Source organism: Ambystoma mexicanum, chromosome 8 (genome assembly GCF_040938575.1).
Source record: "Ambystoma mexicanum isolate Mex_15411 chromosome 8, UKY_AmexF1_1, whole genome shotgun sequence".
Classification (NCBI taxonomy): Eukaryota; Metazoa; Chordata; class Amphibia; order Caudata; family Ambystomatidae; genus Ambystoma; species Ambystoma mexicanum.
Genome location: NC_090929.1, coordinates 410,367,851 through 410,439,939, shown reverse-complemented (window position 1 = coordinate 410,439,939; position 72,089 = coordinate 410,367,851). Strand labels below are relative to the sequence as shown.

At 46.8% G+C, this 72,089-nt stretch overlaps 1 long non-coding RNA gene across 1 annotated transcript; it reads right to left on the bottom strand.

Moving 5' to 3' along the window:
* Window positions 1-22,804: 22,804 nt before the first annotated feature.
* On the bottom strand, window positions 22,805-67,759 carry LOC138472006 (uncharacterized). The gene is made up of 3 exons (XR_011268551.1): window positions 66,660-67,759; window positions 23,163-23,226; window positions 22,805-22,893 (listed from the first exon to the last, which is right to left on the bottom strand). It is a non-coding gene; the product is annotated as an uncharacterized lncRNA (long non-coding RNA).
* Window positions 67,760-72,089: the final 4,330 nt, after the last annotated feature.

Below are 72,089 nucleotides of genomic sequence, written 5' to 3'. Positions count from 1 at the left end.
AGACGCATGCACACAGCACACTCCCCGCTCCGCAGACATTCAGATGCGCACAAAAGTGCCACGATACTAGGAGAAGAATTTAATGACTATCTGACAAAACTCACCAGAGCAGCCTGCATGATATCAAGGCAGCTTGCACCACCATTTAAACGAGAAGAAGGGAATGAGGCAGTAACATTTGTCGAGGAGAACCAATAAGGGCAGTTAATGCCAGGAGACATGATTTATGTACGAAGTTTCGTACGGAGGTGGAATGCCCCAAGATTTCATGGCCCTTACGAGGTGATATTTTGCACACCAACTGCGGTGAAGGTAAAGGGCTTGAGATATTGGATACATCTGACAGACGTACGTAAAGCATATGACAGTGTCAGAGAGGAATGAGAAGAAGAAGTACAGACAACAGCAGAGATTTCACAGTAAAGAGAAAAGCAATACAATCAATATTAAACATGGGTACAGAGTAAAAGAATGATAGCAAAAAAATGTACATTGACGAAAAAATGTTCTGTGCGAAACGAAAAATAATGAAAATGTAAATAAGGGTGAATTGCAATCATAAAATATCTGGCTCTCTCCCTCTCTCTCTCTCTCTCTCTACATTTCTATATATCTCTCTATCACACCCTCCCCTCCTTTACCTCTCTTTTATTGTATAGCAAAATGATAATTTCAAATGTTTGAGTATGCTTAATACACTTTTATGTTTCAACATATAGGAGTAACCATGGCAACGAATGGGCAGCCCGCAACGGATAGCATTAGGGCAGTTAGAAATGTAAATAATACTTTTGACTTACGTAGATATTCGGATGACTGTGGCCTGTTTGTGTGTGCTGTTTTATTCTTTGCAATGATGTTTGGCCTTATTACTTATTATTTCATTTCATTCATCTCTATAGAGATGAATGAGGGGGGAGGGAATGGAACTAACATGGGGAATGGAACCAGGATGGTCAAAGAGGGTGACTACTTAATATGGAATGGATTCCAGCTTGTATGGGGCTATGGTACAGACCTGCCCAACATACAGCCCTCAAATGATACCAATAGCAGCCCGAGTATAGATCCAGCTCTGCTCTCAAATGTCACAGAATATAATGTTTATAGTGTAAATGACCGCAATCCTTCTGTCATATCATGGTTGTACGACACTACTGCCACAGTGTCAGCACCAAAAGTTACCCCAACTGCAGAAACTAAACCATCTGCGGGCATAAAGGAAGAAAATGAAGAAACGGCAGAGAGGTTTATGGCTTTATATGATGATTGGGAAAAGGGGGGGCGGGAGAAGGGGGGGAATGAAACATATAGCGCAAGAAGCAAGGAGCTATCTACGAAGCAGTAGAAAGAAGAGGGAGGTGGGGAAGAGAAAATATGATGAATATTCTGTCCTGGGCCTAGACACAATAGAAGACCCCAGACATCCACATCAGTCAAACAAATGGTATGCGGACATGAGTTCCATTGCAAAGCAGACAACCAACGAGAGTTGTTATGTCTGTTCCCTGATTCCTCACGCCTCGAGTACACCTAAAGTTCTGTTGCCTAAAGAATTGCCCCTTGCAGATGCCCAGTGTCTCCTTCATCTCACTCTGTGCAGATTCAAGAACACCTTTCAGGCACTGGAAGTATCTTTTGAAATGCTGCAAAATGAGAAAACCTGTTACTGAAGAACCAAAGGAGTGATATGTTTGAAAAAACCTTTTTTCGTGATTAAAGGGACATTGTTTTTGGACAATAAATGGAAAGATGAAGTAATCTCATGTAAAGCTGAAGCACTGTGAGGACTGACAGCAGGAAAACTACAGTGGATCGAAGAAACGTGCACACCAGTTTGGAACGAACACATCATGAAACTGACCTGGGTGACCACCATAGAAAAGCTGTTCAAACTGCAGAAAGAAATATCATATAATCTGTGTTTCCATGGCGAAGGAAAAAACTCAATGGGTGTAAATAAGAACTGTAATAGGACACTCACTATCCCAGACATGAAGAAAGGAACCGCAGCACTCATGGACACTTACTGGGTCTGCGGCAAACAGGCGTACTTGCGCCTCCCACAATCCTGGAGGGACACATGTTCCTTGGCAATGTTGCATTCAGCCTTGATTGTGATTCCGGAGAGCCATATTGAACGGGGGAAAGGAGTGCCAGATGCCCGTCGTGAACAAAACACCCTGCCAACAGAAGAACCGCAACTGTATGCCCTGTCCCCAAGAAATGTACAAGATGTGTTATTGAGGCGGCGAAGATCATCCAACTATATATCCAAAGCTTCTTCAGAACGATTGGCACAGATTCCAGACAAGTACCGGCTGTTTAATTCTGCAGAAACATTCTTCGCCTCCCTTGTCCCAAGCATCCCGGCGCGGGCAAATGCAAAATGGCTCCAAATCACATGCTGGGAGCTGATTCAGCTGGCTAACGACACTGAAGAAGGGTTTAATGTGATCAAGGATGAGCTAATAGCCCTGCGGTTGATGACCATGCAGAACAGGTATGTCCTAGACCTGTTAACAGCGATGGACGGCGGTGTTTGCCAAAAAATCGGGAGCGCATGTTGCACATTTGTACCTTCTGAAGACGCAGACAATGGTACACTGTCACATGTTATTGCAGCAGTGCACAACCTGGGGGAAAGAATGAAAACCGAAGGTGGAGCAAACGCCAGCACCTGGTTCGACAACATCTTCTCCTGGGTACCATCTTGGCTTGGATTGACGGTCAAAATGCTGATGCCTATCGTGGTATTTTTACTTTTGATTTTTTGCGTGTGCCAGCTGGGTCTTCGATGTTGCGCAAATGCAGTGCCTAATGGCGCAATGATGATGGTGACACTGGGCAACACTAGAGGAGTGGCACAGACCATGAAGGAAGCCCAAATACAAACAGGTGAGGACCCTGAACCAAAGTATAGAATGGTGCCTTTATATTATGATGGGGACATAGTAGATAGGTTATATCATACCACAATAAAAGAGCCCGAAGAACGGGAGTGGTACACAGAAGTATGGGTGGACTTGGAAGGAGATAGGGGATGCATATCAATGACTTGCACACCAGATGAATAAGCCAGGAGGGGGGAGAGCCTGCGGGGGGTTTGTAGGGCATGGATGCCAATCAAAGGCACCCCAGCATGGGATGAGGCTGTTGCAAATGAGAAAGAGCGCCAGAGGTTGGGTGAGTTACAGTATTCGTTACTTAAGTAACGAAAGGAGGAAAATGTATGGGAGGATAGGTCCATGGGACCCCCTCCCCGACATACCCCCCCCTACGGGATGTTCGTGGCTCATCAGAGGTCCCCGACACCTGTGTGCAGGTGATGGGTTGGCTGCCGATCGACACACAGGGCCAATCGGGTTGCACTGTAACAGACCATGGACTCCATTTTGGGAGCGTCAAGACTCCATTTTAGATAGTAGCGACCTAAACCCCAACGAGACAGCCTGCCTGCGAAAGCTGCAGCTTGGCCCCCGGTCACTGTGCACAGGGAGCCATACACTCCCCCGGCGCCTCCACCCCATGGTAGATCCGCTGAAGGCCCGTTCTCACGAGCCACCAGACACGAACGAGTATCAGAACAAACACTGTATAATTTACCTTCCGCAGTACATCACTGTCTCCGAAGTGACCTGACTCGCGGTTCAAGTCTGGAAAATAACAAAAACTATCCTAATAGAACAGGCCCCGAACCAGCATCTAGCCCCTAACATTTAAAATGTATGGTGTCAATACCCTCCTTGTATGAACCCCTGCCTATGTTCCCCAAATGAAGTGATAACCGCATACCAAAGCCTAACGATTATAATGCTATTTTTGGGAAAGGGATAAAAGTGTATAGTATTAATAAAGCAAGACTGACCTGAGCCCGTGTAAGATACAATGAATGGGCCTGATACAACCCGCCTAATGCTAACTAACGAATGCTGCTAATGTACAACGGAAGGCGAGAAAAGCATTACTGAGAATATATATATGTGTCATACAGTGGGACACGGTTAAAATGTTATGAACATGAATGTAAATGTACCATCACCTCTGAACGTATTGCTTCTATGCTCCTGAGTACACAACCAAATCTAATGCTACCTCATGTGTTATCCATCTACTACCATGTAAGATGTATTCAACCGATGTTCTGTGATGCATGAAACACTGCTAGCTTTTTGTAGATATATATGAAATAGTACATGAATGTATTATCATTAGAAATGTGTAATCATCCTAATATTACTAACTTTATTAACCGTCCCCTCATGCGGTATAGTGTACAGCCCAGGCACAGCCCAGGCACAGAGAACTGCGCAGAGCCACAAGGCCATCTCCCCCTCCTCCCGCCAAGGTCCGCCAGGGCTTGCTGGTGCGCGGGCAGCACAGCCTCACCTCCCCTCATTCCGCTGGACTCGCTGCAAGTATTCACCTCCCCCATGTCCGAAGCCACCATGGTCAGCCAAATGAATTATTTACAGCCTGGTCCTAAACCCCACCGCCTCAAGGGGCCAGAGGTGTACCCTCGCTGATCCAGTAGTACTCCAGTTCACCCCAAGTTAATGGGCCTTGGAGATAGGTACCCAACCCTGTACTAACATATCATAAAGTAATTCTTCACTACATCTAACAAGACCAGAATGACAGGGCAGCTCACCTCATGCCCTTAGACCAGAAACCCAAGTTTATGACACCCGGTCAACAGGTCAGAAGTAACAGTGCCTTGATGTATTGGTAAAGCTTCACATTACATGTGTTTCTCCAGTATCCTACTATCCCTTAGAGTAACATATTGCAGGATTTACAGGACAACTGGAATCGTCTAAACAGATGAGTGTTTGTGTGTGTGGCCACAAGGGCAGAATGTTAGGGCAAGAATCAAAAGGAAATAAGTGGGCACCACTAAGTAGATACACTTTTAATCTGGTATTAAGTCAGGTTTTTAGAAAAGTTAGGAACAATGCTCACAGGACCTGGCTGCGATGAGTCTGGAGACACCCTGACTGACTTGAAAAACATGCGAAGCAGCAGACTAGATAACAAACCTAGTCACACAGCCGCAAATTGTGACGTTTCTCACTCCAGTGACGAGCCGCAGCTGAGTTAGGGTTTGAGTTATGAATACAGGAGCGATGCTCATTCCAACGTACTTTAGCTGCTCTCGTGGATTGTCCAAGATAATATTTCCCACAGGGACACTTAATTCTGTATATAATGTTTGCACTGTCACAGGTGCCAAATGTCTTAAAAAGGATCTTGTTGCCTGTGCTGGGATGGTATAGATGTTGCCTTTAATTAGCAAATTGCAGTTCGCACAGTGTAAACAGGGGTATGTCCCCGTGCGTTGGCTCTAGCTCTGCGAACTAAGGTATGCACAAGTACAGCTATTTAAATTACCAGGATCCCATTTCCTGGCTCTGACAGTTTATATGTAATACGTCCTTAAACCCACAGATTGCCATCTGGATTACGTCCAGCTATTGGATCATGTGTTTCTGTTGACTACGTTGGAAGACAAGACGGCAGATACAAACATAGCACCATTCAACCTCTTTTTGGCTTTATACTTCCCGTGAGGTAACCTTTCAATTTCCAAACCGCATTCAGTTATTTGACTATTAGTTATTTGACTACTCGCTTGCACACTACTACATTTATTTTTATTTTTCTTTTTTTCCTTTCCTACATCTCAACATGATGTGAATTTTACTACGTCCTGGTATGTGATCATTTTTCATGACTATACTATGTTGCAATATGTTTTGGTCATTTGTATTATAATATTCACTACTTAATATCTTATGATTATGCCATTCTTAAATCTGTTGTTGTCATCATTACACCTTAGTAGCATAGACTTGCCCTGATGAAGGAGATAAATGCTCCGAAATGCATTGGCACATTAAGTCTATTCAAATTATGAGATGTGTTAGGCGCACCCTCACTAAGATTTGATTAGTGATCATTTTTTGAAATTGTTCTTTTGATAAACAAATATCACTCTGACTAAGACTTGGACTTTATTTATATTTTTGTGAAATTCATACTGCTCAAGTAGTGAACATTTATTATTTGGAATAACATTTTTATTGGAATCATATTACCCTTGTTGGGTTTAAACTGAGAGCGGCTGTGTGACTAGGTTTGTTATCTAGTCTCCTGCTTCACAGAATGTTAGGGCAGCCATCAATCAACGACACTGCCCGCTTCTGGCCTGGCAGCCCCACCCCGATGATGAGCCCAGCTGACCCATCCACCCCACGTGAACAAGCTACATGAAAATAAGACAAGACCCGTCAAAAAACATCTCTGAAGAGATTATTGAGATTGCCAACTATGCCAGGGATAGAGACTGGATTACTAAGAAAGAATTTGAATTCTTGACCAACAATCAAGGGAGGGTACCTACCATCTATGCCCTCCCCAAGATCCACAAGAACAGTGTTAATCCACTAGGCCGGCCGATTGTGTCTGGCTGTGAATCTACCCTTGAACCAGTTTGTAAATTCATAGATTTTTTACTGAAACCTATGAGTGTCTTGACCCCCACATATTTATGTGACACTACTCATACCATCCAAACCTGCAAAGGCCTACCCTTCGACCCGGCATTACACCTGCTAGTAACCATGGATATTAAATCGTTGTATACTAGCATACCGCAGGGTGAGGCGATTGAATGTATGAGGAGAGAATTGATTAAATATGACCTTCAGAACAGAGTCCCCGTACCCCTTATCCTTGAGTTACTATCTCTGGCCCTGAGTAAAAACGACTTTGATTTTGATGGCCACTTCTATCTCCAGATAAAAGGGACAGCAATGTGTGCGACCTTTGCACCAAGTTTAGCTGTCCTCTTTATGTCAGAGTTTGAGGAAATTAACATTCTTGCTGAAATCAATCCATTCAAAAGCCAGATACTTCTGAGGGTACCAAGGATACTCTCAATAACTTTCTAACTTGGCTCAATAATGTGAACACCAACATCCAATTCACAATGGAATCTAGTGAGATCATGGTGAACTTCCTGGATCTGGAAATAAAGCATAAAGAAGCGAGGATAAAATGCAACCTCTTTCGCAAACCAAGTGACAGGAACACTCTTCTTCACTTCTCCAGCGACCACCCGAAACATCTTAGGGAAAACCTTCCTTTTGGTCAGTTTTTAAGAATTAGACGAAATTGTACTGACATTGAAGATTTCTATGAACATGCACATGACCTAGATAACAGATTGACACAGAGAGGATATCCACGTCACATAATTTCTAAATCTAAAAAACGTGCCAGATTCTACAATAGAGAGTCCCTATTGGCACCTAAACCAAAAATAACTAACTCTCGTGCTAGGACCACCTGTGTCATCATACACGGGACCCACTCTCAAAAAATATGAAAACTCATTTCTAAATACTGGCCCCTGACCCGACTTTGTCTCCAGGATGAACCAGTCCCTAGATTCGCCTACAAACGTGGCAAGAACTTAAGAGATCACCTTGTCCACTCCAGATTTGTTAAACCTTCACCCAGACTAGGCCTATGGAACCTGAGGAGCATTGTGGGCCATTTTGCATGTGGGAACTGTAGGGCCTGTAAATTCATGGGAAAGACAAAAGACTTTGTGGTAAATGGTAAACCATGGACTCTTCGCAACCTTACCAACTGCAAGAGCAAGCAAGTGGTGTATATTATAGAGTGCCCCCTGCGGTCTCAGATACGTGGGTCAGACGATGCGTGCAGCCCACATCAGAATCTCTGAACATCGTTCCAGAATTCGGTGCAAGACCATGAGTGCACCCCTTGTAAGCCACTATGTCGAATTTCACCACTCAGTTGACGACATTACTGGTGGATTGTAGACATAGTAATCATCTCCTCGAATGCCCTCGCGAGTCTTTTATCCCTAGAAGCCAGATGGATCCATCGGCTTGATTCTTTCGCAATGGCCTGAATGAGGAATTTATACCTCCAATATGACCCCTCATCAGCCCTGTACAACTGCCATGCACACCATGACTAGCGACTTAGCCATCTCTACAGTCACTACCTTGCTTCAGTCTTTGTTCCATGTTCCCACTTGGTCCGGCATCACCACCAAATTTTTAACTTCGGCCAGCACCACTCTCCACAGCCCCCGGCTACCCACCTTAAATAACCCATTCCTCCCCCGAGTCCTCCGCAAACACGGACTTGTAATTTCTTGAACCTATGGCATTTTTGGCTGTTCGACTTCTTCAGTCTTTCCTCAGTATGCTTATTTGCTGTCATTTACAGCAGCCACACGTTATTCTACGTTCCACTTCCTCGGACTGCCCTTTCCAGTCAGGCTGTGTCCACACGCGAGGCAGGTGACCCACCCTCTGCCCTATTGGCCCAACAGCCCTGCGACTCATCCAAACCATGAATCAAGTTCCGTACCTAGGTGTGTGACACCCCCCCGCTCCCATTGCCTAGAGCTAGGTTGCTATGGCAACCTTTACGTGACTTGCAAGCCGGCTCCATTCCCCCAGCTGCACGTTCCGCGTAGGCTTCGCTGCAACGTCTCCAGCAGCATGATGCGGCAGCTTTCTTTCTGCTGTCCGTTTGAGTTTCAGGAGCATGTCTAGATGAGCGGTCCCCATCTCGAGATCCCAAAAGTAAGCGGATTGCAAGATGCACTCTCCCTCCATTGTTCATGCGACCAAACGCCCCCCGATCTCGTGGCACGGCCAGTCGCTACTTTCTACTAGGCACTTTCAACTACTATAACAAACATTCCAACCTTTTTACATTCTATATTCTTTTATTTTTCCTGGTTGACAGTGCTCTCTACAGCACCACGTGTGCTGCTGGATTTGGTCCGCGCCTATCAGCCCTACCTCTGACTGCTTCACATCCAATCCAGTCTCATCTGTAAACGGATTTGCAGGTAAATCTCTCTGCGTGATTATGATTATTTTTGCACTTGTTTGCACCCTTGCCATACCATTCCACGGGTGCATTTCTCATACATTCCATCCCACCCCCACGCACATCCGCCCTCTTTTGCCCTTGGCGTGTGCTACTGGACCGATTCTGAAATTGTGTCTGCCATTTCTTCTTTTTTCTGTCCTACCTACTAGTTCACTTTATTTATAACAAAAGCCTTTTTTTAATGTTGACCGCTTCAATCTGTGTTCATCCTAACTCGGCACACTCATCCCTGGTGTAAGCCCAGCAACACTCCAACACACTACATTTTGATGTTCACCTGCAGTATCCTTACCTGCTGCCCCCTTGATCGCCTCTTACATAACTGTGGCCCTCTTTCCTTGTCCTTGCTCCTACAGTTGCTGCACTTTCAGCACAGCAAGTTTAAGCATCGATCCAGGTTGTCCATTTGGCTGCAATATTTCTTTCACTGAGAAGCAGTGCAAGAATCCTAATATACCGGGAAGACAGCACCACGGATTCCCCCTGTCCCCAATGTGCATACAGGGTGAGTGATCTGGGTACCTGTGACAGCAGTAATTGATTTTGATATACCTCAGAACATGTCCAAAAGAGTACTGTTTTGTATAAACCATGTCCCATTCTTTTCTGCCCCCTTTTAGGGAGAAACTACTTCACTACATTTTTCCTGCCCTGATGAAGGCCCTTACTACTGATCCCCTTTTGGCACGCCGAAACGTGTTATGCATGTGTTTTGTTCCCTATTCCCTTGGAAGCAATTTGGGAACAAGTCTATGATCTTTCCTACACGTTGACATTTAACCATATAAACTCAGATGATTAAATAACTTCTCTCTTTAATCTACCAGGGTAATTTTTTATACACCCTGGTAGTACCCATTCTGTAGGAACAATTAGTTTCCTGCCAGCATATTTTCCTCAACTAAATTATTGAAAACTATCTAAATTGCTTTTTGATGAATATACCGTTTTTTGTGAAAGTATGTATATATGGTGAATGCTTTGTTTTATGTCTCTTTTTCCTTTTCAATATTTTTATTTAACTTTTGTAAGAAGCGATTTGAATATAAAATGTGTTTTTCATATTAAAGTTATTTTTTGTACTCCTAAGACTGTTCTTTGGTTCTTTTTTGTGACTTTTTTTGAAAATTCCCTCTACATTATTTTGGAGATTTAACCAAAATAACTGACAGAAATTAGGACTGTCCTCAGCGTGGGTACCTTGTTTGGTTCCGTTTAAAAAGTATACCCTGCCCCCCCTCACGCTTGCACAAAGGGGCACCCCTATTGTCTGTATATATACCATCCACCCCAAGTTGGCACCACGTGGATGTCCACCAATCCAGGAGCGGCTCATCACTACTGCACCTATAGTTAGTCAACGCCACCCAATCCCTGAGACTATGTGCCCCATATAGTGTGTAGGACCTGTGATGCGGTTTTGTAATAAATAAAACTGTTTTTGCTATTGTCAGACAGAGCGCTCTCGGAGCTTGCAGAGTCCTTTGCATGCCCTATTTGACTAGATAAAAAACCTTTTACATTCACCCGCACTTGGTCTTGGTCTCATTCCCTCCTGGGATGTGTCCTTTATTGCCTCTCATTGTGGGGAGGGTAATGCCCTTTGGGGACACTTGCTTTCACTGGAGCAGACAGTGTGAGGCTCAGCTGACTGGAATCCGTGGAGGGTCTGTTAGCAAGAAAATGTATATGTGTGTGAATGTATGTGAGGTTCTGTGTTTGTAAGTGTGTGCGTGAATGAGTGATTGCATGAATGCTGTATGGATTTGCAGATTAATGTGAGAGTGAATGAAGAATAAATGCTGCATAAATGTTGATGGGTGTGTACCTGGCTGGCCAGCAGGCCTCTGTCTAGTGCATAGGTGGAGGGACAGCAGCCAGGAGGACATGTTTTCTGTTGTGGCATGTCATTTTTCACTGGACATCAAGGGTGAAGGAAGCATGATGAGTGTTCCCATACGGTACTGCCCCACATTGGTGGGGCCACTCTGGAAATATTTAGTTTCTTCATGTATCGTGACATTTTTTACTAAGCAGCAAGGGTGAAGGCAGCATGGTGTTGCTATGTGATACTGGCCCACGTTGTTGGGGCCAGTCTGGACATATTTCTTTACTGTTGCATGTCATGTTTTAAAAGGGGAATCAATGGTGAAGCCTACATGAGAATTATTAAATGGCTAGTCTGGCCCACATTTGTGCAGACAGTCTGTATATATTTTCTTATTGCAGCATGGCATTTTGTACTGGTAAAGCCAACAGAAGTATGTCCTTAGATGCTAATAATGGCACATATTGGTGCAGCCTAGATTGACATGTATGGGCAAAGCCAGCATGAACATGTTTTTATATTGGCATATAATGTTTGCAAAGTCATCATGAAATTGATTTGTAAAATGCCCCTGGGCACTGTTTGTGACTTGCACCTATTGGAGTTTTGTGTTACCATACAAAACGGAATTCAAACTGTGGCTGTTCACCCAATTGTTCACAGTGTGTTGAAAATGCATGATTTTAAACCAATACCTCTATTTCTTGGGAGAGAACACCCGTGAACCTCCCTGATTGGTTTGGGCAGCCTTGCCATGCTCCGTTCCTCCCGCATATTTGTTGGAAACATTAATGCCACTCCAATTCAAGTATTCACCAGCCACCACTTGAATCTAATTAGCCAATATCCTCTCCATTGCAGGCAAAGTGCTTTGGGGTATAGGGGCTGACCTGATCAGTCGGAAAACAGATCTAGCCCTCAGCTCACCTATGTCTTGGATACTCAAAACGACCATGTATACATTCTTACAGCTATAATGTACACGAAGAAGACTGACTATTAAAGTAAACAAAACAAGCAAACTACACTGAATGCCGCCAGGGGACTAGCTGGGAGGGTGGGAGCAGGTGCGCGGAGTGGGGACAATGGCATGCAAAGCAAGCCCAGGAACAGAGAGGTACCTGTTGTGAAATTCTGCCCCCGTGACCTTGATACGCATCTTAGGAAAAGCCATGTCTAAGACCCAATCAAAAATCATAAAAAGTGCCTGGAGAACAGGGATATGCTGCACGTTTCATATTGCCCAATTCCATTTCACATTGCTTAATTAGTGACAAAAAAACGTTCATATAGCTAAAGTGGAAAACCCATTGCAAAAACAAGCATTGGCAATGCCAACAGTTTGTGCATTTGTGTAACCATGGGAAAGGCATTTGCCAGGCACTGCCGTAGTGTTATTAATTGGCAATTGATGGTAGCAGATGCAAAATGGTGCGAGTACCAGGCATCAAACAAAAATGCCTGCAAATGCCTAACACCTATACGCAAGCCAACACTATTGGTTTTGCCACTGCTTGTTTTTAACAGGACTACAGTGAAGGACATGCATAGTGCTTATAAATCAAGTGGCTAAAGGCAGACATAGTTAAGACATTTTTATTACAGCAGCAGCGCGTTTATATTGGAGGTCATTACAAGTTTCCCAGGATCCCGCCCGTAATTTCGGTGGGATACCAGGAAATGGATCTACCATTTCCAGGGCCTGATATCCCGATTTTACCAGGATATTCCAGGTGCCAGCAAAAGCGGTAAATCCCTAGCTCATGGAGGGGATTGCCAGTATTTCCGGCACCAGTAATACCAGTGCTGAAAATACCAGCATTTTGTTCCGGTCGGGGGTCTTGCCTGGAAGAAAATCTGGTAACCCCCATTGGCAAACTTTCAGTCCGGGAAAAGTGCCGGTCATGGAATTGCCGCCATGTTTACCAGCACTTTTCCCAGACTGGCAAACTTATAATGACTCCGGATTGAGTCTCAGAAGACAGCTTTGAAAAAAACTGGCAGGCTCTTTGACAAGTTTGACAGTAAGGCTTGATTAAAGTTAGCTGAAAGAGTTCCTATGAGGAGTTGTTTTGGGCAGGGATGGGCAGGAACTGGGTAGGAATGGCCATAAGGCAGTGGTCTTCAAACCTTTAGACCCCAAGCTACCCCTAAGAAAAATGTCCCTGGCCTGGCCCCCCACAACCTCCTATACACATGGACTTCAAAACTTTAATCAGTTGCAAACGGTTATCGTGCGCTGGCGTAGAATGGTGCTCCAAATGGAGGAGTAGGTACCAAACACTAAATTGTTTCAAAATCATTACTTGCAATAAGTCAAATTAGATTAGAGGACAAATATTTATGTACACAGCATTCAGATTTTCTTCACTAGAATACAGAGGACTCGACTAAAAATAGTGTTGGATATTTATTTCTCACAAACAAAAACAGCCAATGCTGCTGTCCTACAGTAACATTTGCCATGCAAGTGATATAACAATTTGCTTCTTAAGTACAACAACTTTGAGTTTACTATCAATGCTGTCACTTGATATGATATGATAAGACATTTATAACGCGCGAGGTAAAGAGGCCCCCGGCCCCAGAAGGCCTTGTGGACAATGCAGAGGGTCTTGCGCTTGATCCTTGCAGCCACTGGGAGGCAATGAAGGGATTTCAGGGCTGGAGAGATACGATCCCTGGGCTTAAGGCCAGCGAAAAGTCTTGCAGTCCTGTTCTGGATGAGTTGCAGAGGGCGGAGAGTAGAAGCAGGTAGATTTAGAAAGAGGCTGCTGCAGTCTAGAGAGAACCAGAGCTCTAGAGACATTGAGGGTTTATAGTGACATTTTCGAATGTAATAATTTCAAATGCCTTAATGTCGAATGAATAATGTGAACTTTTTTTTTTTTTTTAATGGGGGGTTCCCCCCAAACCCTGTTTTTTTTTATTGACGCTTTTTTTACTAACTAAACCAAAAAAACCTATAAAATAAAAAAATATATATATTCCCCAAAAAAATGTCCACATTTTTTTTCGACATTAATGCATTTGAAATTATGCATTCGAAATTTTAACTGGATACCGACAGTGAGCATTTGGGGGAAGGTGAGGAAAAGAAGAACACCTTTGAGGAGGCGCAATTGGTAGTTTGATTTCTTAGAGATGTCAGAGATGTGAGGAGAAAAGGAAAGTGTGGAGTAGAAGATGACCCCGTGGTTCTTAGCCTCACAGGTGGGAGAAGGAAGAGGGCCAAGGGAGGCTGGTTAGAGAGGGACAGGAAAGGAAGGTGCAGGTGTGCCGATGAGGAGGATCTCCGTCTTACTGGCATTAAGGCAGAGATCATTGGTGGCACACCACTCCTGTATTACAGACAGACAGTCAGAGATGAGAGAGGGGGAAGAGGTGGCTAAGGGAAACCTGAAAACAAGCTGAGTGTCATCCACATAACACTGAAAGTTGGAGCACAGAGCAGCAATGCGGTGGGCAAGTGGTGCCAAGTATAGGTTGAACAACCATGGAGAAAGGTTAGACCCCTGGGGAACACCACAAGTAGAGAGTGAGATAGAGGAAAGGAAGGTCCCAAGTTGGACCTAAGAGGGTCGGTCGGAGAGGAAAGAGGTCAGCCAAGCCAGGGCCTGATCAGTGATATCAAGGTGAAAACAGAGACGGTAGAGCGGCATGGCGTGGTTGACCATGTCAAAGGCAGAAGAGAGATTGAGTAAGATGAGGACAGAGGAGAGATTTGAATCAAGGTTACAGAGCAGGTCTTCACGAATGTTCAGGAGAGCAATTTCTGTGCTTCTGGTTGCTCTGAAGCCAGACTGATGGTCATGGAGACAACCAACAGATTCAGTGTAAAGATTAGGCTGGGAGAAGGCCAGCTTTTCCAGGGGTTTGCCCAGGAAAGGAGTGATGGAGATCGGTGGTAGTTAGCCGTGCACGAGGGGTCGGCAGAGGGTTTCTTGAGAAGAGGGTGCTCAAGAGAGTGCTTCAGGGGCAGGGGAAAGCTCCAGTGGTGAAGGAGCGATTGCAGAAGTCGGCCAAGGCAGGAGCGAGGATGTCAATGTGGTTATTGATGGTTTTGGAAAAACAGGGAAGAACCTGCTTTCACAAGACTTTCATAGATCAGACTTGTCTAGAAATCTCATCAGGGGATAACAGAGGAAAGGAAGAGAAAGAGGGAGGAGAGATGGCCGCAGAGGGGCTGGAGGTAGAGGAGACAATAGAGGGAGAAGGGGGAGAGGATGAGAGGGTGGACAGGCTGTCCTGTTATTTTTTTTTTAGATGACATGAGAAGCCAGAGCCATGCAGAGGGCCTGGGAGGGGACAAGAGAGGTAAAGATTGCAGCAGGTTTGGCCAGCTTGTTGCAGATTTTAAAGAGTTTGGCTGAATTGTTGGATATCGCAGAGACTCTGGCTTGGATGTGTGCTCTCTTCAAAGTGCGAAGAGAGAGCCGCTATTGCCTTTGGAGCAGGCAGCAGGCCAGTTTGTCAGAGGGTGCACAAGAAGCCAGCCATTTCCTCTCAGCCACCCTACACTTGCTTTTAAGGGTGACAAGGTCAGAGTTGTACCAAGAGTTGCACTTGGCTTTGGGCTTCAAGCGGATCCTCATGACAGGGGCAAGAACATCAATAGTTTCAGATATAGATGAGTGGAGCATGGAAAGGGCTGTGTCATGATGTGAATCAGCTGTAGGTTGAGGAGGAGGAGAGAAAGTGGTGGCAAAAGCTTCATGGGTCGAATCACGAGAAGGTAGGTGGCAATGTTGGAGTTGGCTTGGCCTGAGAGGTAGAGAGGGAGAGATGATAGGAGAAAGAGATCACTCCAGGAGAAAGAAGAGGTGAGAGGGTTAGAGAGCTGGAGGTCTGAGGAGATCAGAGTGTCCACATTGTGCCCTGCAGAGTCAGTCGGGCCAGAGGGAAGAAAAGAAAGAGAGAGAGAGAGCCACAGAGGTCATGAAAGAGTCCAGTGGAGGGACATGAAGCATCCAAGTGGATGTTGAAGTCTCCAAGGAGGAGGAGTTCAGTAGTCGAGGCCAGAAGGGAGGAGGAGAGGTCTGCCCACTCAGAGAGGAAGGAGGTAATCTTGCCAGATGGCCGATAGTTAGTAGCCACGTTGAGAGCGTGGCCAGGAGAGAGAAAGAGAGCCTACAAACAAGGTATTCAAAAGAGGAATAGGCCTGCATAGGAATGACAGAGGCAGGGATCCACTCCGGGAATATCAGAGTTACAACTCCACCGGGACGGTTGGATCTGGGCGCGGAGAGGATCTTGTAGCCATCAGGTAGGAGAGTGTAAAAGCTTGTGACAGAGCTGGCCATAAACCAAGTCTTGGTGAGACTGAGGACATCAAGGTCAAGTTCTTCCAGGAAGCGGCAGATGTCAGAGGCGTGTTTGACGGCAGAGCGAGATTTGAGAGTGGCAATATGGAGAAGGTTGCCAACCTTGAAAGACTTCCGGGGAGGGGTACAAATCAGAGGTACTCCCTGCAGAGGTGTAGAAGGAGCCTTAGGAAGGACAGATGAGGAAGGAGGAGAGGGTAAGGTAGCCATGGAGGAGGCAGAGGGGGGAGGCAAGGAAGCCGAAGAAGGGAGAGAAGGGACATCAGCAAAAGAAAGGAAATTGATGAGGCACGGGAAGCGTCAATCAAAGAGGAGAAGGTTGTCCTAAGGGCCTTGGAGCAGCACGGTGCCATTCAAGTAAACATTAATGATGACCTTAGAGGAGTGGAAGGAGGTCAGGAGGGCCTCCCACCGGGTGCCACCATTAATGGGAGAAGAAGAGAAAGGAGAGAGCAGAGAGATCATATGAGGAATCTAGAGGTCTGGCGAAGCAACGACAAAGAGGATGTCGGTCAGGGTCTGTCTTTAGGAAGTGCTGGTCTAGGTATCAGCAATAGGGAGGCCTAGGTTGGAGACCCGGATATCATTTTTGAACTTCTTCCTACCAAACCTAGTGAGAAGAGCAGGATAGTCAATAGAGAAGCAGTTGGAAAAGATAGGAGAAACAGAGAGCATCATAGAGGAGGTGGGGGAAAGAGGAGAGAGGAAGAGGGGAGGCAAGCTGGACAGTGGCATATTGGAGATCTAGTGTGAAGGGTTGGCCTGTCTTTCAGCAGCCAGCCTGTCAATATTAGGTTCGATTTTTGCAATAGCCAACCACAGGTTTTCTTCCACCGCCAGCTTTGACCGATATTTAGTCTTTAGGGCTGCAAGTGCTGAGAATCAAGTCTTACAAAGGTACAAGGTGCTGAAAGGTAACAGTACATTAACTGCACATTTGGCTAAATTTGGAAACTCTGCAGACCCATTTTGCCGAAATCCACCCAAAGACAATTTTCTGAATTGGTTCTCCAGTATGCAGTCACTTTGAAGCTCCATTAGTTCCTCCTGGAGGTGTACTGGGAGATGGTCCCCTACGTCTGCTAGGAAAGGCTGAACCACCCAGTCATTCAGGTTAAAATTGTCCTCTGGAAAGTACTTTTCAAGACTGGTTCTGAGAGCATTTAAATAGTTTCCTATTGGTTGAGCAACACATGAAAGATCATACTCTGTCTCCTCAAGAGCATCTGCTAATAACGGAAACGCATCAGTAATGTCACATCAACACTCCTCCTCCAAAGCTCCAGCTTCTTCTTGAATGCTGATATTTGTGTTCTATTCATAGCAATTGATGCGGTTTCTGTGCCTTGCAGGGAGAGGTTTAGAAAATTCAGATTTTCGAAGATGTCGCCATGGTATTCTTACAGTACAAGCAAGCGCGATTAACACAGAGGCTCTGCTTTCGTCTGGTGTAAACCCAGGAGAAAGTGTCTGACTTTGTTCCTGAGTTCATAAATGTGATTTAAAACCTTTCCCCTGGATAGACGCCTGACCTCTGTGTGAAAAAACAAAGCATCATGGTCAGCTCCCATTTCTGCACATAATGCGGCAAACAGACGGGCTCTTGTGGGGTGCATCTTAATAAAATGTACAATCTTTACAACACAAGGCAGCACCTCTGTGAGTTCATTCTCCATATTGCGCACAGGCAAAGCTTTGTGGTGTATCATGTAGTGTGTCCACAATAATGTGCAGCTACTGCCAACACGTTTGCTTTTAACCCATCTCTAGCACCACACATTGAAGGAGCACCATCCGTGCAAATACCAACACACGCCTCCCATTTTAGGCATTGGGAACTTAGGAAGTTGTTAACAATTTCAAAGAGTTTAGGTGCAGTTGCTCTGCCCTGAATTGGTTTGCAGAATAAGAAATCTTCCAACATTTCCTTTCCATGGCAGTAACTCACATAAGCAATCAATTGAGCATCTTTTGAAATGTCAGTGACCTCATCCAACTGTAGGTCAAACTGACTGTGTTTCAAGCGCGATAACATTTCTATACTGATATCAGAGGACAGGTCAGCAATGCAGTGGCAAATTGTTGTGCCTGAAATGGGGATACTTTTGCATTTCTCTGCTGCACCGTCAAAAAGCATTAACCGGTTGACAGCGAGAATTGTTGGGAGAATCACTTTCTCAGCATCTGTAAAAGGCTTTTTGTTTTTGGCCAGAAAGTATGCAATGTGGTAAGAAACTTCCAAAGCATTTGCAGGTACTGAGGCCACATTTTTAACAGTGTCTTTTTGCTTTTTTATGCCTTGCAGCTGCCGTACAAAGAAATCTCTGTTTTGTTTTGCTAAATCTGCATTTTCTGTTTCCAAACGCTGCCTTAATTTTGTTGGCTTCAGTCTGCCATTTGCTAATGCAGCACCACAAATCACACACTGCGGCTTCACTTCCCCAGCAACTGCGATCCATGTGAACCCAAAGTCCAAATAAGAGTCATTACATTTCTGTGTTTTTCCAGTTCTTTTGTCTGTTTCCAGCTCTCCTTCTGCTTTTCATTTGAGATCCCTACCACCTTTAGGCACTAGGAAACAATCCATCTAAAAAAGGTGACAAAACTGTCAAAACATTGCAAACTGTTTTCAAAAAATGCACCCCAAAAAAGAGTTAAATGGCAAACACCACATGCAAAGAGTTAAAATGAACCATGCGAAAAGGTTGTGGGGGGAGGGAAATGCCCCATGCAAAAGGGGTCAGAAATACTGGGTGGGGAAAAAAGTCCCCAAGAGATTTTAAAAATAGCAAACATTCAAAAGTAACCATCTGAAAAGGTTGTGGGTGGGGAGGGAAGCCCACGCAAAAATGTGTCAGAAACACTGGTTGGATTTAAAAAAAAACATTGATACAGGTCTCAGGAGACTTCCCATTCAGATCGTTGTCGGATATATTGACCCTACTCAGCTGTACTTCCCCACATCACCAAGCGGCATTTCAGCAGAAACAACAAAATGGCTATGCTGGCTCCTGTGCGCACCATTGCACCAAAACTGCGTTTGCAGCAATAAAAAAAATGGCTGCACCATCTTGCCAAGCACATATTGGGCAGAATGGAACAAGGGGGCACACTGAGGGAGCGTGCCAGTGTGTTCTTAGATATACAAATGAAAAAGAGTGAAAAAGCAGCGGCAGACAAGCATGACTTCTGAATAACAGGCCCTGTCAAACCAGATCGGAGAAAAATCCAGAAAAGCTTTATTTCAGCAGCACGGAAAAGCACTTAACTTTTGCTACCAAGGGGCTGATTCATGGAATTTGTGCGTGGAAAAACAAGGATTTGTGCGCCATTCTGCCCGCAAATCCCTGTTTAACAAAGGGGGATTTGCAGGCAGAATGGCGCACAAATCCCTGTTTTTCGGCGCACAAATTCCATGAATCAGCCCCCAAGTGTCAAAATCACTGTTTGAAAAGAAATCATAGCTTTCTGTGCACATGTCAATTTCATGGAGACATTTGCCTTGTACAGACTGTTGTGTAAAACAAGCGCTGGCTACAGCTACAGAACCATATTGCAAAGGCAGATGCAAAAACCGAATTGAAAAAAAGAAATGCCAGTTTTCAACCCATGTGTCAAAATGGGCTTGTGCAAACCAAATGAAAAAATGCCTGTTTTAAAAAGTAAAATGTTGAATGAAAGCTTGTCTGTGCCTAGAAATGTGAAGGGGTTGGCTGCTGGAAAATACATATGGGCTGTTTATTCAACAGGTTTTTTTTTTATTCAGGACTAAATATAAGAAAATAAAGATTTTAAACTGCCTTGGCTAGATTTTGCAAGCTTCTAAAAACAGGTTATTCCAGTTGGCAGAGCTAAGGCTTCCCCCAAAGAAAGGGAACCACCATAAACTTTCAGGTTTCTGCTGAGAGGATGACTGAAACAAAATGTGCCTCTCTCAGTAGATACTAACACCTCCATGATAATTACTAGGTTGGACAGAATCTGGTCTAGGCTGAACCCTCTGACAATGGAACTTCCAGTACAAGGACATGTGAAAAGAAAGTCACACTTCCTCGTGATTTCTACAGGAAGCTTCAAGGGAATCTCCATGAGGACCCTGCCCCTGAAGAGGGGTAGCCTTGGAAGGCATGCCTATACATGGAGAACAATACTGACATTTGCCTCCAAAGACTATTTATGAATAAAAATGTAAAAACTTCTATCTCTGCAGCAAGACTTTGTAAAAATGCGAAAAGTTCGCAGTTTAAATGTGATTCTGTGGTTTATATTTTGAGACATTGTAGAATTCACTGACACCTTGGGGACAGAAATGGCAAAGAATTGGGGATTATAAGGAAAGTATCCATGGTGTCATTGCACATTTTAATACTTACATCCCTTATGATAATCCACACACGTGTATGAAGTTACTGAATTTTAGGCCAAATCTTTCATACTCAAAAAGTGTTAAAAGGGCAAAACAATGTCTCACAGAGTTCAGAGTTGGAGTGAAAGGGTCTGCATAAAATATGTAAGCTGTTTATGTAAGTAGCTAAGAGACTTCAACTGTATAAATGTACCATTTGTGGCAAAATCGGATTTTAGCTAAAGTGACTGTGGGAGGTTTTTGAACATTGTAAAACTCACATCATAAATCTGACATTCTGCCTTGAAATCCAACCTGTTGAGAACGAGGAGGGGACTAGCACTGCTGACCAATCCAGTCAGTTAGAGGTGGGCTTCGTTAAGCCTACTCAGCCATATACTTTGATGAGGTCACTATGCATTATATATAAGAGTCACTGACAAGACTCCAGATAGACACTCTTCCTGAAGTTCCTGCGCTGCGTTCCTGATCGACTCCATCCATCTTGCTGATCCCAACTGCAAGGCCTAAGCATTGCTGACCCCTCCAGCAAGGCCTCAATTCTGAAATCCCACTAAAATCCCAAATACCTAAAGGGGAAAGCTGTGGTATTCTTTTGGGAAGCATCCTGAACCAGCCTGGCTTGCTGCCCATTACCCGCATGCCCACTGCAATCCTGCGATTCAGCTGTCTGTTGCCAGGAGAACTACCATCCAGTGACCCGAATTGCCCAGCTGTTCACTACCCAGTGACCAGACCTTGCCCAGCTCTTCGCTACCCGGTGACCAGACCTTGCTCACCTGTATTTTGCCAGGCATGCCAGCCGTGTGGTGACCAGACCCTGTTAAATGTCCACAAATCCCAAAACTCAAAAGTGGACTGTGAGTATAATCCCTACCCCATAGAAATACATAGCCTACCTTGTCTTGCCTTTGTCTCTATCCCACTGCCTAAGCAATCCTATTTTTACCCTGGTAACTTGTTGAAACTGTTAGAATTATCCTCGTATCCTGTCCTTAACATGTAAGTGCCAGCGCCATCTCTTTTCAATTTTGTCTTGTGTAATCCTAAACCATTAGTCATATTTCGAGTGATCTGACTGGTTTCCCGCCAGGGTTGGACGCTGGGGTGATAAAGTTGAAGTCGCAAATGAACCTTGGATCTTACTGTGTCCACCTTTGGTGGTCTAGTCTGAATACTCTAGTTTAAATTAAAACCGTTCTTGTCACAACTGATTTCCTTTCCTATTTCACGGCTTCATTTTACTCAAATCGACCCTTTTTATATTTTGTATATCTCATCCAGTTTCATAGCTAGAGACCTATTTTCACCTCTATATTGTACATGTGATATATATCTATTCCCCAGCCCAAAAACTCCAAATCAGAGTATTTCACCCGTTTTTATTAAAAACCGTTTGGGTAATTTAAAGCGGGAATTGAGAAAATTGCAAGTTTTCCCACATGTCATTTGGCTGCAGCCTGCTCTAAACTTTCCACTCATTTTCCAATTGTCTGCCTTTTGCTGATCCATTGCCTTATGATTGCCAGTGATATAACATACATTCTATTGTGATAAAAACATATGTATATTATGATTTAATCACACATTAATTAATTATTTGTAAAATGCAAGTGTTTTTTAAAAATTTAAATCAGTTTATTAAAATTTGAGTGTTATTTTAGGCCTTTGCTAAGGGGTTTTCTCTTATTCTGTGAGGGAAGGTTGGATGTTTGTTCTGTCTTCTGCCTCTTATTCCTGATTACCTGCTGCTTCTTCCTATCCACTCAGAATTCGATTATCTGTGGGTTGGGGGAACATTGCAGGGGGAAATCTTAACCTGGCTGCTATCTTTCCTAAATCAAAAAGTGCTCCTATTCAAGTGTGCTGTGTATATGTTCAAGGAGAAGGTTAACCAAGTGTCTTGATTCAATTTTCATTGTGATTATCACCCCATTGGTGAGTGCTGCCCCATATTAAAAATTATATGATTTCTTTTGAATTTTAAAATAAAAAAATAAATATTGCATTTCACCAACCAGCCTGGTTCATGGTCCATTATGGCCCGAGGTATTTGAAAGAGGGGGTGTGATACGAGTTGTGTACCATCTCAAATTGAATTCGCTTAAAATAAAGAGAAAGGCATCTCAGTTGTGCGCTACATACTAGGCTGAGACCAAGGGGTGTGTCACCTGATTGAAATCCTTAACATTGTGCAGTCATAGCTCGAATTTCTTTTTGAAGTGTGGTCCTGGACTAGGTCCCAGGCACAGACCACACCTGGATGCATATTGCACAGGGTTGATATAATCCTTCAGCATATCTACTCAACCAATGGCACATAAGGAAAATAAATCCTTACCTGTGGGGCTAGGGCAAGTGCTTCACTGGATTTTTCTTGTTGGGACACAGGTGGTTAGGTTGATAGACTGATGCTTGGAGCGATGCTGCTGCAATGAAAACGAACAGTTAGTCTACGATACATGGGTCTACCTGAGACTTAAAAATTAAGATTAGATGAGCAGGAGCTAAAACCAGCTGTTAGGTGATAGGCATCAGAGAAAGGAACAGCCCCAGAAATAGGTTTGAAATCCCTGATTCACCCCCATCTCCCACCCATGGGACCTACACCCGTCCCAAGACTCCCTTCCTATCCAGTCTCGATCGGCATTGGCCCCCACCTGGGAAATATGAAGATCAGATGAAGGGCTGGAAATACCTGTCAAAGTACGGGAAGGCGAAGGTCATCTGGTGCACGTTCTGCAGCAGCAGGGTGGAGGAGTCTGGGGGAGATGGAAAGTGTTAGAGCAGAGCAAACACTACAGCAGAGCCACCGTGGGAAATGCAGACCACATCCGTGGCAAATGCAGGGAGTGAAGATAAGAGAGAGAGAACATGGGTCAACATGACTTACAACATTTTAGTATCTACAGATATTGCACACACATATGTATATCGTATTTGTATTTGAGTGCAATGCAAGGGGATGAGTGTGTGGTGGCTCCCCTTCTGCTACTGCAGAAATGGGTTGAAAAAGGTAATATAAAAGGTTGCTCACAGCAATGCTAGTGATTGTGAATAAAGTAAATCTTTCCATAATCACGTTTGTTTCAGTACAGTGATACAGTGAGATGGAATAGAAATGACTGAAAGTTAAAGGTTGAAAAACAGGCTTATTTCAGCCTAGCAATCTGCCATGCGGGAGCCGCGTTATGAAGACAACACCGGTAATTCGAAATTCCGTCCCTGCTCGCCTCCTCTCCCCCGTGCCCCCCAGTGTGGGGACGCAGAGGAAGAGGGGCACAGGGGGACCAGTGTTGTATGATATCCGGCTCCCCACGGCAGATTGCTGGACCCTAGCAATCTGCCATGGGGGAGCCGCATTATGAATACAACACAGCAATCCGAGTTTCGGTCCCCGCTCACCTCCTTTCCCCACAATGTGGGGGCGCAGAGGGAGAGGGGTCTAGGGGGGCTGTCATCACTTACCTCAGTACAGCAGAGGAGGGCAGAAGCAGCAGGAAACTGCAACCCAGACTGTACGCACGATCCAGATACAGGGAAGTACCCGTCCAGTCTGCATTTATTTACTGTTTCATGGCCACGCCCCCATCACGTCGCATTGACTGAGCATGTGCATGGGGGCCAGTGGCTCCCCATTGCACATGCTCAGCTCGGTGCCGGTGGAAAAAATAAAAACAAATTAAAGAAAAATCTCTTTTTGCCATCCTGCATCGCTCGCCCTCCCAGGCATGTGACCGCGTCCCACACATTGAAGACCTCTGCCATAGGGACTAGCTTGACCATGGGCAGTCAATGGGTGGTGTGAAGGCATCATTAAGAAGGACACAGACAACAGATTCCAAATTCAAAACAACCAATTTTATTAACTTAAATGTCAGGATGGAAAAAGGCCTACCTTTCCCTATGGTTTGCAAAGGTAGCGGGCGCCCCTCTCTCGATAGAACAAGGCTTGATAACCTGTTCAGTGGTTATTAACCACTTGAGAGTTCGCAGCCACTGCTTTTTCTCACTGTGCCTTTCACAGATGGGAAATATCCATTTGCATATCAGTCTTTGTCCTGCCCAGGGGCAGTCCAGCACCGAAATGCAATGGCAATTCCAACCTGAACGAGAGTACCACCAGCAACCCCATACACGTGTTTCACCCTTGTTGGGGATCATCAGTGAGGTGAAGCTGATGCCTCTCTAAGCACAGTGAGAGGGAGACCATGTCTGGTTGCCCTCAGGAGACCTAGGGTTACCAATCCCAGGTTCCTTGAAATTTGGTTTGCAAAGGTAGCGGGCGCCCCTCTCTCGATAGAACGAGGCTTGATGACCTGTTCAGTGGTTATTAACCACTTCAGAGTTCGCAGCCACTGCTTTTTCTCACTGTGCCTTTCACAGATGGGAAATATCCATTTGCATATCAGTCTTTGTCCTGCCCAGGCGCAGTCCAGCACCGAAATGCAATGGCAATTCCAACCTGAACGAGAGTACCACCAGCAACCCCATACACTTGTTTCACCCTTGTTGGGGATCATCAGTGAGGTGAAGCTGATGCCTCTCTAAGCACAGTGAGAGGGAGACCACGTTTCAAGTGACAGTTAAAAAATAACATAGAATACTTGTTTCCAAAGTTCAATTAATGTTGTTTTAAGTATTTGTTCAGTTAATTTGCAGCTTTCACACAGGTTGAAAATTTCACTGTAAATCAGGCTTCAGTATGTTTTGGTTTGCATGTTCTTTGAAGTCACATAAGATTTCAACATACTGTGGTTTGTTTAAAGCTATATTCATTTTAGCACTTCAACATATGATGGTCTGTTCGGATTTAAAGTTTCTTTCCCCTTTTGGGTTATAAAAGATGTAATTCTGTTTGGTAGCAAGGTTTTAATTCAGTTTGGTATTTAATAATGATATGTCTTGCTTGTGGTTCATTTTCACATAATTTGTAGTACAATATTTGTTCGTTTTGCTTTAATTGAAAAGCTCAATGTTCGGAGACCTTTGAAAACGTGCTTCTTGATACACGCGACCATTCCCATAAAAAGTATTCCCATCTGTTTGATAATTGACAATGAAAGGATCAGAGACTTTAAAAACGTGCTAATCCGAAGCACGTGACCACTCCGATACAAAGTATTCAGCAAATAATGAAGTTCACACGCGCGCGAACAGGGTTTCTCATTCACCAGAAACTCACTGGTCGCTTAAAGAGTTTGTGCTGCAGCGCAGATCACATAGCCTTCTGCTTTTAGTGTCATGGTTCGAAGTCCTGCTCCTCAAACACTTCTGTGTTGGTCCTCCAACACAGGGGAACGAGTACTTCGAGCAGAAAGGAAAGGGGAAGTATTCGCAGCACGGTTCCCTTCACCTTTTTCAATCCTCTCTGGGGAGTCACAACTCCCACTGCATGCTACTATAGCCAGGGCAACTATACTATCAAGACTTGACTATGGCAACTCCCTGCTCCTTGGAGCTAGCAGTAAATGTTTGAAGCAATGCCAGGTTATAAAAAATAACGCTATTAGAACAATCACAGGCAGGTCAAGAAGAGACCATATCACTGGTGATAGAAAAGAGCTACATTGGCTGGCCATGGAAGAGAGAATCACATTTAAATCCCTAACCACAGTCCATCGATGCCTATATGGGAAGGCCCCAGAATACCTAAAGAAACAGTTTAAATGGCATACACCCACCAGATGCTTAAGATCATCTAACAAAGGCCTTCTACAAATTATTCCAACAAAAAAGGCTAATGGCCTTGGCAGAGCCTTCCCTACCAAAAGCATCCAAAAATGGAATGAATTACCTCCATCTTTGAAGCTTGAAACTAACTATATCCAATTCAGAAAGAATTTTAAAACACTACTGTTCAAATAGAGCTTGATTTAATAAATTTTCAGCACATGTGAAGTTTTCACTGCGTGTAACTTCACTTTGTCTTGTCCTCTGCCACTATATGTCCCGTCTCTTTGCAAGCGCTCCGATGCCTGCAGGCTTTAGCGCTATATAAATATATAAAAAAATAAAAAAAATAAAAAAATAAATGCTGTAGGGTTCTCTTCTGCATGCACTGGCCTCCTGGTCCTTCTCCTGTTGCTCTCCTCTTCCACTGGGCTGGGCTCCATTTATACACCTGCAACCCCTTGACAGGCTGCAGGTCTGGATGACCAATCAACCTTGCCTGACCACAATTAAAGGGACATGCCTGACCTTCATTGCTCTTAGCCGGCATCTTCCTTGTCCGAGTACTAGAGTGGTAAAAGAGCATAATCTTCATTGCTCTTAGTTGCCTCTTTTTGTCCCATTACTGTCAAGTGTCAATTCTGTAGAAAGGAGTGGAGCTGGCTTATAAAAGCCCATAAAGGTTGGGGAAGGGTTGGGTTGGTTGTCACTAAGTAAAGGGGGAAACCATGTCTCACCCAAGGGCACCCCACTCCAAGTCCCCAAGGACCCTCCACCTAGGTGATCCTCCCTCGCTTCTCCGTCCCAGGATCTGAATTTAATAGTGACAGCCTTTCCCTGGCCACCTGCATAGAGGATTTAAGTGGTCTAGGAGTGAGAATACCCTCAGGTTTCTCACAGTGGGAAAACAACCAAACAACACCTACAAGCTTTGTGTTAGTCCTCATTTGCCATTTCTCCCTATCTGTACTCTAATTCAATAGTTTTGGCTTATAGGTGGCGCTAAAGCGCCAACTAGTAGCCCAAACTAATTAACCCATAGGGGCCACTAATAAATATTGTTACTTTGCGGCTAGTGGACACTGGGATCATCAGACATTGTGATCTACAAATGCTGTGTGGAGCTCAGATAAGCAAATCGACCTCTATTTTTAGAGTGTTATAAACAGTTGAAAGTTGAAGTTACCGTCCTGAAAATTCTGAGTAACAAAAGCTCTAATGCTTCAAGTCTGAGAAACAGAAGACGACTCGACCTAAAGCACCACAAGCTTGTGACAATTCCATGCTTGGCCCTTTCAGCATACAGATTGTGTTATCTAATTGTGTTCCTACTCATGTTTTTAAGTATTTCCCACAAGCTCATGTTCATGAGTGGCGTAACATGATTGAAAGGCGTAAAAGCCTTGTGTGAAGCTTTATCGTCTGTCAATAAAGCCATGCCACATTTTCATTCATTTGTATGGCCGAGACGAGGGGTGGAACGCAACTTGCATTTCCGCTGCTTCCGTTCCTCTACGTCATACATATGCTGTAGCATTTGCGCCTGCATGAATTTTCATTCTGGCACAAATGCTGGAGATCCCTATAAAGTCCTCATGCTTTACGCACCCACATAAAGCAGGCGGACCCCATGGGGATCCATTTTACACACTGACAGCCATGGAGCATGCACAATTACAAAGAAACCCTCCCTGACAGGGTGATCAGTGTTTCCAGTTGAAATAAAACCCTCCCCGACATGCTAGCATGGCAAGTAGTGCTCACAATGAAAAGTAAACGCTGCCTGGCATGCTACTTTGCATGGCAGAGTGCAAAGGTGCAAGGCAAAAGGTGTATACACGTATGTATGCCACCTTTTGCCCTGTGCGTTGGCACCCTGCCGTGCAAATGACGAAAATGTGGCTGCAGGGAGACGTTTACAGTGCAAACGTATGGGCGTCCTGCCACCAAATTACATTTTTCTAGAACATGTACTCTTTAATACATTTTGCGTATTCTTGATTTCTTCCCTCCCCTCAACGACTTGGGGGGATTACTTCAACTTATGATTTCTGAGAATGTAATTAACCATGATAATGACCTGATCAGACACTAAAAGCAGACTGTCTGGAACATGGTGCAGCTTGCCAGGCCCCAAACAAGACTACATATGGCTCAACATAGCGCACAAATGACATTAGACAATCTCATATGTTGCTATTGTTGATTTACCCTCCAAGGCCAGTGTAGTGTCTGAGGACTCTGAAGCTGTCCCCTGTCCCCAAGCCAGGTTACGCTGCATTGACTGTGCCATCTGTTTCAACAAGGTAGCAGTGATTGACCACATGGCCTATACCGGGTTTGGTCAAGGTGAAATCCTGTTGTCCCTGTGCAAGCAACATGCTGCCTTATTAACGAGGGCCAAATAGTCCAACCGCACTTCATGTGGAAAGTGTATTGGAATAGAAAAGGTTTACATTAACATCATCAAACCAAGTGATATGCATCAACAACATGTTAAACATACTACTTGTGTTGTAATGACCAAGTGCCACAAGCGGTTGTGATGTTGTGTAGTTTGAGAGAAGTCACATGGTCAGGGAGGGAGCCGGAAGGCACGTTGAGGGGGGTGGGCGGAAGAGGAGGGGCAGGGGAGGGGTTGAGGCAGTATGAAGTTAGCCTTGGTGTAATAAAGGTACAACTGTTTCCCTGGCTGTACACACGTTATTTGACCCAACAGTAAGGCTGCTGTGAGGGATTAAAACATCAAGCAGGGTAGCTCCCTGCCTGGAATGCGCGGTGCGTAGCGGTCTGATACATCGCAAGCAGACAGGCATGGAGGCTTCAGCTGCGACAGTAGACAGCTGTCGTATGAGCCATGGAGGAAGCTGATCACAGACGTGCAAGGCCCGCACTGGGGAAGCAGGGAAGTACAGCGCAACATGGGTGGAGCATGTGGGGAGTTGCGCTCGCAACTGAGACAATTGTGAAGGTGAGCAGACGCGCTGGGGAACATATTTACAAAGGAAGATCCTTTGCATCCTCAAAAGCGTCTCACACCAGGCACAAAGACAAAAGCACGCAGATCATCATTAAGTCATGTCTGATGAGGAAAACCTCACTGTACCCGTCACTCCACAGGGGGTTCTGCCCTCCAGACTGCAGGACTCTCTGACCATGCAACTTCCCACCTATTTTGACTTCTCAGAGACCAGCAACTTGGGGCCCAGATGGACGCAGTGGGCAAGAGACTTAGATGTGTACATTAGGGCCGTACAGCCTTTGGACGATGAAAAGAAACACGACCTACTGACACTGGCCATGGGCCCCAATGTGTGAGACATCTTAGAAGAATTCCCGGGAGGTTCCACAGACTCCTATGTTGACTTAAGAGCTGCCCACACTGAGTATTTCACACCTCCCACCAACGTGGACTATGAGCGCCACATGTTCCACACGACCAAATAACTAAAGGTTGAATCAATGGATGCCTTTGTGATGCGACTCCGTATTCGGATGAAACACTGAGACTTTAACAACTACTACAACAGGGAGGCCCTGAGGTCCCAAATTATCACAGGATGTGAATGTACTGACTTTAGGAAGAGACTACTCCAGAAGACTTGTACGCTAGAGGAGATATTACGATTGGCAAGGTCAGATGTGGAGTTGACACGACAGGTGGAAGCCATGAGCAATGCCAAAGTAAGTGGGGGGGGCAGTTGGAGGTGGTCAACAAGATGGAAATGACCCTGTCACACAAGGGCAATGGGGAGCCCTTTTGCTATTGATGCAGATATGAATTCCCACACGAGGGCACATGCCCTGCCCTGGGAAAACAGTGCTTGGCATGTGGGGGGACAACCATTTCAAACAGCCAGGCATGAGGGGAAGGAAATGGAGCAATGGCAGTGCGCACCGGAGAGAAGCCCATGGGTCCCAGACAGGGACTTGCCAATTCTACAAGCCACCTTTATGGAGACATAAGGAGCAGAAGGAAGAAGGGCTTGAGGATTAGGAGGAATTGCACCAACCGTGACACATATGAGAAACACGCCACAGATGTACAAAACCGCCTTCTCAACAGAGGCTACCAGAGGAAATCTGTGAAACACGCAAGCAAACGAGCAGCAAGCACAGACCGTACTATCTGCCTCACCAAAACCACCAAAAAAGAACTGGACAGACTGGTATGCGTGACAACCTACAGTGCCCTCAGCAATTTGATAAAAAAGACAATCAAGCAGCACTGGCCACTGATCAAGAACACTGGATCTCTCCAAAAAAGTGCCCCTTTTTGCCTTCAAGAAAAACCGCAACATCAAAGAGTCACTGGTCCATACGTTTCTTGAAACTCCAAAACAACCCCATACTCTATGGAACTTACCACCTGTCCAAGGACACTACTGATGTGGCAAATGCATGGCCTGTCAGTTCACCAAGACAACCAAAGTATTCACACACAAAGAGATCTCGTGGACCCTACAGGATCACACAAACTGTAATACCAAACAAGTTATTTACACCATTGAATGCCCATGTGCACTTCTATACATTGGGAAAACCATGAGAGCTGTGAAGACCCGAATTGGCGAGCACCAGTCTTGTATAAAAAACAAGGTACCGGACAAACCACTAGTGGAACACTATGGGCCTCATTACACGGACGGCGGTAAGGGTTAACGGTCACCGTTAATGGCAACGGTGACCGTTAACCCTTACCGCCGTACTACGAGGTCCCTTTGCGGGTTGGAGGAATTAACGCCTGCTTCTTGCAGGCGTTAAGTACCAACCCGCTAAGGGACCTCGGAGCTAATTACGGCACCGCAAAATTGCGGTGCCGTAATTAGCGCCTTCCCCATTCCCATAGAGCCCTATGGGGCAGAAATGGGAATGGGGAAGGGCAATGGCGGAAAGGGGATTTACCGCCCCTCCAACCTTGGAATGGGGCGGTAAATCCCCTTTCCGCCAAGGCGGTGCCGGTAATTTACCGGCATGGTCCAGGGTGCTAATAGCACCCTGGATTACCGCCTTCCGTGTAATGAGGCCCTATGTTAAGAAGAACCACACCAACATGATATAAAGTGGTGTGTCTTACAGAAAGTGAACACCACCCGTAGAGGTGGAGACATTGACGAAACCCTAACCAGACTAGAACAGAAATGGGTCCACAAACTACGAACTGTCAAAGAGGGTTTTAACATAACTGTAGAGTGGAAGCATTTCCTGTAAAATATGGTGACAGTATGTATGTCCTATGACAAACACCCGTCTACAGCAATGTGTTTTATACAATATGGCTGCAGATGCTCTCTGAGAAACCACATCCACCTTGCATCTGGCCAGACTTTCATACAGATCCTTTCCATTTTCTAAAAACAAGAATTTGCACTGTGTAACAATTTGTTTGTTTGATTTTGTGTCAAATCTTTTTTTAAAGTAATTACACTTTTTTTTAATTCAAGTAATCACATCTGTATATCGATATAAACCATTGATGTCATATACCTGTCATGAACAACATGTGGGAATGAAGTAACACATGCCTGATTCTATACTACATGACAGCTGACACCCAAAGGGATTGACAGTGGCTGACATCATCATCATGCGCCACACCTTGCATGACTTGCATTTTGGCCCTAGTGACTGCCTGCATTAACTCTAAACAGGCACTTAGGTAGTCACTCCACCACAGGGCCCTTGTTCTTCAACACGGCCCTAGCCCCAGACACCCAATGGGATTGACAGGGGCTGACATCATCATCCTGCGCCACACCTTGCATGACTTGCATTTTGGCCGGACTGACTGCCTGCATCAACTCCAAACAGGCATCTAGGTAGTCACCCCACTACAGGGCCCTTGTTCTTTAACATGGCCCTAGCCTGCATTCTACACACTTGCATCCTCGACATCCGAGATGACACACTGCTGCTTCAACGATCTTGGCAGCTGAGTGCACTGGCAATAGGTAAGCTCTACTGCACGCGGCTTTATGCACAGAAACTGGTAGGCCTACCCTCACTGTAAGGAATCTCTAAACAGTATGACTCTCCACATTTAAACACCCATAGCCCTTCGTGCCACCTACACCATAGGCTGCATGACACGTGTTGTGGCACCGTAATCCAGAACTTGCACAGCCCACATAGATCACAGTCCACTCTTCCCCCAGGACCGTTGAGAAGGGGCACTCTTTTTAATCACATTGTATTAAATACAGATTTGCACTAATTTCTCTGTGCACTTGATAAATGGCATTTGTGATTCCACAGAAGCCCTTTTTATCCCATTTAAGCGCACTCCATGTTTAGTGGGACCACCACTAGGTCTACTCTCACCAAATCTGTTAAGACCTACACCACCACCTCCCTAGTCACACACTAACTATGGGCTAGAGATAAACCACACCCTTGGGGCGCGATTTAGTAATCCTACCTCCTTATCCCCTGACAGGCGTGACCACGCCTGTTGACAAGATGACGACTGCATCCTAAAGAAGTGGATCCTTCCACCTCTTAATCTGAGCCACTAAACTCCTTGGATTCGGTAAGCACCGGCATCTGCCTTACACATAGTATTCATAACTTCTCTCTGCTAGATCTTTTGCTGACCACGTACACCCTGACATGTTCTTTGTCTGTTTCACTCCTACAGACCACATAGGACCCTCCACTCATAAAGACACTCCTGTCCTGATGAAGGCCTACACCATTAGAGCTCACCTAGCTCCAAGCAAAATGGCTGAAACACTGTCCTGTTGACATGTATTATATGCTGTTGTTCAACTCTTGATTTTGCCCACACTCTATGGGCCCCCTACCTGTCTATGAATCCACTGAATTCTCTAAGCTTCCTTCCCAAGGAACCTATAGAGAATGAACAAACTGTACAAGTAGATGTCTCAAATATTGACTACTTGATCATTCGTACTTAGTTACTACACTTTGGATGTCCTCAAATGTGAATGTCCTATGTTTTTGAAAAATACCATCACTGCACTTCAAAATAAAACCCTTTTGTGCACAAGAACAGTTTCATGAGAATTCTGTGACCACCCACACAAGAGGTTACCCACTCAGGGTGTAGCAGTGGTTACTCTTCAGCAGAGATCGACCTGACCTTGCTCATTCGTTTGTTGATAGGAAGAAGGGAGAATACAGGGAAAAGTGATGCTGGAATGGCGGGCCACACCGTTCGTCAATGTCGCAAGTCAAGAGAAGACCCAAGAGATATGTCCGCTACCTAATAGAGCAGTCCCAGTCAGACAGCAGATACAGCCAGTGGTTGGCGGAAGAGCCTATGAAGAAAGGGTATCTCTATACCTTCGGGAATCCCACGGCGAAAGAGCAGAGCCTGATACTACTGGTACAGGTCAACAATCTATCAGCTGAAAACCTAGTTGACACGGTAGCAACCGTCAATGTCATTAGTGAGGAGGTCTATCAGGAGATTCCACAGGCCCCAAAACTCATACCAGCAGAAGTGAAAATGTATCCCTATGGATAAAAGACACTACTACCGTGCAAAGGGTATTTCATGCTGGACTTCACATCCAAGATCCAAATAAAACGATACCCATCCACGTACTAGAAGCTGCCACAGACAGTGGATGCATCCTGAGTTTTAGAGCAGCACTGGACATGAGGCTGATACATGTACCATACCGACTCATGGCCCACAAGTACATCGACTCATTAACGAAAATTTAAAGACTTTTCCCCATGCTGTTCAAAGGTCTTGGAAAGCTAAAGGACAGACAGATCATTCTACACATGAACACTGAGGTACGCCCTGTGGCGCAGCACTATCAGGGAATCCCCATGAATATTCAAAGGCAGGTAGAAGATGAGCTGCACAAACAACTGGAGCAGGACATAATCGTGCCCACTGCAGGACCCACCCCATGGGTCTCGCTGATAGTCTCGGTCCCCAAGAAGGACTCGGACGCCATCAGACTATGTGTAGACATGCGTGGCCCAAACAAGGCCATAATGAGAGAGCAACACCAAGCCCCGAGGATCACCGACACGATCCACCTGCTTAATGCAGCCACTGTGTTCTCCAAGCTGGACTTAAACAAAGGCTACCACCAGCTGGAACTCAATGAAGAGTCCAGGTACATAACAACCTTCGTCACGCACCTGTGCCTGTACAAGGACATGTGCCTCAGCATCGGGGTGTCATCGGTGGCTGATATTTTTCAGGCAGAAATACACAATGTCATTAAGCACATCCCCCACTGTCTCAGCTACAGTGAAGACGTCCTGGTATTTGGGAAGGACCAGCATCATCACGACAACACGCTGACGAGAGTGTGCATGGCATTGGAAGCGGCCCACCTCACATTCAACAGGGAGAAATGCAAATTCAGAAAAGGCACTCTCCCTTTCTTTGGGCATGTATTCTCAGCCCGGGGCATGACACCTGACCCTGACAAAGTGGCAGCGCTCCATAGTACAAAACCACCATCCAATCTGTCGAACTTGCACTCGTTTTTAGGGCTTACTAGCTACTGCATGCGGTACATGTAAGAGTTTGCATCAGTGAGAGAACCACTGAGGGCCCTCATGGAAAAAACAAGTTCTGTTTGTGTGGTCCGGGGCTTGCCAGCAAGCATTTGAGACCATTCGTCAGTGCATCTGCTCCGTGGAGAACATGGCATACTTCAACACCGCCAGGGAGATGGAGCTCATGGCGCACGCCAGTCCCGTAGGGCTACGCGCAATTCTGACAAAAGTGGACCCGGATGACGTAGAAAAACACCACATTGTGATGTATGCCAGCCGGAGACTCTCAAAAACAGAGCAGGTGTACCCACAAAACAGAGCAGGTCGAGAAAGAGGGGTTGGCCATAGTTTAGGCCTGCAAATATTTTCATCCGTTTCTATTTAGCAAACCTTTTAGATTGGTCACCGACCATCAAGCATTGTTGTTCATTTATGGAAATCCGCAGACAAAAATGGAAAACCCAGCAGACTTCTTGTCCCGCCATCCGATCGCCTCAGCTGAGTCAAACCCTTCGATTTCTGACCAGTACATACACTACATAGTACAAGTAGCTACCCCGATGGGTGTTGACCTCCGTACCATTGTGCAGGAGATGGAAAACGACCAGACGATTCAGGACATCCTCAGGAGCCTTGCATTGGGCCGCGGGAAACAGGCTAAAGAGGCAGGAGAGGGTGCTAGTCCAGAAGTACAAAGAGATATCGGAAGCATGTACCTAGCCAAAAAGGAATTAACCCGGTCCGAGGAAGTCCTGTTGTTAAAAGGAAACTGGATCATCCTTCCACGAACGCTGCAAGGAAGGATTCTAGCCGTGGCCCACGAAGGGCACATGGGGATTGTATCTACCTAGAGATTACTGAAACAAAAGGTGTGGTTTCCCCAGTTGGATGCACAGGTAGAAACCCTCCTCAAGAGCTGCCCCACCTGTGCTGTAATCCACCATTACACAGGGCCGGAACCCTTGTGCATGACTGAACTGCCAGAAAAAGCATGGGATAAGATTGCCTTTTACTTCTTCGGGCCCATCAGTGGGTGGAGATACATATTCGTAGCAATGGATGAATATTCCTGCTTTCCTGAAGTCCAACTGGTGAGCTCGACAGCTGCCTAACACACCATCCCGGTGCTTGACAGAATGTTCACTACCTGCGGGGTATCAAGTGTGGTCAAATCAGACAATGGACCCCGTTAACGGCACAAGACTTTAGAACTTTTGCAGAATATATGGGGTTTAAACATCGTAGGGACACACCCCTATGGCCGCAAGCCAACGGGACAGTGGCAAGCTTCATGAGCAACATAAAACGAACCATCCAGATTGCCCATTTAATGGGGAAACCCATAGAAAAGATGTTATACCAACTATTTTGTGACTACAGGAATACCCCCCACAGCACCATGGGAAAAGCTCAGTCGGATTTCATATTCGGCCGCAACATCAGGGCATGGTTACCCCCATGTCACCCTCAAGGAGGAGACCTATCTGGATGATAGGGATATGTGGGAGCATGATGCTCTGGCGAAGGAGAACATGAAGCAGAGGGCTGATGCAGCCAGGCAAGCCTGCGAGAGCAACCTGCTGCTTGGGGATAGCGTAAAAGTCCGACAACCCTGGATTCACAAGCACACGTCAGCGTTTAGCAGCACTTTGCTGACATTCATCAAGGTAAACAGATCCCTTATCACCACAGAGAGTGAAATGAGGAAGGTGATCCGCAACTTCACATTTCACCAAGAGAAGTCAGAGGGGAGGAAACAGAACCTGAGCCTTGGGAAGCTCCGTACAAAGCAGATGATGAGGAGTCGGTGATCATCTGGCCGATCTCGTATGCAGACCAAGCCCGGACCGAGGCCAGGTGAGTGGCTCTGCTCGGCCTCAGAGAGCTTGCAACAGACCCCGTAGACTAATTGAGGAGATGGACTAAATCTTAACGTTTTGTTAAAAAAGAGAGAGGTTGTGACGTTGTGTAGTTTGAGAGAAGTCACATGGTCAGAGAGGGAGCCGGAAGGCACAGGGAGTTAGGTGGGCAGAAGAGGAGGTGCAGGGGAGGAGTTAAGGCAGTATGACGTAGGTGTAATAAAGTTGTAACCGTTTCCCTGGCTATCTGCGCCTTATTTGAACCAGCTGTGAGGGACGGGAACATCAGGCAGGGCAGCCCCCTGTCTGGAATCCAACAGCGTGGCACTGATTATTGCACTTCATCTGACCCTAGAATGGCATGTCCTGGTGTGTCAGTGGGCACTTTCATCCTCCATGCACTTAGTGCCACATGCTATAGCAGACATCACACACTGCAGCCTCGCTGAAGAACCACATACTGCTTGAGTCAGACACACACTGCCACGTTCCTCCGTCCATCAACAGCATAATTTAGGTACTGTGAGGCCACACCTTAAGAGCAGACATTCATATTTGTATGTATTTAAGGTCCAGTGCCATTTCAACCAGAAATGATGTACATAGGACGCATACAGGTGTCCGAGGCAGTCTCAGGGTGAGTGACTTTACACTATGATATGTCTATATGGAAAAGGGTGACTGGAAGATGAGGGCGAGTCTGTGGAGTACTGAAATGTCTTGAACATGTACAAAACACACACTATAATTATACAGCTAGTTGCTGAAATGGGGTATTAATTCTTCAAAACCTTTTCAACTCCACCCGTCGAATACTTTCTAGCCCCGCATTTGGACTTAGCCACAATAAGGTATTATCATGAAAAGCCTCCCAGGGCTCATGTCTTGTTATTCCTGGGAGAAAGGAGATGACGGTGCTTCTCTTGTCCTTACTTGAGCCCTCATTCTGAGATAATCAGTTTCCTGCTTGTTCTCCTTAGATCTAACTTCTGCACAGACTCATGTAACAACGCGCAGAGCCAAAAAGCCACATTGGAGCCTCGATAAAGGATTAGTCTGTGGTACCCGGATGTCTCTTCTTCCATCTGGTACAAAGCACAAAGAGCCAGCACTCTCTAAATATACAGTGCCTCATTCTGAGGTAGGCGCAAAGGGATATCAGGCACCGGTAATGACACCAGTGCCGGTAATCCCTTTGCGCCCTGTTCCGAGGTCCCTTAGCGGGTCCCTCCCTTATGGACGGGACCCGTTAAGGGATACCGGGGTCAATAACGGTACCACAATTTGCCGTACCATTATTGATGCCTTCCCCATTCTCATTGAGCACTATGGGGGCTCAAATGGGAATGGGGAATGGCTTTTACAATGGGGACTTACTGGTCCCGCCAAGGTCGGACTGAACCGATAAATCCCCATTGAATGAGAGCGGACACGGTCCCGTTATTGGTACTAGTCATAGCGCTAATAGCGCCAACACTAGCGCCAACCTCGTAATGAGGCCCAGAGTCTTTTAGGGAGATATTGGAACCTAAGAGGTTAGGGGAAAGCAACCAGGCAACTCAATAATTGGAACAATGGATTCTTAGTTAATGTATTGAATATAGAAAAAGTAAAAAAGGCATTAATTAAAAAAAACATTAGGGCAGTCCAAACACTGCTCGCAAACAAATAAAAACTCACAATTGCATTTACTCAATGGGCCTCATCACGAGTTGGGCGGTAACGCCGGCGCTAATAGCGCTGGCGTTATTAGCTCTATGGCCAAACCCACCGGCGCTATTAGCGGCGGATGACGGGTTTGGCAGAGCGGGAAATCCCCATTCCCCACTGAGCCCATTCGGAAATTCCCCATTGGGCTGAATGGGGAAATATCGCGCTTTTACCGCCGGTGGATTTCCCGCTGGCGTAAACGCGCTGAAAATCGCCAAAATCCCAGCGGATTTCCCCCCAGCTTAACGCTGGGGGGAAATCAGCCAAAGCCATGATTTGGCTGATCCTTAAATCTGGCGATAACAGCGCTGCCGCCGGATTTAAGGCCTACCGCCAAACTCGTGATGAGGCCCAATGTCTTCAATGAAAATAATAATTTTCCAACCTAAAAGAAAGTCAACCACACCACTTCAAAGTGTCTCATGTCCAAAGACAGAGAGACAGAAGCATGTATGACCCCAAGAACAGCCCCTGTGCATCTGGAGCTCCTTGCAGTCAGTCCTTTGCAGTATCCTCTAGGGAAACATTGAGAGTATTGTGTCCAGGGAACAGATGCCTGGAGAATTGGAATGTAGATGGTAACACAGGTGAACGGGATGGTGTTTCATTCCTGAGGTCTTCAGATTTCTGCAGCACACTGTTTGAACCAGTTGGCTATCGCGCGCTTTATAGTGCTCTGGTTGTGCAAAGTGAGCTGACTTGTGGCAATGCGGTCTGAGTATTCTGCAAAGACAGACCTATTTGGGTTTTTCCCTTCGGTGAAAACATATAAACTTAGAGTTGTTCTCTTAGACCGTAAGTTACTTTTCGTTGTTCTTCTACCATGACCATTAGCAGTATGAGGGGGGCGGAGTAATCCCTCACCATGTGATGAAAGGGGAGGGGGAACAGGTAAAAGAGCAGTAGTTGGAAAGCTGCTTGTACAGCCAGGTTCGTCTTCTCTCAAAGACCGCTCATTTCCATAATAGCTGTAATGAGGAGGGTTTAATACCCATGGGCAAGTATTTGGTGGCCTAAGTGTCAATCAATCCTGCTGGTAAATATGGAGATCTAATACTATGGGGGCCTGCTCCAGATGGGAAAGTCAGGCAAAGCTGACAGGTTCCTTCCCGGGGTCACATCTGACTGCCATAGCCCAACTTCCTGAGTTGGGGACTGATTGGTTTTTAATTTGGCTGACCGGTGGACATCCCTCTCTGCATAAACCAGTTAATGGTGTAGAAGACATAGGAGGTATTTGGGCACTTTCCTTCTTCTCTGCTTTAAAGTGCTTGCGTCTCCTCTAACTTCTTTATAAAACTTTCTGGGACCCGGAAGGCTGCCGGAGTTTTCTCTGGAGATAAACGTATGTTTAGTCTCCTTCTCTCTAGTCTGGACTACCGCAACAGCCTCTTTCTAAATCTGACTGCTTCTACTCTCCGCCCTCTGCAATTCATCCAGAACAGGACTGCGAGACTTGTCCTTGGCCTCAAGCCCAGGGATCATATCTCTCCAGCACTGAAATCTCTGCATTGGCTCTCTGTGGCTGCGAGGATTAAGTTCAAGACCCTCTGCATTGTCCACAAGGCCTTCTGGGACCTGGGTCCACAATACCCCCAACTCTCTCTTCTTCATAAATACCTTCCTACTCGAGCTGTTCACCGCCCCCCCACCTCCATATCCCTCAGGATCAGTCGCTTCTCCAAGCAACACGTTGGTGGTAGATCTCTTTCTTCGGCTGGGGCCTCCCTCTGGAACAGCCGCCCTACTTCTCTGACAACTTGATGAGAACCATCTCTGGTTCCGGAAGCACCTCAAGACCTTCCTCTTTGCTTCTGCCTTCTGTCTTCCTCGCCTCTGCTGATTTCCTGTCTGATACTGCACTGGTCACCTAGCTACCCTCTGATTTCTGGCCAAGGTTCCTACCTGACCAGTTGTACACCCGCACTGCCTCTTGGCAACCCTTCCACTTGGGTCTGTATCTGTAACCCTACAGTCCCCCTACCTGCACTTTTGGACACCTGCTGTCTGCACTTCCCCTTGCACCTGCCACCTGCTGGCCGCACTTCTTGTTATTGTTTTGATCCCATGTACAGCACTGTCCTCTTCCCTTTCTCCTGGCACGTTTCCCCTCCTCCTACTCTGCACTTGCACGATCTCAATGTCACTTGGCCTAGTAAGATCGTTGTCTGTCCTCCCTCTGCTCCCCCTTCCTTGCTTTGTCGCGCCTTGAATCACTTGTGTATGGGCGCGTTACAAATGCATATCATAGCATATCATATCACTAAATAAATCAAACAATTTCCTTTGAAATGGCCCCGGTGTTGGTGAAAAGTTGTATTCGGGACTCACATCCATTTTATGCTACATAAACTACCTCTCCATCTAAACTTGGACTGAAAATGTTTACAGGGTGGTAAGGTTCTGTTGCTATTCGTGTTCTTGCGCAAGGCACTATATCTCCTGTAGGTAGAGTAGCATTTATGCATAATAATTGCAGAATTATGTTTATAGTTATCTGAGTTAAACACTCGGAGCAGAAAACTCAACTTCACTGGAAGCCAAGGGGTCAATGAGAGCAAATGAAAGCTAATAAAATCTGAGATGTGCAAAAAAATGCATAGCCAACCAAACAAAAGACCACTATGATCTCAAGGAAAAGATCAGCAATGAAACAGGCTGCTCATAGGCAGACAAGGGAAGAAGGGCGAAGCACCCTTCCTTAACAGGCACCTACAGACACTAAGAGGCAGGTGAAAACATAGGTGTCTGTTAAGGTAGGGTGTTTCTCCTGTAGAGAAGGAGCCAAGTACCCCCACCTCAACTATCTCGCCAATATTGCCTATATGTTGGGAACCAGAGTTTGAGACACATGCAGAACCAGTGAAAATACTGGTGTACTGGTGAAACGATTGTGTATAGGCGCGTTATAAATGTCATATCATATCATATCATACCGAGGAGAATCCTGGAGGCAAGATTCCCATTGAGAAAGCCATGCTTGCATATGAGACAGTATGATGGTCATTTGAATGAAATCCCAGAAGAAGCAGTACCAATAAATTAAAGAGCAGATTGGTGATGTCACATGAAGCCAGACTAATGTACTTGGAAGAGATGCAGAGACGGGAGAGTGAAGATATTCTAAAAGGCATCAAGGAAGTATCAAAGATAAGTGACATCTCGGGCTCGAGATGAAGAAACTTATGCTACAGAAATGATGAAGATATCAAGTCATTTTACACGTTTACATATAAAAAGAAACGCAAGCAGACAAAGTATTCTTGAGGCTAGCTATGTAGTGAATAGATTGCGGCATGCGCCAACATATACATATATAGGAGTAAGTAAAGAATGGATGTTTCCACAATGTGTTATAGCAGAGCTGGACCAGCGAAGGAAGGCCTTTTCCAGTATGTCGCAGTTGAAAAACAACCAAATTACAGAAGTGAATCTCTGAAAGGCGAGGCTGGATTAGCCCAAGAAGCCAAGGTCTTATCGGACTGGGATGAGCAGACATTAGTTACAATCGTGTGAAAGAATGAAACTCCTGTTCAGAAGGCATGGACGAAAACAAGGAAGACGTCAGAGTTTCATTAAATAATAGTATTTTAATTGCACCAGAAATTAAATTTGTGGTCTCCAGTCACGTGAAGGGATGAACTTGGACAAACATGACGAACCACACCTACGCAGAGAGGCAGAGCGTGCCTCTACTCCCTTGTTTTCCCCAGAGAAAAGAACATTTCCAAGGCCAATTTCAAAGCCTTAATTGACGTGCAGACTACTGAGGTGATGGTAGATGATATGCTAATTGGTGGGAAGCTATGGTTATGACCAGCTCACCAGCACCTGGAAGTCCAGCCTGTGTGCTGCTAACGTGGGTAGAAAGTACTGATGGATGTAAGAGTGCCAACCAGTTGTAGGGGGCCGCGTAATTAAGAGCCCTATAGTTTGTATAGCCAATAGGATGTTGTGTATTTAGTGACGTTCATAGTGACTTGTTTGAAGGATGGGCTTAGTAGTCCCACCTGATGTTGAAGAACCTATCACTTTCTAGACTAGCATAAAACATATACCTAGATGTTCCCTCTAAGCCTATCACATTTGCCACTAGATTTTTGTAGTTTGTCACATAGGATGACGTCATTAATGATGAGTTTGTACTATAAGTATGATGTTTATTGTTAAAAGCATTGCGAGACCATGCTATGAGATGTCTGTTGATGTCCGTTGACCCCACAGTTTCATGTAGTTTTCCTCTCCCAGGAAAGCAACGAGAGAGAGAGAAGTGTAGCGTGGCTTCTTTCAATGCAGTCCAGAGATTTCATACAACTGAATGGGAATGTTAGTGGAGATATTCCAGCTGATCCCACATGGATCTGTGTGCAACATAAGGCAATATTAGATTATATCTTCGTAACGGAAGAGATTTTCTCTGATTGTAAATTCCTTGAGGTCATGGATACAAGTCATAGTGATCACTTGCCACTAATTCTATCCTAGAATGTCTCTTGGTTGTGCACTGTTAGATATTTTTACCCTGCTAACCTTTTGATAAACAATGGAGACAACTGTCTCTCATTGAATTAAGGTATTATTGTAAAATGTAATCATCGTTTAGAGAAAGCTATAGGAAGTAAAACGCTTGATATACATTGTGATTGTCACAATTATGTTGAGATGCTGGTGGAGTTGTTTGAGCAGATACAGGTGTCAAAAAGACCCTTCCCCAAAAGAAAACATATTTTTTGACAAAACCATCTTGATGCAGAAAAGATTTCTATGAGCCAATTTACGTGCATTAGGTACTGTGCGGACCAAAGAGAATTCAAGTATCATTTAATTTTCAAACATTATAAGAATTGGTTGCACTCGTATAAATGTGCCTTACTGCAAAGAAACCCTGCTTATATGTTAAAAACTCTAGCTAGTAAAGGTCCTGTGGCTTTTTGGAAAGTAATCAACTCTGATTCAAATTTACAAGTATATACACAAATTAATCCAATTGAGAAGGCTCTCTGGGTGACTCACTTTAGTGCAACATACTCTGCCAAGTTCCCAAGTAACGGCAACTTAGAGCTACCCATAGTAACATCTTGGCCACTCCTCTTTGATACAGGTGATATTTACAACTTGATTGCAAAAAGTAAGAGATTGCAGACTCCTGGCTCTGATGGCCTTTCTAATGCAACATTAAAATAGAAGCCTACCTTATGGCCCCATTTTTAACAACAGTCTTTCATCGTATTCTAGCTACACAAACTATCCCGACAATCAGTGATTGTCCCTATCTTCAAGAAGGGTGATAGAGGAAACCCACAAAATTATCGTACGGTACCTTTACTGGATGTCCCGGGTAAACTTTTTCCCTAATTGATAGAGCGTCAATTGTATACCTGTGTGGTGGAAACTGGGAGATTTAGCTAATTTCAGTCTGGATTCATGCAGGACACAGGGACTCCCCTCTATGACTTAATTCTAAAATTGATCAAGGCAAGAGCTATAAACAAAACCATGGCAGTATTTGTTGCCTTTGTGGATTTTACCATGGCTTTCGGCAGTGTTAATCGTACCAAACTTTGGCGTAAATTGGCATCTTGGGCTGTCCTTACCACCTGATTGACATGATCAAAGCACTTTATTCTGACACAAACATTCAAAATAAGGCTAAATGGCGAAGGACTTTTATCTAGTGAAATATCCAGAGAGTGCTGCCTCAAGCAAGGATGAGTATTAGCCCCTATTCTGTTTAACTTGTTTATCTCTGATATAGAGGAGACTCTTAGGAAAGTGGGTTCACCCCCCAATCCCATTTGGGTGGCAATCAAATAAGCTGGCTCCTCTATGCCAAGGATCTGGCACTATTAGACCAGACACCTATCGGTCTGCAGAGGCATCTTACAGTATTGCACGAATATGCCACATGAAATTACCTTATAATTAGTCTTGATAAAACATAAATTCTAACATTGAGCATTGGGAGCCCTGAAAAAGAAATCATACCTTACTTTTAAATGGTACTTATGTAGAAAAGAACTTGAGGTGGTTAACTCTTTTATGTATTTTGGCTACCTCTTAAACGAGAATCAGATTAGCCTAGATCTATCTCTTGAGTTGAAACAAAAGACAGTAAAACTAGCCTCTCAAGATAATATTATTATTTATTTTTTTATTTTATTTTATCATTTGTAGAGCGCACTACAGCCCAAAGGCAACGAGGCGCTATAAGGACGTTTTAAGAAGGCTTGCTTGAGGGTTACAGTAAGCGGCCCCAAAATGTCTGTTTAAATACATTCACTTAAGCACATTTGCATGGTTACAGATGATAAACACTGATTGTTACAGTTGGTTACTAGTATTCTTGTCTAGGTATATGGTCTCCTATACATGGTGAATACAGTAATAGTGCATACTTAGGATGAACAGGCTCTTCAGATGAAGAGCTTTTTTTTTAGGGCTTTGCGGAAGGCCGTGTGTGAGTTGATTGACCTCATCTGAGCTGGGAGGTTGTTCCATAGGGTAGCCGCCATAGTGGGGAAGCTGGTGCCTCCCGTGCGCACTCTCCGTGTGTGTGGAACAGTGATGCGGTTGGCATATGCTGCCCTAGAGGGTCTGGCGATAGCTTGTCTAGTTATCCTCTGTGTCAGATAGGGAGGGGCTTGCTCGTGTAGACACGTGTGTAAGGGCTAGAGTTTTGAAGAAAACCCTTTCCTTGATGGGGAGCCAGTGTACATCCCTCCTGATCTCCGATATGTGTTCCTTGCGCGCGGTGCCTGTGGAAGCCCTTAAGGCATTATTTTGGGCAATCTGGAGTTTGGCAAGGTTTTTTTGGGAAGTTCCAATGAGCAGGGCATTGCAATAGTCGAGTCTAGAGCCAATGATGGCTCTGGCTATTGAGATGCAGTTTTTCCGTGATAGGAAGGGCCTGATGGCATTGATGAGTTTGGAGTGGTATGCTGCGGATGATGCAATGGCATTTACCTGTCTGTCCACCGTGAGGCTGGGCTCAAGGTACCCACCCAGTGTTTTGATTGTTTGAGAGACTCTGATGGGAATATTGTCCACAGTGAGGATTGGTATTTAGTATCCAGTTTGCCCAAAGTGGATGGGGAGCGTAGAAGCAGGAGTTCAGTCTTGTCGCTGTTTAGACAGTCATTATTAATGATAAATATGTGCGCTTTTCCCTTCTCCCAGTCAAAGTTTTATAATTCCAAAGTGGTTACAATCCTGACCTATGGTGCGGGAAAGCACCCTGCTAATCACCACAATTCAGTTGTCTAAACTGGAAGGTCTCTTTTGGAGACGAGTCTTACATTTGCCATTGGGGGTTCCAGTCAGCACGATTCGCTATGAATTGGGCCTCTTATCTCTAGAAGTAATGTGTAAGTGGAAAATGCTCTCCATGTTGAGGAAAATTGTACTTGCCTCCAAAGGTACTCTATGGTGGATACTGAATATTCTTTTAAATAATAAGTCGGTTGAGACCTTTAACGAATGGCTCAACTACTGCCAATCCACTGCAAGCACTCTGCAGGCCACTACTGCCAATCCACTGCAAGCACTCTGCAGGCCACTACTGCCAATCCACTGCAAGCACTCTGCAGGCCACTACTGCCAATCCACTGCAAGCACTCTGCAGGCCACTAGAAGCACTCTGCAGGCCACTACTGCCAATCCACTGAAAGCACTCAGCAGGCCACTACTGCCAATCCACTGCAAGCACTCTGCAGGCCACTACTGCCAATCCACTGCAAGCACTCTGCAGGCCACTGACAGTTGCTTTCATTGGTAGCTGATCTCGTTAAAGCACGACTTTGGAAAACAGACTGGATACCAACTACAGAAGAATGCAAGACATATACACCGTTCGCCTACATACCCAGTATAGAAAACCCTTTGAATGAGATTCCACAATATCTTAAAACATGTCCTTACCCCTGCCATTGTTAATTAATATTATCTCAGACTGCGCTTTCATCTTCATCCAACGTGTGAAATATGGGGTGCTCGTAATAACATAGAAAGGCCCAATCGAAGCTGTCGTCTGTTTAAAAACTCGAATGTAGTTAAAACGTTGTATCACTGATTGATTGCATGCAACACTTTAAAGGACCTCAGAAGGCAGTGCTTTCGACAACTTTTGGAGCAATTCAGAATATAGATGCCTGAGGTCCTATGGTATAAGATTTTAGTAGGCCTGCAAATTTCATGGAAAATAGCGACTTTGCGATTTGCAAAAGAACTTTTCCCTAGACAGTTTTTAACTATGTAATAATGATATGAAAATCAGTAAGATCTCTCTATTAGATGTCCCTTTTTTAAACTTGTATAGAGTTTTACAGATTACATTTTCTATTTCTCTTTTCTTTCTATTTCTTTCTTTGAATTGTGTTTTGATTTATTCATTTGTTTTAATATACAATTAAGTAAGGTTAACATATTGAACCAATTCAGAAATAAAAAAAATAAAACAATCGAAACTATTGGGTACTTAGACAACTCTGCCAAAGTGATTGATACAAGTACACACCTGGAGCTTGACTGTGATTTTTCTGGATGATTGGTGCATTTTTAAAAAGTACCAGTGATTTTATTTATTTTCATTTTAAAAAATCTCTGTATTTCACTCTTGCAACATTGCCCAATATAGCTACATTGTATCTAATTGTTGCTAATTGTTTCTTTTGGGTTTTGTGAATGGCGTTTTTCCTTGACCTTCTACGTTACTATCTTTTATTACTGCACAACAGTGTAGACTATTATGGCTTGCCTGATTGTTTGACCCTCTTTCTCTCTCCTTTCACCTCTAAAGTGTATAGTACTTTCCTATTAGGATCTGTATATCAAACTAGGGTTTGGAGTTATATGGGAACTTTCTTCAGCCCGTTATGGTTTTTAGTAGACTCACTGTTTCTCTAAATAGAACTTCATTAACAGTGTTTTAAAAGTGTATGCAATACCTAATAAATCGATTGTGGTCGGAATGCAGAGCTGAAGTGCGACGCATTAAAAGCTCTTTGTATGTAGGCTGACCTACAGTATATCGCACTTCTGCACAGTGGTGTGGATAACACGATCGATGGCGGACACAGGGGCCAAAGAATCGGAGGGGGGGAGAGGAAACGTGGGGGGAGTGGAAAGAGGAACGGCACAGCAGGTTGTGGAGACTTTGCTCTTTTGAAAAAGATGTTCTGGCATAGATGCTAATAAATAATATAAACATTACAGTACATCATGTATTGTGTATTTTAGTGTGTGTGTGGCCTAATTGTACTTTGAGACCGGCTTGACAGGTCTCTCACTCTCTCCATGGAGAGTCACCCCGCTTTGACACTACGCATTGGTCCTCTGAAACTCCTCAGTAAAGGATCTCTCACAAGTCTCTCTAACAGTGAGTCATCAGCCATTTACTGTGAGATTCCAGAGTCGGAGTTCGGGCGTGCAATTCCTGATTCCTTTGATAGTTTGGTTTGGCTGCAGGTAGTTGAGACAAAGGCTGATCCACACACTTGGCGAGAGATTAAGGGGGTAATTCCGAGAATATCACGCACAAGTGGCGCACGTGGAAGGCGCACAGTGTGCGCTTGCGAATCTCTGCGCCAGCGGTGTGCGCTAAAATCCATTTCCGCGCACAGCGTATTCATGGATTTTAGCTACCAAAACCAGCCGTGGTGCACAGTGGCGCAGCGACCCTGCAGCAGCGCCAGTTACTCCCCCAAGAACGCCCCTAGCGCAAGGAAAAGCCATCAAAATCCACAATCCAGCGCAAAGGGCTGCGCTAACCCTGGACCAGTTTACAGGGCTGCCAAACAGCAAACGCCAAGCGGGGAACGTGTATTACTGGGGTTTGTGTGAAGTTTCACACGCGATAGGCCCTGTGCGAGCGGGGTACGTGTATTACCGGGGTTCGCGTGAAGTCTGACACACGATTGGATCTGGGTACGTGTATTTCGGGGGTGCGCGGGAAGTTTCACACACGATTGGCCCAGTGCGAGTGGGGCACGTGTATAACTGGGGTTTGCGTGAAGTCTCACACGCGATTTGAGCATGGTACCTGTATTTCGGGGGTGCGCGGGAAGTATCACACGCAAATAGCCCTGTGTGAGTGGGGTACATGTATAACTGGGGTTCGCGGGAAGTTTCACACGCGAATGGCCCTGTGCGAGTGGGGTACGTGTATAACTGGGGTTCCCCGGAAGTTTCACACACGAATGGCCCTGTGCGAGTGGGGTACGTGTATAACTGGGGTTCACAGGAAGTCTCACATGCGATTTGAGCATGGTACGTGTATTTCGGGGGTGCGCGGGAAGTTTCACACGCGAATGGCCCTGTGCGAGTGGGGTACGTGTATAACTGGGGTGCGCGGGAAGTTTCACACGCGAATGGCCCTGCGCGAGTGGGGTACGTGTATAACTGGGGTTCCCCGGAAGTTTCACACACGAATGGCCCTGTGCGAGTGGGGTACGTGTATAACTGGCGTTCGCAGGAAGTCTGACATGCGATTTGAGCATGGTACGTGTATTTCGGGGGTGCGCGGGAAGTTTCATACGCGAATGGCCCTGTGCGAGTGGGGTATGTGTATAACTGGGGTTCGCAGGAGCAGGAAGTTTCACACGCGATTGGCCCTGTGCGAGTGGGGTACGTGTATAACTGGGGTTCGAGTGAAGTCTCACACGCGATTTGAGCATGGTACGTGTATTTCGGGGGTGCGCAGGAAGTTTCACACGCGAATGGCCCTGTGCAAGCGGGGTACGTGTATAACTGGGGTTCACGTGAAGTCTCACACGCGATTTGAGCAGGGTACGTGTATTTCTGGGGTGCGCGGGGAGTCCTACACATGAATTGGCAGTGTGGGTCCTCCCAGGTGTTCCCTCTACACCCTCCACGCCCCCTGCAGGCAGCCCACACCACAGGGGACTACCCTGCACCCCTGGTCATGTCCCGCAGGCAGCCCATCCACAATGGGCATGCCCCCCAGCAAAGCCACATGTCAGCTTGCACTACTGATCACCAACTAATGTCCCCCTTCACCCCCACCCCCCAGCAGTGTGGGGCACCTGCCAACAGGCCCCCACTCATGTCCCCCTGCACCTCCACCCCCCAGCAGTCAGGGGCACCTGCCAGCAGGCCCCCACTCATGTCCCCCTGCACCCCCACCCCCCAGCAGCGCGGGGCACCTGCCAGCAGGCCCCCACTCATGTCCCCCTGCACCCCCAGCAGTGCGGGGCACCTGCCAGTAGGCCCCCACTCATGTCCCACTCATGTCCCCCTGCACCCCCACCCCCCAGCAGTGCAGGGCACCGGCCAGCAGGCCCCACTCATGTCCCCCTGCACCCCCACCCCCCAGCAGTGCGGGGCACCTGCCAGCAGGCCCCCACTCATGTCCGCCAGCACCCCCACCCCCCAGCAGTCCGGGGTACCTGCCAGCAGGCCCCGCTCATGTCCCCCTGCACCCCACCCCCCAGCAGTGCTGGGCACCTGCCAGCAGGCCCCCACTCATGTCCCCCTGCACCTCCACCCCCCAGCAGAGCGGGGCACCTGCCAGCAGGCCCCCACTCATGTCCCACTCATGTCCCCCCTGCACCCCCATCCCCCAGCAGTGTGGGGCACCTGCCAGCAGGCCCTCACTCATGTCCCCCAGCACCCCCACCCCCGGCAGTCCGGGGCACCTGCCAGCAGGCCCCCACTCATGTCCCCCTGCACCCCCACCCCCCAGCAGTGCGGGGCACCTGCCAGCAGGCCACCACTCATGTCCCACTCATGTCCCCCCCTACACAAAATAAAGATGCACAATCATGGACCACTTCTACACCAAAAAACCATATGCCGCCACCCCATTCTTGAGACTCAATGATTTCCCAATCCACCCCACACTGACATGCCCATCTCAAGACACAAACCAAAACTCAACTATGTACATCAACACATGTCCATGACACACATACACTGGTTGGCATTGCTTGTGTAAACCCACATTTTCACATGCATCAACCCAATGAGCGAATCCCACACATGGAACTAACATATGAACATGTATTATGTACATAAATAAATAAATGAAATGAAAGCATACCAAAATATCAAACATGAAATGAAAAGCATGTGAAAAAGATGAGTGAATGAAAATGATAACCAATCCAAAAAAAATGGAAAGAAAAACAGTCATAACTCTCTCTCCACCAACGCAAATCCAAAGGAAAGGTAAAAAAATGATATCCATTGTTTCATGTTCATAATGAAAACTAAAAAAGATAAATCAATCCATAGTCCAACTATTTACAATACATTGTCCGGAAAAAAAAATCCATTTATCCATGTCCATAATGAAAAATTCCGAATTAATCCATGATCAAACTATATACAATCCATGGTCCAAAATAAAAATCCATTAATCCATGTGCAAAATTCCAAAAAAGATATCAAATGAATCCATAGTCCAACGATGTAAAGGGTCCATGAGCCCAACCAAACAAATGAAACCTACCTAAGAAACTACCTAAAAATAAAACTTTATACAAATGTGTGTGGCATTGTCCATTGACCACAAATAAAAGGAAAAGGAAAAGGAAACCTAACTCTAAAAACTATTTACAATGGCAGCGGGCTAGTCCGATGGCTCACTTTTGGATTTCCCGGTCCAGGGCATCATTGAACTCCCGCTTAATGTCCTGGAGGCGGTCCTCTTCCATGGCCCAGAGGGTTCGCAGGGACGATGAAATGTTCTCCTCCAACTCCCTGCGAATTGCCTCGAGGCACTCGGCCCGCCTCAGGGCCCTCCTCCGCCCTGACCATTGTGAGCCGTGCCTCTTCCGCCCGCTGCCGCTCCGCATCTATGGCGTGGCCCAACCGCTGCCACATGGAAGACACTTGAAATCCAGGGTCCTCCTGCCCTGTGGCCGATGCCTGCCCCTCCGATGTTGAAGGCCCCGAGCCATCATGGCTCCCACCTTGTTGCTGCTGCTGCTGTGCCTCTGCCTGTGCACTGGCTCTTGCTGCCTGCACATCCTCCTCCGGCTGGGGTGCAGTTGTTGAGGTGGCCACCCCTGCTGGACGTCCGACTCCCGACTGTGTCAGGGATGTGTCCTCCACCAGCCTGGCCGCAGGGTCAGAGGCAGCTCCACAGGGCACCCAGGTGATACATGGGTGGGAAGATGGCATGGAGGACGACTGGTGCATAGGGGGTTCAGGTGAGGAGGGGGTCGGAACAAGGTCCAGCAAACGGAGGAATCCGGCCCTGGTGAGCTGTCCCAGTAGGTCAACACGGTCAACGAGCCATTCGAGATGACGTGCAGTCTCCACATGAAAAGACTGCAGGTCACCTCGCATGGCCCGTTGATGCAACGCAACCCCACCCAGGACAGGCTCAACCCGGTCCCGGATAGCCACGTCCGCAGGGAGAGGAAGGCCAGTTGTTGTGCGCTCATCCCCTCCCTGAAAACGGGTCTGGACGTAGGCATCCCTGCTGGAGCAAGATGATGCAGTGACAGGAACACGGACAGGATTGCACACAGGCACCTCCGCGGCGGGCTGTGCTGCCTACTGTCCCTGGTCCTGCACTGCACCACTAGCACCAGTGGAATCCCCACCTCCAGACCCCATGTGTGTCCCTTCCACGCCCTCCTCCTCCACCAAACCCCCCACCAACCTGGATGACTCCATGCCATCTTCCTCCATCGGACCCTGTTGGGTCTCAGCTGCCCCTTCTGCTGCCGAGGAGTCCACCTCCAACCTCCGCCTCTTGGACCTACCCTCGGCAGCTGCGGCCTGGGATGCGGCACCAGACTCCTCACTCCCCGACGAGATGACAATCTGGGAGGGGAGCCCGGCCTTGCGTCTCCGGCTGGTGGTGCAATCCCTGCCGCTGTGCTCCATAGCACCCTCTCCGCCCTCTTCATCAGTCGACGCTGCAGACAGGGAGAGATAAAACACAGGCATCAGGGCACAGTACATTGGACTGATACACACATGACAGTTGTACATGAGTGGCATAGTCAAAATTCAGACACTGCATCACACTCCATGACACACATGTCATTTTAACTCACACACATGAGCATTTCCACACCAATATTGCACCAGGCAGCAGCATCCACACACATTTAACAGCATGTACAGCCAAAGGTGAGCCAGACATCACATGAAACAATGGGAGTGCACTAGACATGCACACACGCCACCACACTTACATGCATGTGTACATATCCAACTGTCGCAGTGATGAGATCGCCATACATGTCACATCTGACATTCAGCCTTCTACATATCAGTGTCACGTGCATCCATGTTGCATCACAGTTGCACACTTGTCAAATACACATACATGCACATGTACACAGTGCAGATATATGCATAATGAACCAACATCCATGCCACAACAATGCCAATGCACATACACAGAAATTCAAACATGTGTGCTCCCACACCTGCATTTGCCCAGGATGCTTACCAACACATACACCATCGATGTGTCTCATACCTGAGAGGACTCACATGTGGCAGCTTCACGCCCATGTTCATACACATCCCTACATGGCCCTACAAAAACACATGTGCAACCTGCACACTACAGGCACACCACGACACGCACATCGTCCAATCACCATGCATGTACACTTACCGCTCGACTCCAGACGGGTCTGCCTCTCAAGGATCTGGATGTAGAGCGCTGGGCATATGTGTTCCAGGACCCTCATTTGGTGGTCCGACAGCTGGACCCAGCGCCCCTTGGCATCCACTGCCTTAGCGAGGCGCCGGGCCTTGTTGAGGGTCCTGGACCTGAAGTGCTCCCAGCACTTCTTGACATGATGTAAGTCGCGGACTGCCACCACCTCCGCGTTGATGGCAGTCACGATGTCCATCCAGATCCTTGTCCGTCCTTCCTTGTCGGCGCGCAAACTTCCAAAGAGGGCATCATACTGCCCCAGGACTTGCTCCACCAGGACACCAACTTCCCTGGCACTGAAGCTGGTGGCCCTCTGCCTCTCTGGCTGGGGGTTGCCAGTGGTGCCAGATGGTGTTGTGCCCGACATGGCAACTCCAGAGGCAGGAGTGGGTGGGCAACTGGGTCCTGGGGCTGGGCTGTGGAGTGATGGTATCCTAGTCGGGAGTCTTCGGTTCCAGCAGGGGTGGTCACAGCAACTGCACACCTGGCTGACGTGCAGGCAGCAAATAGCAGGGCACGTGGGCAGCAGGCAGTCAGGCAGCAGCAGATGGCAGGTGGGAGCGTGCTCGGGGCTCTGGGGGGCAGTAAATCGGCCTTCTGGGCAGGAGCGTGGTCTTCCGTGTGTTGTTGCGTTGCCAGATTGATACAGAGTGATTTGGCACGTGAAAATCTTGCACGTCAGCGTGTAATTCGAGGAAAGGCCCTTCGCGGGTAAGCGCATCAGCACACGTACGCGGTTTCATTGGACCAAAGGCCCTTAGTGCATAAGCGCTTCTGTGACGTGACCCGCACGGGCGTTTCCCTCGTGATGTGGCATCGTGCGTGGAAACACTGCACGTCCACGTGTGGATGCGTGTATTCCGAGGAAAGGGCCTACGCGCATAAGTGACGTGACGCACGCGGGCGTTTCCATCAACACGGGTGCATGTTCATCGTACACGTCCAAAAAATGCACGTCTGAGTGTCAGATCGTGTAATTGGAGGAAAGGGCCTTAGTGCGTACACGCGTATGTGATATGTACGTGTGGGCTGGTTTAAAAGCTACGTGTCGGACGCCATTTCCTTGTACGTGCTTTTCGTGGAGAGCGAGTGGGTGAATTCTGTACTTCTTGTCGGTTCACGTGCGATTACCTCACAGCTTTTCAAGTTCGTACTCCCTGTTACCTCTGACAGCTTTTTTCTGATTTTTTGTTGGGCCTGTTTCCTCAAACAGCGTTCACTTCCTCTTTTGTCCTGTCTCCTCAGACAGCGTACAATTCTTCTTTTGGCAGGGGGTGTTGCCAACGCGCACACGCGCGTATTTTCCAGGTCCTTTTTCCAGGCAGACGGTGAGTCGCGCACGTATTTACCAACTGTGCTTGCCCCATGTGTCGCGTACCCCTTCAGAGGACATTGTAGGCTGTGTGTATTACGCGTACGCTTATTTTTGTGTTTCTGGGTGCCACTGCTTAGTGCGGGTACATTTTTTCACACACGTGGTCTACGAGGGGTTGCGTGCATGTTATTTTTTGATGTTTAAAGATGTAAAGGCAGGCACTCTGTTACCAGTCTTTAGCTTCTCCTCCTAACGCACGTTTTCATGACTTCATCAAGCTTCAGGGAGGCTGAGTTACTTTGTTTTTTCAGGCAGGTCTGCATTTCTGTTTCAGGTGTGACAAGTTATTTAGCTCTGAGGATTCTGGTACTTGTATTTTTCGCATTTGATTTTGCTGGCAGGTGACTGGAAACAACTCCCTCCATAGCACAAATCTTCCCCTTGATGGGGGGATGGGGAAAGCCATGGTTGTGGCTCTACAATGTAAGGCATGATGGCCCTGCTGCACTGCCTTTCCCGGGATTTCTGTAACAATGTTTAAAGATGTAAAGGCAGGCGCTCTGTTACCAGTCTTTAGCTTCTCCTCCTAACGCACGTTTTCATGACTTCATCAATCTTCAGGGAGGCTGAGTTACTTTGTTTTTTCAGGCAGGTCTGCATTTCTTTTTCAGGTGTGTCAAGTTAATTAGCTCTGAGGATTCTGGTACTTGTATTTTTCACATTTGATTTTTCTGGCAGGTGACTGGAAACAACTCCCTCCATAGCACAAATCTTCCCCTTGATGGGGGGAGGGGGAAAGCCATGGTTGTGGCTCTCCAATGTAAGGCATGATGGCCCTGCTGCACTGCCTTTCCCGGGATTTCTGTAACAATGTTTAAAGATGTAAAGGCAGGCGCTCTGTTACCAGTCTTTAGCTTCTCCTCCTAACGCACATTTTCATGACTTCATCAATCTTCAGGGAGGCTGAGTTACTTTGTTTTTTCAGGCAGATCTGCATTTCTGTTTCAGGTGTGACAAGTTAATTAGCTCTGAGGATTCTGGTACTTGTATTTTTCGCATTTGATTTTGCTGGCAGGTGACTGGAAACAACTCCACCAGCTCCGTACAGGCTGCCTCACCACATGCCCTTTCCCCTCCCATGCACAGCGGCGTGCATGTGGTTGGGGATGTGGGGGCACCACCATGTCCACCGGCAGGCCCCGGCATGTTACAACATTGTGCAGGACACATGCTGCCACTATGATCCTGCACACTACTGGGGGAGCGTATAGTAGCTGCCCACTAGAACGGTCAAGGGAGCGAAAGCGTGACTTGAGCACTCCCAATGTGTGCTCCACTATGCCCCGGGTTGCAACATGGGCTATGTCGTATCTTACCTCAGGTGGCGTGGTGGGGTTCCGAATTGGCGTCATCATGTGGGTGCTCAGAGGGTAGACACTGTCCCCTGCGGAGGTGATGATGGGTATCATTAGTGGGGTTGTGGCATTACTCAGTATCCGACATGCATGCATGTGCAGAGGCATTTATACTCAACGAGCAGCCATGTATCGCCATGCCACCCAGCTTTTAGGTCCCGGTTTAGGGTTGACATTCTGTAAATGAAACTGTCGTGGGTGGACCCTGGATAGTTGGCATATACTGAGGTGGTGATTCCCTTGGCATCACATACTACTTGGACGTTGATGGAATGCCAGTGCTTGCCGTTTCTGTATATGTGCTCTGATGCCCTGGGGGGACGTAGAGCCACATGGGTGCAATCAATGGCACCTAGCACTTTGGGGAATTGTGCCACCCTGTAAAAATCCTGGACGGCAGCCTGCCTTTCTGCAGGTGTTCTGGGAAGGTATATGTGCCTGCGGACTGATGGGCGTGGAGTCATGATGGCCAACACCTGGTGTAGGCAGAGTGACTGCATGGCCTGTGACATCCCCCCCCCACTATAGCAGTTGTCCACTGAAATGACCCAGTGGCCAAGAAGTGCAGTACATTGAGGACCTTCTCCAGGGGGCTGAGTGCTTGGGAGCACAGGGTGGGTGATGTGAGGTCATCCTCCCACTCACTGACCAGGTTGAGCATTATGTGAGGTGGAAACCTGTACCTCCCATACACCTGGTCATCAGGCATCCCAAAAAGGCTGGTTCTGGGTGTATAAATTCTGGGCCTGACTATCCTCCTCCTCCTGCGGTATCCCACAACCACTGCTGCTAGGAACGGTATATTCATCCTGGCGTCTGAGCTTGTTTGTTTGCGCGCACTTTTATGCTGCGCAGGTCCATGTACGCCTGCTTCCCGCTGGCGTACATGTTTCTGGATTAGCGCATATTTTTTGGTGCACGCATTAGCCCCGTTCGATTCCATTATTACATGTTTTGAACGTGCGTGTGGGTGTTCCGCGCATTTGCCTCCTGTACTTTCCCCGTGATGCCCACATTTTCACGCGTTGTTCCCCATTGCGCGTGTCACGCCCCCTGTTCCGCCTACTTTTGTTGTGTGCGCCGCGCTATGTGCAATTTCGCTGTGCGCGTAGCACACGCTGTTTGGAGACGTGTGCGCCAGGCGTGCGCCACGCAGTATTTTGGCGCACATCCTGGGATTTACACGCGCACGGACTTCCATGAATCGCTGTATGCGGGCTTCGCTGCGATTTTCGCACTTGCGCCGAAAATTTCAGCGCACATTAATTCCATGAATCGGCCTGTAAGAGTTCTTGGATAGAAAGCTGAGGTTGGATTTTTTTTTTTAGGAAAGGCTTTACAGCGCTTTCTATAGGTAGGGAAACTTGGTTTATTTTTTGTAAGAAAAACGTACTTATTTCTTTTTTTTTTTTTGTAAAGGGAAAGCATACCTCTTTTTTTATTATGCATTCCTACTTTGTTTGGCTTTTATTTATTTGAGGAAACTTACGTGTTCTTTTCTAATTAGGAAAGCCTTAATTCGAAAATGTGAGAAGCCTTACTTTGTGGTTTTTTTTTCGTTATTTATTTTATTTTTTTAACCCATCTTTATTGAAATTGTATTCTTTTTGTATTTTATATGCTGTTTTGTTCGTTTTCATTTCCATTACATATTAAGCACTTTTTAACTCCCTTTTAATTTGTACCTTTTTTTCTTGAGCATTTTATTCATCTTCTTGTTTTTAATTAAGAAATGGCAGGCCAGGAAAGGGTGGTTTACATCCAGACTAAATAGATCAATGGGAGATTACATCGAATTTATTTCATCGTGTTTCCCGTTGCTGCGAATTAGCGTATTGCGACGAAAGTCACGCATTAGGTTTTCATCGCGCCACATAACACAGGCAGGATCCGGGGTATAAAGGTAAAGGGGGATTAGGAGTTTTGGGGGTGTGCCCGCATGCTTCATATATATCCTCAGTATGTTAATGTTTTCCCTACAATGGTCTTGTCATTTCTAACTTTTTTATTTGAAATCACGCGAGACTTCAGAAAAATAATGGAGTCCGGGAATTGTTCTCGGTCTCCTCTCATTTCACTCACAACGTCAAGACAGCAATAGGTAACAACTATTTTTTTCTTGAATAAATCCATTATATGTGTACTTCCAGTGTCATTTTTTTACACGTTCAATGAATGTGTACGACGACCGCGCAACGAGCGTTTAGTTTTCGCAGCTTTTTCATGCGATGAAATCTCACTCTGTTAAATCACCCTAAACCGTGAAGGACGGGTGTGGAAAGAGAAGGATATGGATGTTTAACTGCTCGTCTCTCCAGAACGAACGAAGGGGGAGCCCAATTTGTATGTCCTCTTGGTGAAGCATAATCTGGCTCCAGTAGATGCTGGCACAGTTGTGTGGCCTAAGTGGGTGGTGATGGGTTTGATGGTGTGAATGATGATGAGATGTTGGAGGAGGTGGCAGGTGTGGTGGGGAGGACTGCTGGAGCAGTGCATCAGGGGAAGCAGCCACCACAGCAGGGTCAGTAGACACTAGGACTAAGGCTGCTGGAAGGCATGCCCAAGCATTGCCCCGGATGCTTTATGAGGGAGTGGGTTATTTCAATATGTCTCAGGGGATTGCAGCAGCAGCGGCTGGGATGGTTATGTGCAATGGGTGTCAGTAAGGCCAACTTCTCGACCACCGACTTGTATACCACGGCCTTCCTGAGCAGCCTATAGCACTAGCAAGCACTAGCACCATGAAGTGTGCGACACTCCCAACACCCAAATCTCTGGGCATCTTACCAGCCAGCGCCAGGAGGTTGTTGTTGCTATGACAGAGTCACAGGACTTTGGAGAATCAATGTTGTCATTGTAATAACACCTGTTATCCATGGCAAGAACTTTCTGGTGTTTGCTATATAAATGGTAAATATTATTATTATTCTATTATTAGTGAGCATATCTCTGCTCTGAGACCTGTTCACACAGGGAGGGGCCATAGGGCAAGAACAATGGCAGGCAACATCCCTGTGTCTGTGGTTTCAGCGTGAGGGAGGCTCAGAGAATAGGGACACAGGCAGCATCACATGGCAGCCTGAGATGATCTTGCAAGCGTGGAGCAGGTGAGTTTGGACAGTGTGCTTTTGGTCTTACTGCAAAGAAACACCCAGACTCGCTTGTAGTTGAAAAGCTTGCTTTAACGTGACAGGCCAAAGATCACAAATAACAGCTAACCTGGCTCCCTGGCCTTACAGACTAACACAAGATGTTTTAACAACCAAACAAAATGTAATAATTAAACACTTTCAATTCCCCCCAACAATTAAATAATTAAATCAGTTCCACTTCCTCCCTACCTATCCCTTAGTCCCTAGCGTCTCCTTACCATCCTCTCAAGGCGTCCCGTTTTCTGTCCGGGGCCATGCCCCTCCATCTTCAATACCTGTTCCTCCGGGGTAGACCGTTTGTGCAAAAAGCACCACCCGCAACATTTCCCGTGCTATTCCCCCATTGTACTTCTCTCCCCCATCCTCTAAAATGGGCCATGCCCCCGGCAACAGAAAAACCCTCCACTGAGGTGTTCTTTCTGCCCCACCCCTACCAACTTCCTTCTACTTCCAAATCCTTATTATCTCTTGCACCTGCAAGGTCAAATCCACAAGGTTATAACTATTCCCATAAATTGACAGGTGAACGCCATCTTCCCGGAAAACCTTAAAGTCCTCATATACTATTTCTTTGTGCTCCAAAACCAACACTTTCACCAAGCCACAAAATGTTACCATCTCTCTATTGATACCCTTCCTCGCCCACTCTATTGTATCCTCACTTACCGCTCCCATCCATACTCTCCTCTGCAACAGTTTTGTCCACACTACACTATCCTTGGGCCACATATCCCAGACCCTTACCAAATCCCTCTTCATTTTTCACAGCAGAGTCACACCTGTGTCTCTTACTAGGTAATTCTTCCCTGCATGAATTATCACCCCCTCTGGAGACCCATAGCGCTCCTACCCTGCCAACATAGGCAGCAGCTGATCCCAACAAAGCCCCCCTACACCTGACCACCTTACCAGTGCCACTTTGTAGCTGCACCCCAATTGGGGCCAAACACCCTTTTCTCCGCCTCTTTCCCGGCCCACAATCCAAATCTGCGGCATCTCCCCCAGTCTCCGCACTGCATCTGAAAAAGAAATTACAATGTCACTTTCCAGTCATGACCACCCCACAACATTCAGCCCTCCCCTGTGCCCTCCATCCATATTTCAAACAACCCCTTTACCCAAGTCCCTAATATACCCTTTGTACTTCCCGGACCTCCGCTGACCCCAACTTTTCACCTTATCTTCAGATAAACCAAACCTACTACCTTCAGATGCCGCACCCATCCTAAACGAATGTGTTCCAAACTCCTACACCTTTTCCCCCACCGTTACCAATGCCTTCCTTAGACAACCCATCCTCACCTGACCACCTCCTTATTCCCACTACGGAAACCCCCCAGTTCTTTCCTATCTGGCCCCCTATAATTCGCACCTTTAACACCCATCCTTTAAACAATGCACCTACCCGCACTTAGACCCCCTTCCTCCTCTATCCTACTACCCTCCTGCCCTCCTGTTCACCCTTGCCCCCCACCCTTCATCACCTTCTTACTATTGCCCCGTGTTGCCCGCCCTGCACCTGGGGCCCATGTGCACCCCCGTCCCTGCAGGCCCTTTTCCTCATTACTCCTCTCCACCACTGCACCAGGGGCCAAACCTGCCCCCCCATCCATGCAGTCCAATCCATATTACTTAACTCTTCCAGCACCTTGCGTCCCTTACACCATGTTTCCCACCTGCACCAGGGGCCCTCATGCACCCCTGAGCATACAGTCACATCTCATCACTTACCCCTGCTGCACCAGCGGTGCTCCCGCACCCCCGTCCATGCAGTCACCTCTCCTCATTCCCCCAACTGCACCAAGGGCCAAACGAGCCCAGTTCCTCCTGTGCTGTGCATACTCAATTCCCACCCTAGCATGTGCCCTGTCTCCTGCGAACCGGGGCTACCACCATACGGTCGAAGTTGCAATATCCTCTTAACCTCCGTGAGTCTCTGCGTACTGACTCTGTGCCGCTATAACCCTCTCACATCCCCCCAAAGCTTGCTCACCTTGTCGTGCGGCAAGCGTGAGGGCTTCGCTACCGTCTTCCACGCCCTCCCAACGACGGCCACCACCCCCTAACATTTTTCACAGTTACATCCCCCCACAGCCCTCCCTCGCCCTACCTAAATGTCTTCCTCTACACTCCTCTCCTACACCCTTGCGACCACCCCCAAAACCTCTCCCCAACCTTTGCACCCCCTCCCTTCCTGATAAACTGATGCCCCACCTACAGGAACCCCCCACTTTAACTGGCATACAGTCCTTCACCCCCACCTCCTTGCCCTTTCCCTCTGTCCCCTTCCTGAAAACAATATGTAATTGAATGCTGACCCGCACACATGCTGCACTCGTGTTTAAATTTGCACATCATGCTCGTGCCACCTTCTTTATTGAATGCCCAACATGCTGCTGAGGGCTGACCTCTGCCTCCTACCCCCGCCTCTTCTGGGGCGGGGCGACCAAGAAAGGGCCGGTAAGGCATGGGTAAGCCGCTTGCCGTGTGTACCATTGTAGCTGGCCTCGTCGACGCCATCCATTGCAACCAGAGATCCATATCTATCTCCCCCCCCAAACCGCCTGACTGTCCTCCTTCAACCTTGTTCTAAACCCCTCATCATAACGCACCCACACGAAGCCCCCGAACTTGTGAATGCCTTTCTAATCACTTCCATGTACTTTAACAGAGCCACACATCTCTATGGAAAATTTTCACAGTAGACACTCGCATAGACAATAAAAGCTGACGTTGAATTCTCAATCGTCACCAGTACCTTTGAACGCGAGGCCAGCTCCATCTCCTCCTCTTTAGAACCCTCTTTTGCTCTCACCTCCCTATGAAGCAGCTTGAACACATCCACAAATTCCCCTGCCCATATCTTATCCTTTGTCGGTGTCATCAAATGTACTTCCAGGGGTTTTGTAATGCCCATGTATGGCAGCTTTTTCTCCTTGCCCTTTCCCTCTGCATCTTTCTCCTTTTGTAACCTGTACCTTGGGTACCAAGGGCTCAATCACCCTGTCTGTCTGCACCTACACTGAAGAAATCTCCTTCTCCCCCACCAAGGCTCCCATAGCCTGCACGCCAGTCTCTCTCCTCACCCCTTGCAACCCTGTTCCTTCCCTTCTTGGCCCTAACCTCATGTCCCCCCTCTGCCATGCCGCTGACCAGTCCCCTTCCCTCTCACCTCTTTTTGCCCGGCCAAAGCCCGTCTGCAGCCTGGCCTCCACTCTGACGCTCCTCTTCTCCTTCCTTAGTGGGCTCCTGCTGCGGGAACAGAACAAGTCAACAGTCTCACCCAGCCAGTTATCCCCCCGACCTCTTGCTCCCAGCCCCATTGCTCCTGTCTTCCCCCTTCCCATCTTGGGCCCCTTCTCACCCTCTCACTCCTCCTTACAGCACTCTACCCTTCATCCTCCCACTGCCCCACGTATTCTTCCACCCCTTCATCATCGCCCATGTAATACCATTGCTGTTGCAAGCACATGCTCGGGCCGAGCAGATCCTTCTCTTGTGAGCCCAGGGCACCCGCTTGCCACTCCATCGGGGTCTTCTCGGCGGGGCCACAGAAACCCCTTCCTGGTCCTCTTCCCTCGGGTGAGGGGTCCTCTCCTCCACCCTGTGGTCCTCCTTGCTAGGGGCCGTGCTGTGCCCTCTAGACTGTCCTCGCCAATTTTGTAGAGGGGCCGTTCTTAAACCCTCTCCATATTCCACCTCTGAAATAGTAGGGGCCGCTCTGTGCCCTCTGCCTGAAATCCTCCTAGCCGGGGGGGCCGTTCTGCACCCCTCTCGTACCTCACTAATCGAAGGGGACCGCTCTCTCCTCCTCCCACCTGCACTCTTCTGCAGGTATTTTCCTCCCTTGCCCTGTCGCTCATTTCTGCACCCCGTCACCCTCCTCTTCCCCACCTGCCTACCCTGTACCCACTTCTTCAACTGGCTCTTTGTCCCCCAAGCCCCTGCTGCCCCCCTCTCCTCCCTCACCAAAAATGTGTGATGCTCCCCTGGGCATTACCCTCCTGCTCCTCCTAGCCCCGCTGTCCCAAGACTCCCTACTCCCCGCTGCAGGGGTGCAGGCCACCACTGCCGCAAGAGCCCCATCCGCTGCCGCTCTCCGCTGTCGCCTCCCCCATCATCCTGTTTCTCCCCCGTAACCTCCTCTACCACCCCCTCAAGTTGGACCTTGGATGCCCTGCTAAGAATGTCCAATGCCTCCCTCAACGCCTTGGCGTCCACCAATCCCTTCCTCTTGGCCCCTTCCCCCACCATGGAGCCCAGTAATATTCTAACTGTGTGCAAATATATCTCCTCTGCAGTTTTGACCTTAAAATTATGCAGCAGTCCGTTTCCACTTGTGCACAGCCCTGCCGAGCCAACTTTGACAGCACAGCCCCCGAGCCACTTAGTCCCTAGCACACCGCAAGACAGGGGAAGAAGACCCTCTTATTGAAGCCAGGCAATTCGCCGTGCCCTTGGCCTGAAAATTTGGCCCTAAATAAATATATAATGCTGCCTGCCGCAAATAACAGCTACTGGCTGTCCCTCCAACTAAGCCCATACAACTCTATAAGGAATTTTATTTTATTTTAATTTCCTGCCTATTCCTATAATCCCCTACCTAACTGCAAATCTACAAATAGCCCCTTGCACCCCTGCCCGCAATATTTAGCCGTTCCGGCTGGTGCGAGACAAATACTTGAAACACTTGTGTATAGGCACGTTATAAATGCCATATATCATATTATACAGTTCCTACTAACCTGCTTAAACCAGAGTGTGCGTGTGTGTCCCTTTAAGGGCTCTGCACCGCCCCCTGGTGGCCGCATCGCATCACTGCCCTCCACTGAAGAAACCCTGGGATGCCCGCCCAAAAACACCACAACCGGCCGGTGCTCTGCTCACAGCTCCCCAACTACTATTCCTCCCGCATAAAATGACCTTAATATTGGTCCCCTGCCCCCCCAGGCCCGCTATCACTGCGTTCCCAATGCCCCACGGACCACAACAGTCACCATTAGGCGACCCACGCAGCCGGAAACGGGAAACCTCGTCAATGGAACCGTTCCCTAACGCGCCCCTCGAGCGGCACCGAGCAGCTGGCTGCCTGCGGATCCGCTGAATAAGGTAAGGGGTGGCATTATTTACAGCGCTCCCGGACAAAATCTCTACAAACCTAAGCCTACTTTAACACTAAACACCCTACCCGGCTCCACTACCTAACACCTCACCTTCACGAACCAAGAAACCAGCCGCTGATTAGGCCTCATTCAGGGAAGGCTCAGGAGCAGGCGACCTGGGCAAACGCTTGTCCTAATCGTCGCCTGCTCCCGAACCTTCCCTGCCCCCTTAAATACACCTGGAGGCACGTTTTGAGCAGGCCAGCTCGCTGGCCTGTGCAGCGGCCGAAGTAATCCCGGGGGGAAACGCTTCACGTTCCCCCCAGCACCCCCCTTTACACGTAAAGATTCTGAAGGTATTTTTGACGCTGGCAGCAGGGGTAATAGCCAGTCATTTGCAATTTGCACAGCAAGCTTTGTTGTTTGTATTTTCTCCTTCAAAAAGGTAACCAAACATATTCAATAGAGCAGTAAAAAATAACATAAATACCACAACCCCCTAAAAAAAGCATATTCTCCTTTGCAAGGCTTTCCATTTGAATGTTTTGGGTGTTTATTGATGAACATGCTTTAAACTTGAGACAGATGAGTTTCCCCTCGAGCCTGTCTCCATGCAGACGCCCCCACCCCTTCCATTGTGCAAGTGCCGAATGTGTTTCCTCTCAAGCGTCCCTTCTCTCCATATGATGTAAGGCCCACCCCATAAAAACCCCATCATTCCTATTCCAATGGGTGCCAGCGCTCAATGCAGATCGTACCAGAGGTCAATGAGGAGGGGCTAACGGTTTGACACCCATTAACTAGTCACCGGGGACCTTTGATACACATGCTCCACTGTTACGTAGAGCTGGGAGAGCCCGGGATCTCTGGGTAGGGTCGAGGGTCTGGCCTGGCTCTAGGGGCCCAATGCTGGCTGAGCCAAAGCCGCATTTGGGGGCTGGATGGGGCAAATGGGGGTTAGGCGATGGGGGTATGCGGAGGGCAGTGCCAGTCCAGGAAACCTTCTCTTTGGGACAAGGCTGGATGGGGGTCATGGGGGTGAGGTGATGGTGGTATGTGAAGGGCAGTACCAGTCCAGAGAATCCTCTTTTTGGGACAGGGCTGGATGGGGGTTAGGCGATGGTGGCATGTGGGGGGCAGCCTCAGTCAATGCAGTGGAGTAACTTTGCTGAAAAAGTTGGGGGGGACATGACATCTGAAGAAAAGTTGCCCCAGACAAATGAATGGGGACAAAATGGTGTGCCATGAAAGTTGGAATTAACATCGCTTATTAGTGCTTGCCTGCAGCTAGCGAAAATCATGGTGCTGCAGTGTAGAAAGAGTGTTTGGCCTAGTGGATTTACAATTTGAGGCAACTTCTTTGCATGGTATAAGAGAACCGAACATACACTGCAATGGATACGCAGGCACTAGGTTGAGATGGTAGCCACCGGACCATGGTTTGGATGTACCCAAAAAGTCTGGTATTTGAGGTGGTGTTATATGCCCCCTCCCCACCAGGTTCGGACTGGGGTATACAATTGTCCAATTTTTAGCCACACAAAATTAACCCTTTAACAGGGGCTTCTCAATTGGGTGTACGAATTATGTGCATCTCACAATTTTACATCTGAAAAAGCATTTCAGATTTTAGGCCTCGATTTTTATTTTAGAACAACAGTTCACAGAATATGTGTGTACTCTACATGTGTTTCTATTTGTAAAAACTCTAAAAATAATGTATCAAAATGTCATTTTGTTTCATAGCATTTCTGAATGATTAATTGGCTGCATGCATTTCATTTTAGAGTTAAACCATGTGGGTACATGTTATTGTGGCATTAAACATGGCACTGACCTTGTAACCTGTATGGGTGATTGTGCATACATAAGAGGCTAAAGTTGCAGGACTTGAGTGCACCATAAAATAAGGACGTGCACATTTTTTAAAAAAACATAGTAATATTATTTGGCATAAAACTATGTGAGCAGGGGTGGTGCATTGACCCCACAAAAAAACAGGGCATAAATATACAACAAAATACACGCAGTAGTGTCTACTGTGAAACATAACATTGATGGCGAGGATCAGCCCATGGTTCCCAGTTGATTGAGGCATTAATTTGGTTAATTAAGGGGTTCACCAGGATTGAACCTGTGATTCCCAGGTGATTGGGGCATTCCTTTGGTTAATTGAGGGGTTCACCAGGATTGAACCCTAGTTCCTAGTTGATTCAGGGGTTTGCCAGGCAAGCGCTCTGACATGAGGTCCGCAAAAGCTATCGGGAATGATACATGTGTTTGGTGGCCAGGGCATGCATGTGCCCGCTCGTTGAGCCCTGGTGTAGGCTGAATGACAAATAGGCATCTTTTGGCTAAATGGGCGATAGCATCCCCCAAGGCTTTACCAGCCGTGCATCAAAGATATATCGGGTCAAAACTACTGGCAATATGTGGTGGGAAGATGGTGATTTCAGTCGATAGAAAGCAGCCATTTGTACAACTGTCACGCACAAGTACAGAAAATGAAACAACTCTTCTAAGCAGCTGCAGTGTTCAACTCTGTCAGGCCTATATGAACATGTTAAAACAGACCTAGGAGGAGATTCTTCGAACTTTTGTTTCACTCTCCGCAATAGCTGTTAGCCACTCACTAACTTTATTTTCACTAATGAATATTGGTGACATAGTACACATTTACCCACTCAACTAACTACTTTAGCGTTTAACTTGACAACAAATCTTACACCAAATATTGACCTATTTCATGCTGGAAACTTATTTGACAAATGTCAAAATGCATAGGCAGAGAAAAACACACTGCAAATTAATGGGTGAGAAATTTTAAACTCTTACCTGCTTCGGGTCACACGGACGGTGCCAGCATCAGCAACAAAGCTGCAAGTTTACTTTTCAATGCTTGGGCCGAACTCTGACCGTCATCGTAGAGGGACTGGGAAACTGTGCTGGGTGCGCACGTGCCTCTCAGCCAGGGACCAGGAAATATCAGCAAACTGAAACTGACCACCTCACCCAGCCCGACATGGTGCCGCCGCTGCACACGCAGAAGCAGAAAATGAGCTCAGCCGAGTTTCATTTTCTGCTTCTAGCTGAGTTTCATTTTCTGCCCAACACGGCGATGCACAGGCAGAAGCAGAAAATAAAAATCAGCTCACTCAGCCGAGTTTCATTTTCTGCTTCGCCTTCTAGCTGAGTTTCGTTTGGGTCCTGTGGACAACTCAGCACTAGCTGGCATTTGTGCCGGTCACAAACTCGGCCCAAAAGATGGGGGGGACAATAACACATGAAACAAAAGATGGGGGGGACAAAACTCCCCGTCACCCCTATAATTACACCCATGCCATGGAACTATCTCTTTGGGACAGATGAAGGCCATCATGGCGCTGTAGGAGATGGGCATGGAGCGTTTGATGGGGTGAGGGTTTGGGACATATAACGAGGGGGTGGTGGTGCGTGGGGATGGCGGCACACAGAGGGGGGCAGCACCAGTCCAGTGAGTTTTCTCTTTGGGACAGGAGAAGGGGATTGTGATGCTGGGGATAAGGAAAGGGACAGAGCCAGTGGATTTTTATGGTAAGTGGGTTCGGGCCAGAAAACAAGTGGATGGTGACGTTAGGGGTCGCAGCACTGTTGTTTTGGGGATAGCAGGTGGGTAGAGAGAACAAGGCGATGGTGGCCCTGGAGAATGGGGAGGTGGACAGCACTGCTATTTTGGGGATGGCAGGGGGAGAGGGGTCAGGGAAAAGAGGATGTGGCGCTTGGGGGGCAGAGACAGTGCTACTGTTTTGGGATGACAGGGGGGCAGGAAAAAGAGGAAGGTGGTTTTTGGACAGGGACAGGACTGCTGTTTTTGGGATGGCAGGGGGAGGGGAGCAGGAAAAATAGGATGTGTTTGAGTGGAGTCAGGGACAGCATGGGTATTGTTTGGATGGGAAGGGAGTATGGGAAATGGCGAGGGAAACAAGCGCTTTAGGGGCAAGGCAGGCACTTATCGTTAAAGTCACCACCAGCCACTACAGCGCTGTAACTGGAAGTGCTCCAGCCCTGTTCCAGCCAATCAAGTGACTGGGATGGGAAGGAAGTCAGGCAGCTGGGACAGGAAGTCAGGCGCCTCCATTCTCTAAGCATGTATTTCTTTTTTATTTCTGTGTTATGGGGAACAGGTGGGGCTCATGGTCGGCCCCTGCTTTGGGTAGGCACTGACCCTAGCAGAGGGCCAGGCCAGAGCCTCAGTTTAGCCCCCGGCCGACTCGAGCCCCATGGGGCTCACCCAGCTCTGCTGGTACAGTGAAGGCAACTTCACTTTCAGACCCAGACCTGAAATTCTTTTAACAGCTTTTAGTTTCAGGAGCTTAAAATGGTGAGTGTCGAGATAAGAATGCATGCCAGTCATCATTCACTAGGAACGCTGTAGGGCCACCCATCTACTAGGTTCTGGGCCCCTTCTCAACCACTTGTGCTGGCTCCTCGGACTACGCGATGCATTTTTCCTCACACCTCCCAACTGTTTGTGGAACAGAGCAGCAAAGATGAACAGGAAGTAGCCGGAGCCTCACAGAAGACAGGACGTCATCATTGTTTTAAGTTTGCCATCGCCACTCTACCAGCTCTCTCTCTCTCGATCTCTCTTGCTCTCTCTCTCTGTCTCTTTTTCACACACACACGATTCCAATGGCGAGCTTGACAATGACACCTTTGCTAGAATGTTCTAAATAAAACGTTTCTTTTGCCTGAGTCTCTTTTGCCACACGGTGTAGTATGTCATGCTGAGATTTGGTAATAATGTTTTGCAATGAGTTCCATTCCATGAAGGCACTCACCTCAGTCTTGTGCACTGCATCAGTCAACATCCTTATGTCTACCGAGAGACATACAATTGTTGGCTATCAGGGACGATAGCTAACAATTGTTGTATTGACCCCTCCTAGTGGGATTGTGACTAAATGCTGTTGACAGGTGCTCTTTCTCCCTTATCATAGTTAGTCCAGACAAGAATTGGATAATAGTTTCTAGAGCACAAATAAAGATTGGACTTTATAATTTCACTGCAAAAGAAAAAAGGAGAAAAAATGGGTAATGGAGGCACAATTGTAAAGTGGGGAAGCAGTGCAAAACGGCACCAGTAGAGACAGATCCTAGAGTCTGTAAAGGTGTAAGGGGAGCTGGAACCAGGTAAGAAAGTCCCTAGAAAGCCCAAAAGGGTGTAATGTAGAGACATTATAGTGCAAGCTAGAAACCAGAGACAATGGGCCTAATTACAAGTACCGGCGGACCAGGAGCTAGGTGCCAGTAATATGTCATTCCTCATTCCCATAGAGTCCTCTAGGACTCTATGGGAATGGGTACCACGGAAACACTGGCACCGGTAATAACAGTGCCAGTGCTTCTGTGAAAGTCTGTGGGCGAGTGTCGGTCCGTCCGGCAAGTCGGACCTGCCGGCGGGAGCGCACCCACCCACCAAACTCGTACTTTGCCGGTCCGGAAACAACGGTGCCGGTGCCGGCACCGGCAACGTTGTAATGAGGGCCAATGTTTCGAGGGCACATCTGAAGAGTGTGAGAGAGTTCAAGAGAGAAAGCTCCAAGTACATCACCAACCTGGAGAACTTGGGAGGACACTGCCAGCGAACATCAGAGAATGCTTTTAGAGTTTGCCAGGCAAATGAAAGACACATTTATATTAAAGGAATGGTATTTCGAAGAACTGTTGCATTCTGGAATGTGGACTGAAACTTCCCATTGGACAAAAGGTGAATACAAGGAAAGTTGCTTATCAGGATTCTCCAGTAATAACCAGGCACACATTCGATACCTGTTCTTTCTGGAAATCCTCCATGCTTTAGTGTCTCCGTTGCAAACCATTGGACACTGTTTCTCACTTGCTTCTTATTCTCGTTCCTCGCCTCTTCATGGTACGTCTCCCCCACTCAGGCAGTGGGAGTCAATCCTCCATCGTAGTCCTTCTGCAACACAAACTGTTGTCACATACCCTTGAGCTAAGGCAGGCCTGTGTTGCTTTCATCCTCTCTGGGAGTCGGCCCTATGCAGTGTCATCTGGAAAATGTTTTCATTGGATGGGTGTAAATGTTTGCTTCGAATATACAGGAGCAAGCGAGCATAGAGAAGGAGCCTGAACCCACTGAGGAGAGGGAGCCTGAACTGACTGTGGAGAGGGGGCCTGAACCCATTTAGATGAGTTTGCAGGAATTCTCCCCCCAATTTATTTCAAATGATGGGTTAAAATGGTGCATTTTATAGCACACTTTCTGTGAAAAATTGGGTAAAATGCAAAACAGTCTGCAATCTTTTTTTATGGCAGCACATGAAGAAATCCAATAGATGTAAGTTACCAACAGTGCACAGGAGCATTTTATAATGCATTTTCATAATACCTTTGCCCACTATATGTGCCAATATAAACAACATTTCCATGGTGCCTGTTTCCCCACATGACCATGTAGGCAGGACAAATATATGCTAGTATTACCACATGTGAACTTACTCCTGTTGACTTTGCCAGTAAAAATAGCACACCACAGTAATAAAACATGTCTAAACTGGCTGCAAATATATGAGCCAGTCTTGCCATGTAGTAACATTTATATTTGCTTTATTCTTGATGCCCAGTAAAAAATGCCATGTCACAGTAAGGGAATATATCCAGACTGGCTGCACCAATGTACACCAGTCTAGCCACATAATAACACTTTTTATTTTTGCATTACTCTGGATGACTACTAGAATGTGACATTAAACAGTAAGAAAGTATATCCACACTGGCTGCACCAATGGGGGCCTGTCTATCAGCTTTATAATATTCATCATGCTGGCTTTACCTTCATAGCAGTATAAATGCCATGCCACAGTAAGAATGCATATCCAGACTGGCTGCACGTGTGTAGGCTAGTCTAGCAATGTAATAACACTTGTCAATCAATGTATGCTTTACATCTGGTGCCCAATAGAAAAGGTCATTCCACAGTAAATAAATAAAATACAGACACTGGCTGCGCCAAGGAAAGTCAGTCTAGCAATGTAACAGCACTTATCATGTTTGCTTTACTCTTGATGCCCAGTACGAAATGCCATGCAACAGTAAGAAAATGCATCCAGAATGCTGTACAAATGCAGACAAGTCTAGCAAAGTAATTACACTCCTGATGCTGACTTTACCCTTCATACCAGTAAGAAATGTCATCCACAACAACATAACATAACTAGACTGACTGCACCAATGTAGGCCAGTCTAGCCACCTAATAAAACTTATCATGTTTGCTTTACCCCTGATAGAGTAAAAATGCTATAACACAGTAAGGAAACATACCCAGACTGGCTGCACCAATGTTAGCCAGTTTAGCAACATGTTCCCTGACAATGTGGGAGTGTGCCAAAAAGGCTTGGAGATGCATGTATAGCTGCAAAGAAATTTATAGAAACTGAATATTGCATTATTACCATAATGGCAAAACGGCAACTAATATATCCTGGAACAGACAAGCACCTAAGCCTCAGAAGAAGAGCAGTGGCTCGAAACACGTATTAGGCTGATCGTTATCTGAATAAATTACATGCAATCGCACATGGAATACACAGACATTATGCACAGAGTGATTGTATCTATCTTTAAGTGTAGCAACATTATAACACTCCTCATTCTGGCTTTACCTTCTTACCAGTAAAACATGCCATGCCACAGTAAGAAAGTATACCCAGACTGGCTACACAAATGAAGGCCAGTCTAGGAATGCAAGTACACTTATAATGTTTTCTTTACTCTTGATGCCCAGTAGAAAATGCTGTGCCATAGTTAGAAAATATGTCCAGACTGGCTGCACCAATGTGGGCCAGTCTAGCAATGTAAAAACACTTCTGATGTTTGCTTTACTGTTGATGCCTAGTAAAAAATGCCATTCCACACGCTCTAAAATTTGAGGCTCACTCGCCCTTCCCACACACGCAGTGCAGGTATACACTCACATACAGCAGATATACTCTCATTTAGACACATACATCTAACATACACTCTCATTCAGCAACACATTCATACAATACTCAGACAACACCTTTTGTGCATGCATTCATGAAAACAAACATGCACACATTCACACATGGACAGATTCATATGCATGCACAGAGGCAACCCCTTTCATGCACGAATAAAACACATTTCATATATGCATTAATATTTCACTTACCTTATCCCCTGCTCACACCCTTAGCACACCACCACACATAAGCCAAGACCGGATGCCCCCCCCCTCGCAG